General features: G+C 40.1%; 2 protein-coding genes across 2 annotated transcripts in view; one reads left to right on the top strand and one right to left on the bottom strand.

Annotated features, from left to right (window-relative positions):
- The first annotated feature begins 24,735 nt into the window (after nucleotides 1–24,735).
- mxd4 (MAX dimerization protein 4) lies at nucleotides 24,736–52,469 on the top strand. Its single transcript, XM_042484243.1, has 6 exons — nucleotides 24,736–24,955; nucleotides 25,538–25,637; nucleotides 30,389–30,418; nucleotides 46,510–46,624; nucleotides 49,429–49,591; nucleotides 51,551–52,469. Exons 1-6 carry the CDS (start codon nucleotides 24,892–24,894, stop codon nucleotides 51,703–51,705), a joined length of 627 nt encoding a protein of 208 aa, XP_042340177.1. The 5' UTR covers nucleotides 24,736–24,891; the 3' UTR covers nucleotides 51,706–52,469.
- Nucleotides 52,470–57,166: 4,697 nt separating this feature from the next.
- LOC121941704 (PRELI domain-containing protein 1, mitochondrial-like) overlaps nucleotides 57,167–72,089 on the bottom strand; it is a 16,471-nt gene continuing 1,548 nt past the window's right edge. The window contains exons 2-6 of the mRNA XM_042484549.1: nucleotides 71,162–71,368; nucleotides 68,760–68,985; nucleotides 66,850–66,963; nucleotides 65,509–65,587; nucleotides 57,167–58,294 (exon numbers count right to left, since the gene is read on the bottom strand). Of these exons, the coding sequence (XP_042340483.1) occupies nucleotides 58,173–58,294; nucleotides 65,509–65,587; nucleotides 66,850–66,963; nucleotides 68,760–68,985; nucleotides 71,162–71,253 (633 nt within the window). The 5' untranslated portion in view covers nucleotides 71,254–71,368 and the 3' untranslated portion in view covers nucleotides 57,167–58,172. The remainder of the gene's footprint in view (nucleotides 58,295–65,508; nucleotides 65,588–66,849; nucleotides 66,964–68,759; nucleotides 68,986–71,161; nucleotides 71,369–72,089) is intronic.

Here is a 72,089-nt window from a genome sequence, read left to right as displayed (position 1 = left end):
CAACATACAGTTTGTCTCCAAAGCGCGCACTGTGCAGGACATTTGTGTGAAGCCCCTCGGAGGCTGTCCTGGTCAAACCTCATCAGACAGCTGGCTGAGTGTTGTTAGCTTGATTGAGCTCAGCTGGGCCCCCCCTCTATAAAAACTGCCCCAACAAAATCAATGAATCTGTTAAATGCATTCAGAAATATAGCTGTAGTAACTTATGTTGTCATTTGGTGGCATGATGTGTAAATGATTTGAGGAAAGGATCAGCTGTTCTATTGTAATACATAGTGGTGGAATGTAACTAAGTACATTTACTCAAGTACTGTACTTCCATTTGAATTTGAGGTATTTGTACTTTACTTGAGTACTTCTTACTTCTACTCCAATACATTTAAGACAGAAATAGTTAACTTTTTACTTAACTACTATTATTTGAAAACTTTAGTTTTAGTATTCAACTAATTAGGATTTTTGCATAAATAAAAAAATGTTTGTAAAATATGTTTTGCTATGAATTAAACTACCCAACAATTTATACAAGTGCGACTGCAACGATAAATAAATTAATCAATTAGCAAATGGACAGATTAATTGGCAACTATTTTTTGATAAACATTTAAATCATTTCTAATTTATTTTGAATAATTTTGAGCTTTGAGGTGTTTTTTTGTTGCTGTTATTGACTGGGGGAGGCAGATTTTTAATTTACTTTTAATACTTAAAGTAAATGTTCCTGATTATACTTACATAATGTTTTAAATGCAGGACTTTTACTTGTAACATAATATTATCACAATGTGATATTAGTACTTTTACTTGAGTAAAGGATCCAAATACTTCCTCCACCTCTGGCCATTATGTGTCTTGATCCACATCACAGCAAAACCTATCAAAGTAAAGACAATAAATGTACTTCCTTGACACTTTTTGTCTGTTGTCACAAGAGGGCAGCAGACTATTGGCTGTTGGCAATGAGTCTTTTTTCTGCACTCAGGCTCCCAGGTCAGATGAATGACCTGTAGGAGAAAAATAAGACTGCAGCTCAGTAACAGTTACAGTTGTTACAGTAAAGAAATGGCCATAAAACTGCATTTCACTTTAGTATTATTTTTTAGTATTATTTATCTTTACTCATTTATCCATCACTGTTTGTCCTCATCTTTCCTCCTCTCTTGACTCAAAAGGGAAATAAGAAAACTCTAGTATTTCCCCTGCCCAACCTTTTGTTTTCACCATATTTCAGACCTGTGGTTGCAAACCCTCTCAATGAAGTTTGAGCTCTTGCTCACCAGTATCGGTTGGGCGTTTGAGTATGAAACTATTGTAACATTTGGATTAAAGAGAACACTAATGAACAGGGTGTGTTAGCTTCTTGGAGGTATTTTGTTAAACCAGAAACATGTTTCATACCATGTCAATGAGCCACACGCAGACAGGGATTTATAAAGAATCAGTATTCACACAGTATTCTGTTAGTAACTTTACACTTAAAACTTTCAGTAAAAAAAATTAAGTGAGAGCAAGACAGCAAAAAGAGGTGAGATAGACAGTGGAACCAGCTAAGAAAGTAGATCAAATGATGCAACCTCTCATACTTAGAAGACTACTAAGATTTAGATTTGTTAACATAGATCAGCATACTAAACTTCAAAACGTCTACTAATTTGCATTCTTATGCATATTGAATATTATGTGTATTTCTTACCATTTGGCATTTTAGTATTTTATCTTTTGTATATTTAACAATTTTTTATAGTATGTTCTTTATTTTTCTGTTTACAAGGGATAAATGCTGAAAATGTTGAATCCCTAAACTTTGAAAAAACAGTTCTCCCACAATGTGGCAACACACACTTCCTCTGACCTATCTTAGGGCATACACATGCATGTGCGCACCCACACGCAGATACACGCAAAAACAACAAACCCATTAATGGGCAAGGGAAGCTGTATTTTAATTTTTGAGAAATACTCTAACCATGCTGTGTTATGAAATGCAATATACAGTGGGGGAGGGGGTTTTGCATACAGTTTTATGAATTAATTTAAAAGAGCTTCAACCACGCTGAACAAAACCTTTTTGTTTTTGTTCATGTCACTGATTTTAATGAAAGATATTTTCATTACACAGAAGTATCATTCTTTCAAATTTTGTTCGCAAAATGTGAAAATATGTTATCAAGCACCTCTTCTTTCCACCATTAGGACATATCAGATACTTACTGATTCTTTTGGGTATCTGTGACCCAAAAAAATGTATTTCTGTAGCAATACTCATTTAAAATCCCACCAAATGTCTTTTTGTTCAAAATAAAACAGTAAATTTTAGAGTGGCCTTTTATTGTGACCATCCCAAGGCACACCTGTGTAGTAATGATGCAGCTTAGTAATCAGCATCTGAATATACCACACCTTCCAAGGGTATGGGTAATCTTGGAAAAGAAGTAGTGCTCACAAAGATGAATTTAAACAATTTGGGACCAGAATTTGAGAGAAATGAGTGCATAAAAATGTCTTAAACCTGTGAGAAATGGGAGCAAAAACAAGAGTTGCATTTAAATGTTTGTTTATTGTATACCCGACATTTTGTAACACAAGGCTTCACAATAGCTGAAGAGAAAGAAAAAGGAAAGTGACACTTGTTAGAAACAGGAACACTCAACACTTAACGAGAAGAGCACACTAATTCTCATGAATCCTGTAGAGGAAACTTTGAAATTAAACTCATTTTACGTTTTGTTTTCATTCCCACAGCGAGATAAGACATGTGATTTGTGCAGTAATTACCCCTTCTAATTACTTTATGCCTTTGGAATATGTACTGCAAGTTGCAAAAATTCCAAGCTGGCATTTAGTATGTGACCTTGCAGCACGTCTTCGTTGCTCTCTCTGCCTCACTCATCTCACATCAATCATCACCACTTACTATATCCACAGACGGGGGAGCAGCGACAAAGCAGCAGTGACACATCCACAAAAGCTTGAGAAAAAAAACGACATAAAAGTGTTTCTTTAAGCAAGTTTGTTGCCGTCACAAGCAACAGAAGCTACTTGGAGAGCAGTTTAAAGTGACAGTTTAGAGGAGACTTATTTGGCATTGAATCTTGCCGAGCCAGCAGGCGCACGTGTAGCTCACTAAATCGTTTCTTCGTACAGGGAGATTTATTTTCTGCTTTCCAGAAAACAGACTGGTAGAAGTTGAAATTCAGAGACCTTTTTAACTTGTGACAAACATTTCAAATGATATTAAATCCTGTAAACTGCTAATGAAGTTTCAAATTTCAGTATTACTATAATATCATATAATATTATTCTTTAGTACTTTGTAGATGTAAAATGTATTTCGTGTTTGCAGCATTAGTTTGTAGTGGTAGCAGTGGTAGTGTGTTTTTATTTAGTCAAGACACATAATACAATAAATGTACACAATACAAACAGTATAAAAAAACAGTCTGTGTGTTAAATAGTCACTGAAAAGGCTCAGGTAGAAGCAAAAGCTTATATATGCATATGATTTGAGCTATCTTCCAAAATTTAAAAAAAAAATTCCATGACTTGGTATTTAAAAAACAGTATGTGAGTGTGATCATAGTAACCAGCATTATTAATAATACGACTTGTTGTTGTAGTAAGACTATTAGATTTGTATAAGATACAACATAATACATAATAAGATGAATAAGGAGGTATAAGTGAGCAAAACATTATATAAAATGCCTTATAGTTTAATATATCCCTAGATTATTATTAGATTTGAGGATGACATGCAGCAAAGGGCCGCAAGCTGGAATCGAACCTGGGCCAAGCAGAGGTTTCCCTAGATTTATACAGGATTGATAATGATTTTGAAAATTTTCCTTTAATATCAATATTGTCTCATAAATTCTTTCAGTTTCAACCTCACAGATTTTTAATTCAATGTCCCCATCAATTTGTTTGCAAATTCCAAAAGCTATGAATATCTGTTTATTTTTTTATACTGGGGGACAGTTTGTCGACATCTAACCAAATTTTGAGAATATCTTACTCTCTTTCAATAACATGCAAAAGTGATATAGTGTGTTCCTTCTTTATTGCACCTTCTGATAAAATCTCCTTGCACAATCAACATGCTGTAAGTGCTTGTACAGAAATTTCCACTGTGCAGTCATATGTGCAGCTGACAGTCACGTCCTGAGCAGCACACAATGGATGCTGTATGACAGCATGGGGGAGTGACACAGTACAGGTTGTTTTGTGAGACGTTGTAGCTCGGGCCTGAAACTCATACTGAGCTCATACTCTGGACTTTGACACAGTTGTCAAAAATAAAGCCTTATTAAGACAGTAAGGAATGTTTCCTGTGGCTATATGGCTGCTGTGTTATTTTAAAACCTGCCCATCATGTAGTAGTCTTGATAATGATGTCATTCTCGAATGCTGAAAAGCACAACTTCAAACTTCCTTTTTTTTTCATTAAATGCCCAACAGAATGTCCACAAATCAACCAGCAAAGCTTAATAATTTGCTAATGCTGGGAAATGCAAAGTGGTGTAGTGCTGCGAAAACAACATGCATCTGCCTGCACTTACCACATTGTCAAGTCACATCCTGTGCCTTGTGGACATGTGACATTTAAAAATGCCACTGTAAATGACAGCACAGTGCACGACGGGTCCCTGAAGGGGAGAGAAAAATTCCATATACTTTGCATTATTACCAGGCATTTTCCAAAGCACTGAGGAGCACCGAGCTTTTTGCTCACCTGCATGCGAAATTACAGCCACTTACTGTTTGCTCATCTTTTTCTGTGTGTGTCTTTAACAACATGTTTGTATCAAAAACTTTAATAAATTAATTCTCTGCAAGCAAGTTACCTCCTATTCTCTTTATGCTGCTCCTCCCTGCAGGCCCTTTTGAATGCCCTAATTTGCACTATATTTGACTCGGTACTTGAAAACAAAAAAAGTTCTTTATTTACTGAGATCCCTAAACAGAGATCTTCAGATAAAACTCAATCAGTGCTAAAGCTCAACACTCAAAGACTATTTTGACTGTAAACAAAATCTTATTCTACAACTCCTGGTTTTGTTGTTCCATAATGTACACAACATTATTTGTTTATCAGTTTCTTGTAAAAAATACGATCCTACACATAGACTGTATAAAATAATGGACAAAGCCACCTATTGGTTTGTGGATTCTTGTTTTGGCTTGTTGGCATTTTGCCACCTTGGAATTTGAGCACAAGTAGTGACCATATTGAGATGAAAGGGTGGAGAAAATCCAAATACTATTTTTTAGCCTAGTTAACACAGTCTGTTTGCAGCTATGGTTAACTGTGATAATGCTAATTTCTGATCTGATTAATCTGACCATCCAACTCCTAAGGGGATCTTTCAGTAAGCTACAACCAAACACTGAACATGGATTTTTAGGCGACCAAACAGTTAGCCTACAATTAACTTCCATGAACTGAAAACACACTGAAAGAGTGATAGCTAAAGCCACACCTTTACTTTATGAATCTAGGGCTTTGCCATGCTTACCTAACCAATGTTATTGCCTTGGTACTTCTCAAAAGACATCTTAACTCTCATATATGTATAACTTTATATTGATCAGCATTTAAAACCAAGTTTCAGGCACTTAAAACTTGTCCACTGTCCACTGGAGCAGCACTTAGATATGCCGTCATCACTTGTCTCATCAATCAAATACCTGCCAATGATACCTGACATCCAGCACAAGACCTTTACATGCCCTCTAATAGATCCTCCACCAGCTGTCACTGGTTAAGTCAGACCAAGTCACCGGATCAGTGTCTTTGGCCTCTTTGTTTGATGTATGACTGCAGTTTGTTATCACCAGCATTGTAAATCAGCTGTCCCCATTCTAATATATTACAGCTGTCAAACACAACTACAAGGAGGCAGATACACAAAACTATTTCCAATGTTTGTTGAAGGATCACATGGCTAATTCGGCTGCAAACATTTGTCATTATGTGCCATGGTACAGCCCTGCACCTACCATAAACCAAACACAGAGAATGCATAATATATCTGTCAATACACACACATTGCAGACCTTACCCCCTCACACACTATCCTGTTTTATCACTTTATAATGCACCCTCGTCTCATGCGAGTAGACATCATGCGATTTTCAGTGGGAAACATGTTTTTGCTGATGCATGCCCAATCAATGTGCAGTATTTGGTTCCACAGAAACAAGACGGTTTTATTAATGTGAGTCACAAACTCTTGGAAAGAGCGCACATCCTGACTCTGCTAACAAACGAGCCGGCAGTAAAGATCAGCTGTTTGGGCACAATCTTCACCAACACAAACAGCTTTCTGTTCTAACATTTTTTTTTTCACCCCTGTGTTTTAAAAGTATGAAAGTATTGTTTTCTAGTGAAGAAGTTGTTTCAAACAAAATGTAGGACAAACACTGGTTTCCACTTAAAGAGAAAACACACATGACTGACAGGCTGTTTTGCACCCTAACTCTCTTGTTCCTCTCTCTGACAGCAGATTAAACTAACAGACCCCACCCCTCTCTGCACACACACACACACACACACACTGTCTGAAACCACAGGCCAAACAGAAGTTCATGACAAGTCCTGGCAAGTCATCTGTAGTTAACTTAATGAGGGTAGTGGAGACCTTGACACACACACACACACACATACACACACTTGCTATCAAACATGATTATCATGCTGTTGAGTGAAACGACCAAAACATCATATGAGAAGACTTGCATCAGGTTACCTCGCGCTGCTGCTGCCTGAAATCCAAAGCTTCACTTCAGAGCGTGTGGCTAAAGAACACAAACAAAATGTTGTATGTTATAATCCAAAGGCTTAAGTTTTGATATTTTTGTTTGCTTTCAGGTAAAAAAGGATTTACTACTGAGCCGAGAGCATCCTTAAGTAAGCCCATGTCATTTTTCTTATGCACCACACATATGTGCATTAAAGATGCATTAAAGGTCCAGTGTGTCGCATTTATTCGGCACCTATTGGCAGAAATGCAATACAATATTCATAATTATGTTTTTATGAGTGTGTGATCACTTGAAACTAAGAATTGTTGTGTTTTTGTTACTTTTGAATGAGCTGTTTACATATGGAGCAGGTCCTCTTCTACTGAGTCTGCGGTGTCGTTCTACAGCAGCCCAGAAAGGACAAAACAATCAGTAGCCCTTTTACACAGAGACTGCACTTTAAGGCTGCTACAAAGTCCTTTCTTTATGTCTCTTTTGCATTTTTACAAAGAACCAAACAACAGCGGCACCAGTCTGATTGCATTTCTAGACAGCATGCGGCACTGTGGAATCAAAAGAAGTTTGACTTGTGCAACATGTAACACAACAACTGCTACTGTACGTTATATACAGAACAGAGAAGAGGAATAACAGCGCAATATTCCTGCTCTCAACAGGCAGTGTAAAAGGGGCTACTGCTTGGCACACAGAAGGCATTTCAGTTGGTTGCAATCTTCAACCTCACCATTAGATGCCACTAAATTCTACACACTACACCTTTAAAAAACATTCAAACATATTTAAAAGCGAGTTAGGAGAAAGAAATAGCAAAGCATTGTTTGGAGGCAATGCATATGCAAAAATAGAGAGCATGATGTTTGTGACTCCCTAATGTGATGAATGGGAGTTAAAACTGGTGCATAGGATATGTGCTGCTTTTGGAAGCCTCCCCTTCAGTCTATTTCTGATGCACTTGCTTAAATATGCACACAGCAGTGACACAAACAACAGCGGTTTACAATGCTGCTGAGTGCTAAAAACACAGAATATATCAAAGAGAAAGGAGATGAAACCCACAATTGGGATCCTATTCAAAGCTTCTACGCCTTCCAAATGAATTATCCATAGCTAACTGAGACAAATCCCTGGCTAGAATAACTTAAGTATTGGACAACATGCATCCTGCATTCTTTCAAATGAGTAACAAATGGGGGAAGGGAACTGAAAGAAGGAGTAATCATGAATACGTTTTTTAAGGCCTCCATATCAGTACAGATCCTTCTTTTACTCCATTGTTGATTCCACTCCCTCCACAGGACCTTGATGTCTCTCTTCAGTGTTCGGTGCTGCCGCTGCTGCTGACATAAGGCTTTTGTTTCAGCCCCACACAAAAACAAAAGGGAACCCAAAGGACCATCAGAGCCCAGAGAGGAACAGAGAAGCAAGAGCAGGAGCAAGTGCACCAAGCTGAGTTGCACCACTGACTGCCGCAAGTCAGTCAGCAGAGGAAACTTCGGCACAAGCAGAAAAACTGGTTCCAAGTGCATGTCTGCAGTGTGTTTGTTTCCCTTTCTGCATGTCTTATTTAAATTTATTGAAAGGATAATCCCTTGAAATGTATCATCTCATTTTCGAGGGGGGCCTCATCACAAACAAACAGAAAGTACAAATACAAAAAGAAATACAATACGATACACAGAGAGCCATTACACTACAAGACACTCACAAAGACATACACAAAAAGCTCTCCCAGGTCTAGCTAATCCCCCAGCAACCAAATCTGAATTTGAGTTCAGTGACACTGTTTTGAAATACTGATTCCAGTCTTACTGCTGTTGCCAAATTTTGATGGGCAACATGCAGGACATAAACATGTGCAAAGAGAAAAACATGCATATTTTTGGTTGTATTACCATAGTAGTAAGAAAAAAACAAATGTTCAGAAACTGTGAATATGGCATCTATAAAAAGGGGCAGACTGGTATCAAAATATGCTCTCTTTGTGCTAAATTGCAAACAGCTTTTGAGGCTTGCACGTTTCTGTGTCACACCTGCTTTTGGGGACATAAGATGAAAGCGTGCCTGTGACTGCAAACACAACTAATTTGTTATTTTCTGTCATTCTGACTCACAGTAAAAAATTTCTCAAGTAATCTGGTGTCTAAAGTTTGCCCTCCCTCTTCTTTTTCTCCCTTCCTTGCAGATTTGTTGCTGCACATTTCAATCCAGTGAATTCCTCGCTGGCCTGAGTCCGCTGACTCTCCCTCTCTCAGTTTTCCCTTCTCCCCCGCTCTGGTGTTGCTCTCTTTTTTCCTTTCTGTTTTTTTCTGGAGTCCTGAGACACAGTGACCCACTTCCAGTTCCTTCCTCTCTCCGAAGCAGAGTGTGCGTAAATGTTAAAGCTAACGTTTTTTGTTTTTGCAGCATTTTTGCTCCAAGACCCCACCGTCACCACCTCTTTTGCTCTTTCTCCCATACAACACACCCACCCCCACTGCCTCGCTCGCTCTGCATGACCCAGGGAAGCATCCTCTTTGAAAGTGGGAGTGGATAGGGATCTTTGCCATGAGTCATTACCAGGGGACCCCTGGCACTCGGCTGTACCCCTCCTCTGCATGCAAGGAATGCTAGCTAGATGCACTCCAGCCTTAATGAAAAGGGGCACTCATTCAGATGCAGACAGCAGAACTTTATGAAAGTTTGATAGACAGCAGGGTGTTGACAAAGAAAAGCAATTTTGAAAAATGAAGATTTTCCAAGCGTAACAGGGCCATCCAGAGAACCAGAAAATTGACGGTCAGGAGGTTTTATGAGTTCTTTTTTCCCCCTTTTTTTCTTTTTTAGGTGTGCACAGCTGCACTTTGGGGCTGTGGAAACATTTGCAGGCACGCACAGGGCTCTGGCTCTCTGACACACTCTGTCATTAAACATGTATGCACGCCATGCAACCTGGGTTAAACGTATACCTGCACAATCCATTATAACACAGAAACAAAGTGAGAAAAAATACTTTTCTTTCTCAAATTTTTTTTTCCACTTGTTGTTTCTTCTACCCCTCTTGACTCCAGCCTCTCCTGCCTCTTGTTTTTCTCCCTTGTTCCCTCTACCTTCCCCCATGGCTGAGTCTGGCAGGGCCACGGGTTCAAAGACGTGCAAGCACCAGAATGTAGGTCAGCCATCGGTGCTGAGTTACCGATTAGAAACAGCTGTGCATTTGTGGGCCATTCGCTCTGTCTGCTGAGACCAGCAGCCATCGCAGAGCCATACTGAGTTATAACTTCACTGCTCAAATGCCCCCTGCTCTGAAAATTCTGCGCCTCATTCAACTTTACTCCTCTAAAATTGATGAATAAGGGGATTGCATGAGGACTTTGGTTTTGGTCTTATGATTTAACCCCTGAAACTTGGAGCGACATCACTCTTCTTGTGATGCTTCCAGATGTTTTTCACAAGTATGTCATCCTGTGAATCCTGAACAAATTGGTGCAATTTCTTCAAAAGCATGGAAAAAATTAGCACTATGATAAGAAATGTTCAACAAATTGCAATAAATTAGCAGACTTTCTATAAATTATTATTAGTAGACTATCTATAAATTATTATTTATTATTATTTTATTATTTATAAAAAAGGGAAAAAAAGAAAAAAGGGGAAAACTCTATTTATAAATATCATAATAACATATTTAAATTATTTTACAAAATTCTAATAATTTTTAAGCACCTTTGTTTTGCTTAACTTGTTTGTTTTTCTTTCTGTCTTTCTTTCTTTTCTTTTTTTTTTTACAAATTGTCAGGTAATTTTCTTGTACTTTTTACTAATCTCTTGCTAATTTTTTGGGACATTTCTTCTTTTGTTGCTCATTGCCTTCTTCCCATGTTTTTGAAAGAAATCAAGCCAATTTGTTCAGGTTTAAAAGAGTTAAATGCAAACAAATGTTAAGAATGCTGCTGTCGTTCTACTGTGCAAAAATAAAAAATGTGTTAGCATGTTTCTGGGTTTCCCAACATACATGTTTCCTCTCTTGTTGTTCTTTCGCCTCCCTCATAAAAACACCCCTGGAGGTTCGTTGCCCTCCTTTTCTCCAAGCCGGGCATATCTGTGGTTGTGTCTATTGTTTTCTGATGAAAACATTGCTCAACTGCAGAATGTGTTTCCCTCCTGCTGCTCTGGACAATAGCTGATGTGTAACATGAATTACCCAGCAAGCGTGTGAGCCGAGTCAAAGCTGTGGTGGTCCTGAAGGTGACACTAAAACTAGCATGTCTGGATTAGCCCTCTGTGCCCTTGCCCTCATTGCCAGTGCTGCTTTTTACGGACATATATACACACACAACACCTGGGGGTAATTACCTGTCATGGACCGTGGGGATGCCACCTGTCAGGGGCTTCAGTGTGTGTACAGAGACAAGAAAGATGGCTTATTTTTGTAGAGAGGAGTGCGTGGTATATAAATCTCTATAGTCAGTGTTTCACAAGTCCTCTCAGAGACCCCTCCCCAAAGCTGGAGAGCAAACCACACAAGCAAGAAAACACACCACTGAAGTTGTGTGAAGCAGTGGAAGAGTACAGCAGGAAGAGAGCTGTGATGACTCCTCACTGTCCAGACCCTTTAACACCCCTCCCCTCATCTGCCAGCTCAGCAGCGGATAGGAGCCAAACCCTGTACCTTGCAGCTGTGGGCCCAAAACACCAGATGGGCAAAATAATGCACACACATCCACCCAAACACACACAGCCACATATAGCTTGCTCACAATGCCAGGGTGCGTGTGAGCGTACAGGCAGCATAAACAAAAGTTCACATGCAATCAGGCACAAAACAAATGGCGTGCTGTATGTATGACCCTGTGAAGATGGTAGTAATTACGGCGGCGTGCTGTCTCTGACATTTGTCCCCGCCACGCCCTTTGACCACTCGTGAGTTAGCTGATGAAAAGCTTAAGCTAGTTATTTCAGCGACGTAGGTATTCCCTCACATGTGCAACTAATTATCAGCGGGCCCGTGTGCATATGTTTTTCTAAGCTTATTGACAGTTGCTAGCTTAGAAACTGATACGCCAACCAAAGGTTCTTCAAAATATGGGCCACATATTTTGGGAATGATTTAAGCAATGTTTTTGTATGTTTGATGACTGCTTGTGTGCCTTGTCATGATGCTTTGTATCTATAATTTGTTCTCAAGTGTCTTTTGCAGCATATTTAGCCATGTGTTGGCAAGAACAGAAGTGCACAGATTGATAGTTTAAAAGGGAATAGTGCTGCAGATGACTCTCGGTTTAATAGTTTTATATTTTTGATTTCTTGCTGAGAACTATATGAGCAGATTGACAGACACCACACTAGTTTTGTGCATTAAAGAGGAAATAGAGAAGTTCTTACTTTAACTTACCATCATGAAGTAAATGCTGATTGCACACCAGAATGGTTATATGATAAGGCAGGCTATTCTCACACATTGTCCGCACATATCTCCAAAAAGTAATGCACCACAATTCGTATATTACCCACATAATCATGAGCAAGTCATTTTTGTGTAACCCACATAATCAGGAAGGCTGCCATCATGTGACTAATGCACCAATGCACTAACAGGAGTAAAAAAAGAAGTAGTGTCAGTCTCTGAAAGGAAGCTGGCTTGGGTGCTGATAAAAAAAACAGCAGGACTTTTCCGCAGAAGACCACTTTCGTGGGTATGTCATCACTGTGTTTCTTTTCCTAAACCCAACCAAAACACATTTTCTTTCAGAAAGGCTACTGTCATTTATTGGGTGCTAAAACATTAGATATCATATGAACCATTATATGAGAACATGTTGAATACATACACCATATGTATCTCGACTGGTACCTTGCTTTCACTATGCAATTGACCTATCGCTAAGCGACGCCCCCTTAGCTCACACACATAAACAGTCAAGGCGCTGCCTAAACTAACAATGATGTCTCTCAGTATCAAAGACGTATCCAAAGATGCCATACAAAGCTTTTGGGGACAGGTGCCCCTTATTTTACACAAAAGCCATCAAAATGCTCTTCACTATGCCGTGGTGTTACCACGAGCCAGCTTTTGCTTTCTTTGTGATGTTACAGGTAAGTTAATGTTAACGGTTTTCAGTTGGGTTGACTTTAACTACAACATTTTGCTACATTAAACACCAGTTGTAAAAGAACAAAAATACTCAGATTAAGTGTTACATTTACCCTATACACATAGTTTGACCATTTTTTAAAGTAATAACTGCGTAAATTTAAATTAAACCACAGGAGAATCTAAATTTCTGCTGCTTTTCTATGGAGGTCTAAGAGCAGGATATCCAATTGCAATGCGTAGCTGCACGAAACATGATTGTCTCGTGGTATTCAAGGGTGGGACTTAGTGATAGGTCAATTCTTGTTGCCACTGAGTATGATCTCAGGGGAAAATGGCACAATGGAAATGTGATTTACATTGTGTAACCAAAACTGGAAGAGGATAATCCTTTTGTTTTCCCTGATAGCTATCGGTAGCTATCCCGAAGTACCATAGAGAATCAGAGTAAAGCCACTCATGCTTCCCTACTGTCCTGCTAAGAGTCTTCATGCTATGCTAGGCTAGTCTAGTTCCAGCTCTGTGCTTAACCCAGCAACCTCTCAGTAAGAAGATGAATTAGCTAATTTCACCAAAATAGCAGCCCAGTAGCTCACGTGGTAGAGTGGGCGCCCCATGAACTGAGGCTGTGTCCTTGCTGCAGTGGCCATGGGTTCAGTTTCAACCTGCGGCCCTTTGCTGCACGTCACCCCCCCTTTCTCCCCCTTTTACGCTTGAGCTGTCTTGTCCAATAAAAGCAAATAATCTTTAAAAAAGGATTTAATTATGTTATATCTATGGGGTTTTTTTGTGCTGTACAATCTGGCAAGCAAAGGAATCATCAGCATACAGCTGATCAGTGCCATCAGAAGAACTGCAAACCTTTGAGGCTACCTTTCAAGCCATCAGGGGGTGATTATTCAAAAGACAGATTTTGGGTGGAGTATCACTTCAAGTGAATGCACGGAAATGCACAGTAAACAAGTCACAAAGGTTTTAGGCAATGGCACACCAGGGATTTGTAAATCTAGACATCCTGACAGGGATTCTCAGTGGGATATCAGACTCAAGTCTAAAATCAGCACAGGCTCTGCTTCGTGTTTCATCCAGAGACAGCTTTCATTTTGTAATATTCATCCACCATAAGAAGAGAATCACATCCATTGGTGGGTGGTCTGTCACCACCCTTCTACACTGCCCACCCACCAGAGAAGATAGGCCTGGTTTGCATATTTATAGGGAGGATGTTTGTTGAGACCCGCTGTTTGAGTGTATGAATTAGCTTAAGTTCACCAGTTGCCATGGTCACGGATATGGTTGTTTCATTAGAGCCCATTCAGCCTCACATACATGCATCCCTGCCCCCCCTTCTTGAGCTTCAGTGGCTGTATAGCTTTTTTGCGTGGTGGTGGTGTTGGTGGTGTCTGTGTGTCAGACTGATGGGACTAACCAGTAGGAGCATTCAAATATAAAACTAAGCAAAGTAAAAAATGCAAATGACAGCATGTTTTTATTCGTGTCACTGATATTCTTTGACATATTTACCATAATTCTCAACTATATATGTGAAGACAGCAACACTGTGCACTCATGCTTTAACATCACATTAGTTCCTGGTCCCATGGAGGACATATGCCACAACAACATGGTGCTGTCATGTGCCATCGACCACAAGAGGTGGACGACCAAGGGACAGTTGTTCCACTGCAGCATCCATGCCAGCAAGGCAGAGGAACTGAGGAACCCAGGAACCTGGAGGGAGTCCAGGAGACCAGTGCCAGACGCAGAGACCAGTGCAGGTGCTACCACTAGATCCACAAAGAAAAAGGTTGGACTGCAAGACTGAAATGGCATAGGAGAGACGAATAGTTTGCCACCTTTCAGCTTCTCGCTGTGCGAACAGATGTCAGCTCTGTAGGCAGAACGACACTGATGGAGAAGGCAGGACACGGGAGAGGACGCAGATGGGAGAATACATGGGTAGAAGGGGAGGAAAGAGTCTTTTAGACACTTGTACAGACCCAGAACACACTGCTGCCAGGGTGACAAGTAAATTACTAACAGAGAGCTCCTGAGATGTATGCATATATGCCAATTGCGAGAGCCAAAAAATGGATTTTAAAAAAGCAAGAAAAATGTCAAGTGATAGTCTTCAAAATCATGATTTCAAAGAGGAGGAGTGTGTGATAGTCAATTATATACTGGACATCTACAAATACTGCTGATAGTCATGAAACATTGGTGATTCAGCTACCTCAGATTTACTCAAAATATTAAAGAGATTTAGCAATTTCCAGAGGTGTAGACCTTAGTCGTGAATTGGACTCTGACTCAAGTCACAAATTTGATTACTTCAGACCGGACTTGAGGAAATAAGAAAAACCTGCACCTTGACTTGGACTTTACAGTGACATCAATGACTTGTGACTTCACTTGGGCTTGAGTCTTGTGACTTGAAAATATCTTCCCTGAAACCCAAGGATTAAAGAGATAGTTACTAAAAGAGTTCATCACAAATCAGTTCATTTCCTGTTCATCAACTAATGTTAACGATATACATTTGCAAAAAGTCGTCTCTCTCTATAGATCCATTTTGTTTGAACCAATCTGACAGCATTCAGTCAAGTTGCAGGACAGCTGTGGAAAGGTTCTCCCAATAAATACCCTTTCACACACTCATATCCCCAACAGCAGCCACTCTCAGCAGGCTGGATTAGGCCACCTGTGCCTCGTTAGTCAGAGTGAAGCTATCAATTAGGTATCTAATCTCCATTTTTACCTGGGAAATGTCTTACAAAATAGACTTTTCAAACCAGTTTTGTGTGTTTGTTTTTTCGCTTTTTGTTTGAACCTGGGTTATCGATGAGAGTAACGATTTTGCCCATTGTTCACCAGAGTCATGCGAATCCTGGCAGCGTGTGCTGAGGAGAGAGGGGGAGGGCTCAGCAATCTGAGACCTCTGGCTGTGTGATCAGATCAGACAGTTTTCCATTAACCCTCAAATTGCGCAAATTGAAACTGTGAATATTTAATACGTTTAATGGAAGCGCGTCTATTTCGAAAAAAAAAGCACCAAAAAGTTTTTAAGCTTGCATGAGGTGGTATTTCAGGTGATTGGAAAAAGCCATATTTTGCAAAACTGCAATGGAAACACTTTTTCGGCTCTTATAAGTCACATGATGCTTTGGCTATGCACTTTTCAGTAGGAACTGGCTCCCTCGGGCATAATGCAGTAGGCCCTACAATATTTGTTATTTCATTACATAATTCTTCAAAAGTTGAGCAGATCATCCAGAAGTTTGAATCCACAATTTTTCTCTGAAATTGTGGACTCCCAGTAATCCCTTATACTGCTCCCACATATAAGGGACTTGCCTCTCCATTATCATACACATAACACTTTGTTTTCATTATCATCTCATAGCATTGTTTTGTGTATCCTTGAATGCCTTTGAAAACAACCAAACTGTGAGCTAAGAATATCCACATCATATGGTCAGCACACATGCTGACATAAGCACATATGACTCAAACTAACGTGACAGCCGGCACATTGAAGCTGGACTGTAAAAGCTGACAGTGTCAATAAGAGAAAAAAGGCCATCTGTGAAACCACCAGACAAGTCCTCCCTAAACATTTCTAAATGTTGCTGCAAAACATAAACATAAGATCGAGCGTGATGATTGTGGAAGGAAAACGTCTAGACTGGATACACGTGTTGTGTATGTGTGTTGTAAATGTGTGTGTGTGTGGGAGGGCTGCCCTATACATCTGAGATATTCTGGCTGAAAGAAAGACATATCAGCCCACGGACTGAGGTTTGAAGTCAAGCGACATCAAAGGTTTCAACCCAGAGTTGAATTGCCACCAGCTATACCATGAGAACGCCCTGCCCTGAAATCATAGCATGATGCAACAGAGTTCTGCAAATCTTTGTGCTTCAGAAACATTTGATCTCTGTTACAGAAATATCAACATGAATAATTTTGTATAATACATTTTTTACTGTTTTTTTTATTAGACTACTTTAAGGCAGGTAAGCGACAAACACTGTATCATGCCATTTGGGTTGTGTTTGTACACACTCAACTCCTGTTGTGTGCACGCCCCGCCTCACCCTTTAGAAAGATTTCCAGACAGTTAACTCGTTGGTATTTCTGTGGTAGTAGCGTCACCATGTATGACACACAGAATGCTCCTGAAAACTGTGGGAGGGATGGATGATAGCACCAGTAATTTCTCTTTGTTTCATCGTGTACTACGCAAACCATGAGGTATATTGCATCAAGCTAAAGCTGAATGGAAAATTGTGAAGCCCAACAAGCAGGAGCACCTTTTTTTCTTTTACATGGCATGTAATTAATCCAGCGAACATGAGATGTTGTTTGAGGCCAATCAGAGCATGCTCACGCTAAATACAACATGACCTTTGTTCAGTACGGGCATGAACATTTCTGATCTTAGCCCTGTAATAGGCTTTAACTCTATCAGCTCAGGGTGTTAGCATCTCTTTCAACGCCTTCAATACCTGCATGGCTTGATTTGTATTTAAAGAAGCTTTTAACCCTTCAACATTAATCTGATTCTGGGCCCATTGACAGAAAATGCCAAATATGCCCTTGGCTTTTTGTCCTTTCTGTAGTGACACTAAAGCTAGTTGCATTAACAAGCCTAATCCTGATTACATGTGGCACCATAATGGTGAAAAGCAGACTACTGTAACTGACCTTTGGTCTAATGGATGGAGTGAACGGTGGTCAGTAAACAATTAGTGTCAACAAGATAAACAAAGCCCCAGCTCTGCAGTCTCTCTTCCCTTGTCCCTCATTAGCTTTCTTGAGATGGCGGTAATTAGATTATGACCTTAAAAGACTGTCCTGGTAAGTCAAAAACTGTCAAAAACAAATAAATGACACAAACTGGCTCATCTTGTCCGCCGTGGCTTCGGGGCTCCAGACTATTTATTGTTGTCTTTTAAGATTAAACGACTACAGAGTCTCCAGATTATTTATTGTCGAAGGTTTCATGGGCCTTAAGCATGACTGTAAATGCACTGAGACTGACAGAGGAGTCTTGTGTAAAAAAAGGAACCTCCCTCTAGTCACATATTGAAAGCATTTGGGTTATTTCCTGAGAACATCACTTTGATTGGGGGATTATCACTTTGCGACTGCCCGCTGTGGCTCAGGAAGCAAAAACACATGTTGCTGATATTTTGTTCCTCAGTCATGCCTAAAAATGGAAATTGACTGAAAGCAGAGAAAAAGAAACCCTACATTTTCATTTCATGAGATTGATTGTTTTTATGATAGATAACTGCTGCATGTTGCTGAACTGCACACCGGATAATACTTGTCGTGACCGTTAATCTTAAAAACAAAGACCATTTATTAATAGTCACAGTTCTCAGCGGTTATGTGTGGAAGCTCTGCAGAGTTGCAGCACAGGCCTAAAGTGTGATGTGTATTAAAGCAGTATTTTACCTACAAAATGATCATTTGCGTATCAGTTACTCAACCTGTGTTACGTTGAATTTGTAAAGAAAACTTTTCTAGCATGCCTCCATGCGGTGAATAAAGAATCCAAACAAAAGAAGAAAATTCTTAACAAATGGGGGTAAAAGGGGAATGCGTTTAACAGCAAAAAATAAAAAATAAAAAATCGCAATATATGTTTGTAAAAACTCTCAGACAAATCATACAGTATAATCCTAGTTTCATTTATTCAGTCATATGCTCGGTACTTACCAAATACATACATTTGGCCAATTAAAACACCTCTGCATATAGGAGTAGCATGCTTGGGCATGTGCTCTGCTAGCAAAGTTTAAACACACGTTACTTGCTTAGCAGTGTTTCTCACTAAATTAAGCAACTTTTCAGACCCTCTTAGTGACTTTATTTCTAAAATGCAACTTGCAACAAATTAAGCGACTTATTAAGACTATGAAGGAAAAAGAGAGAAATATGTTAATATGAATCTTATGAATGCATGCATGCTGCTCACATTTATCTCAGAACACGACTCTTCCACGATCGGTGCAGGGTCTCTCCCCCTCTCTCTTCTCTTCTCTTGCACCAGGCAGTAGGAGTGGGATCGGCAGGAGGAGAAAGAAAGAAAATCTTCAGGGTTAAGGTTAAAACTTCCTAAACGTTTTAATGCTTCTGTTAATGTGTGATAATGTCACCAATATCCAGATGAGCATGTTACATCATCTTGCAGCATTTAACTACTTTTGGAGCTTGTGCTAGCTATTTTCAGTGGAAAAGACCCAGCAACATTGTTGCTCAGGTGTGTTAGTCATATGCACGTGTTTTAAATATTAAGGTTTTTACAGAAATGCATCTGTTTTGGGGAAGTTCTGAGCATAATACTGGATAAATCAGACCTGCATGAGTTGTGTGGGAGTTCTTGTGTTTTGGTATAGTTTTGCTTTTGTTAAACGCATCTATTTTACTCATCAAGAAAGTTGTTTTTTGGATTCTTCGCTCACCGTGCAGGCATGCAAAAAAAAAAAAACTACAAAGTTTTTAACAATTTCAGGGTTACAAGGAGTGAGAAACTGATGTACAAATACTGATCCCAAACATTTTGCCCAGTAATATATAAGTAAAAAAGGGAAAAGGGAAACGAGAGCGACTAAAAAAGACCACAATGAAGAAGCCTGCAGTTTCAGTTGACTCTGAAATAATTTTATTTATAGTTATATAGTGAAGCTGACAGTTTTTCTAACATTAACAAATGTTTCATGGTCACAAGGTAACAAATATTAATAGTGGAATGGGGTGTAGGGTAGTGTGCTACAAAACTTAAAATTCACAGCCTCAATATTAAAATCATTATCAAAAGCTATATTCAACTGACATGATGACCTCTTTTTTTTTTTTTAAAAAAGAGTCATAATGCTTTTGTTTATTATGCAGATTTTTACCCTTTGAGCACAAACCTTACTGTGAAGGCCAGCTGGTTAAACTGGGACAGGCAGGATCGAAATGTTTGGCTAAGATGGAGGAAAACAAAGAAAGAGTGGAGAGAGTAGTCATTTGGTTGACAGGCCTGAGGCAATGAGCAATGCAAGGCCTGAGCCACTATGATCAGAGAGCATGCAGATGATAAGTCTATAAATAGAAACATGCAGCAGGAGGGACAAAGGCTATTTCCTTTCATATGATGCAAAAGGGTGGCAGAATTTTTGTGCTGTAAAGAGCACTTTAGTACATGACTTGGTATCAGTGTAATTTTTCTGCAATTAGGCACAATGACATAAAACACATGAGCATAATGACTATTTTATATTAAGATTAAATATCACAAGGTTAAATTTCTAATCACTTAGCACGAGGCAGGTTTATCATCACACAGCCATTTTAAAAAAAACCCCACAATAATTAATGCACGCTGCAAACACTACATGGATAGCACAACCATGAAAATAGACAATGAGCAACAGATGTTTAGTTAATAACTGTGCTTCTTACTGTGAATTGGTTCAGTTGATCAAGTGTTTTTTTGGGATTACAGACAAAAACTTACACATGCCTTAATGACAGTGGGTTAGTTTCCATTTTGAAATATATTGTAAATGTCATACAGGCTGAAATCCAAAACGTTCAAGTAGATTAACATGCATTTTACAAAACCAGATGTTATTTTGCAAGTCTTTTACATTTTGAATGAACAGAAGGTCTGAGTTTTCCCTTTGTGTCTGCTGAAACAGCATTCATTAACCACACTAACCCCTTTTTTATATACCCCTGGCTAAAGTTATAACTGAGATGACTGTCAAACCATGTCACTGAATAATTACAGCAAACGCAGCAGCAGCCAAGAGCCACATCTTTCTAACGAAGTCCTCTTCAGGAAGAGAGGAAACAGGACTTACTTAGAAACTATGTACACTGAATAAATGCCAGCAAGCCTCAGAAATGAATAACATGCGCAAGATGATGAATGCTTGCTTACATAAAAAGGGTCAAGGTCAAGTTTCTCATGGGCATTTGCTCGATTGTACTGACCTCGAGCGAGGTCAGACAAATGCTCGCACAACAAATCCTGAAGAGACAAACACCCCATAAACCTGTGGCCTCCTGCAATCTGAAATAAGCTACAAAGTTCAGTGGCAGAGGGAATAAACGTCACTGCATATGTAGGCAAATGATAAGAAGTGTGCAAGTTGCATAACGTTTCTTTAATTACCACAGAAATAGTCATGAGGTGTAGTCCGTATGCTGCATCAGGTCTGACCAGAGAAAAAGCAGCAGCTTAGCTTCACTGTTTGTAGGACTGGATATTCTCACTATGACTGTGCAACGGCTGCACTGTTTCAGAAAAAGATGTGAGACTAACATGGTCTCTTGTTTACTGCGTCTTCATCTCACCATGACGAACATACATGCAGCAAATTCTCCTGTGAAAAGCTATCAAAACTCCTCATAAATAAATCATCATAGTCAATGAAGCTTAAGGAGTGACACACAAAAAAAGCAAAAAGTATCTCCCCTATTATGATCCGTATACAGTGAATTAAAAATTGCACAGGAGGAGAGACCGATAATCATCTCACTGGCAAGCAGCCTCTCCTCATAAGTGGGTATTAAATGGACAAACAAAAGATAGCCAGCACAACACAAAAAACATTCACTTGATCCTGATCTGCATCATGGCAACAATGGATCTGTGAATTGCAAAAATAATATTAACACTAAACAGGTGCTACCAATGCATTCAGATGACACTGAAATTAAGTCATGCAAAACGAAGGCAGGCCAAACACAGGAAATAAAAGCTCTTGGTATACATTTATATACAGTTTCATTTGCAGCTGAGTGTGGTTTCTGCATGGCTTCAGCTGGGTGGACCAAACATGATCACAGTTTCTGTAAATGTGAAATCATCCACAATCAACTGCATCTTGAGTCTTTTTTGTTTCTTTGTTTGTTTTTAACAATTATTTCACATTTTAACTGTCACAGTTTGTAGTTCTCAAACAAATGCCGTCTAATACAACAGCCATGCAATAAATCCTACCTTTGTGACGTATAAAATGATCTGTTTTAGAGAGGTGATTTGATTCAGCTTGTGGTACTGATGAATTGTGGTGTGTTGAGAGTAAGAGATATTCTATCCAACCATATTATATCAATAAAAATAGACAAAATATTAGAAACCACTCTGAATATAACACATTAATTTTATCTTGATGTAAATGAACTAGCAACTGAGTGTACAACATTCACACTTTTCACAAAATGTTGTGTTTGTTGTATTTGTATAGTTGTATTTCCATTTCTTTGTGTGGCTGCCAGTGCAATCATACTGTACACAGCTTTACACGTTTTAGGATTGCTTTTAAATTGCAGATAGGTTTGCATGCAAAAAGCTGACAGCAGCAGACTTAACCAGTAATTTGTGTCATCTGAAATCTTGCAATCTAAGATGAACTGTCTGCAGTGTGGGCCCTATGAGGATCCTGCGTGACACTTGTTCCCAAGAAACAACAACAAAACAACAGCATTTGTGGCTCTGGTCCTCATGGGCCTTTTCCTCATCATTCACACTAAAAAAGTCACTTCCCTCACCATGACGCCTTTGTGATTTCTTCAGAATGTTTTCCAATGATCTGCAGCACAAACATCTGGCTGCAAGCAAAATACAAACTGTCTGCCATACAGAGCAACCCACTTCTATACCCTGCAGGAACTCCTGTTGAGATATTCATAACTCTGCCACTGCTCTTGCAAAGTGACATTTTGCTCATGCCCACAAATCAGCTGCAAGACTATTACACAGTGTGAAAACAGCAAAATTAGGCCTTATTTTGGGATCTACTCTCTGAAATGAAGCACTGGAATTGGACCTGGGGGCAGAAGTAGTCAGTCGTGAACATGACATCAGACTTGATTCAATCAAATCAAAGTTTGGACTTTACTTGGAGTGTCTCCCCAAGCCCAAAAACTTGAAATATCATATTTTGATGAATGCTTTGTCTTCTGTCATTCTCCTAATATTGAATGAAGCAGCGTAAACAAGCAGACAGACAACAGACAATCACATCCGGATGTTAAGACTCTTCTGTGGTCAACAAAAACAGAATGGTTGGCAGAATGCAAAACATTCTGCTAAAAAATTGGAACTGGATCACAATTGTATCTACCGCACAGATACTTACCTTTCTTTGCACGGGAGCCAGTTTTGCAAAATAACAGGAGGTCAGGGGCTAGCTGCAGTAGCCCCTTACAGGTACGATGTATGCAGGGGTGTCTCTAGGATTTGTGGACATTTGGGGCTCAGCTTAGACTTCTGTTGGAGGGTCTGGGGGATCCTCCCCTAGCACATAAAGCTCTATTTTTTTTTTATGCAACCTAGCTCCTTATTTACATTTCAATGAAATATGTGAGAGGCGAAATGTGTATTTATTTTCTTTGGGTAAGAAAATGGTTGGTGGACCACCCTGCACCCCATTGCTGGCCAGGTTTGGCCTGTTGGTCGTAAGTTGAGTATCGCTGGTCTAGAGCAACAACTTAGACCTAAGGCAACTATAATTTTCATTAATTAATTCCACAATATTTCCTTGAATAATCGTTTGGTTTATAGAACGTCAGAAAAAAAGTGAAAAAGGCCATCATAATTTTCCACAGCCAAATTTGACTTATTTAAATTGTTTTGTTGCATCAACATTATATATTTTTAAGCTGGAATGACTCAAATGCTTGATCGATAACTTAAATTGTTGATGACTAACTCTGTCAAATGAACAAAAAGCCAACCAGGAGGAAGACAGAGACTCAAAATGACCACAAAAAGATTAAATGAACTGCAAAGAAACAGAAAAGAGCTACAGAAAGGAGCAAAACAACCACAAAAAGACCCAAAGTGAATACAGAGGCACAAAATAACCAAAAAAAACCCCATAAAATTAGGTCATAGAGACAAAAATGGCCCCTAACAGTCACAAAGTGACTAAAAAGTCTGCATGTCTAACTACTCTTTAGGAGAGGTGGTGGTGGTGGGGCCTTTTCCACATCTGTGCCCAGGGGCCTATTGTCTCATAATCCAGCCATGGTCACAGGAATAACCACTAAACCCTGAACTTTTGCTTGTAAATGTTTTAAGCTTGTTTTGAGTAGTACATTTTCTCAAGCACTATTTTCTTGCAAACTGCAAATTTAGTGCAAATATTATATGCTGTTACTGTCCTTAAAGTCAGAACCTTGCATTTAGTGAATGGTGCTGATTGTGGTTGTATTTGAAATGAGAGTTTGGCTACCTCTATTTAAACTGCTTTTTCAAATGATGTGGACAATATTCAGACTTTATAAGGAAAATGCATGTTTAACTTTTTGGTGTATTTTCCTTAAAATCATGCAAAAAACACTGCAGCTCCCTTTGTGTCTGGAGGAAAACAATTCAGTTTCTGCAACCTCATACAGGACTTTCATAATGACTAAGTTGGACAGGAAATGAGCACAACACACAAACCCTGTGGGTAATTCTGCTATGTCACACACTCTTGTGGGAAAAAGCTGATATGTATAAAAGAGCCTTGTCAACTGAACGGCCGCTGAATGTACTTTACTTCACGGTCTAAATCCAAAAGCATACTTTTGAGAAGTTATCAAATTTGGCAACCAAAACAACAACCCAAGTTCAAGAATGACCCACGCCCAGAATTCATCCAAGCCAATCAGAGACCGCGCCTCTGTGTGTCGAACCAATCAGCTGCGGCGAGGGCGGGCAGCTCAGGCTGTTGCTAGGGTATGCCCCTGATGACTTTTGCGCTTAAAAGCCAATCAAATCGCACGTAGACATTCTCAGCCTGCTTATAGGCCAATACACACCGGTAGAGCCCGCCCACAGGCTGTTCTAATGGGATAGACTTCACATCACTCACTTCCCTGAGTTTTAGTTAGGTGCTGTTGATACTGTAGTTTGGAGTCGCCAAGACTCAGAACTGAGTGTAGCAGCGCAAGTACATCGCTCTAAAAACAGTTTTTAAAATTTCCATTCCATTATTTCATGACTTGTACATTTGTGTAAATAGATAACTTCTATTTTTTTATAACGAGACAACAGCAAGATGGAACTTAATTCTCTTTTAATTCTGCTGGAGGCTGCAGAGTACTTGGAGAGAAGAGACAGAGGTATTTCAAGCTAAACTGACAAGTTGACAGGATTTCCAGGCTGGTTATTATTTTGTGAATGGAGCATTAGCACGGAAGCTAGCTTTATTTTCTGTGAAGTTTTAACGTGCCCTGCCATAGTGCAGGTATGATGTCACTTTACAGACAATGGGACGATGGGTGCAAACTGGACCTAGTAGCCTTTATGCTAGAAAAATAATAGCTGCATTTCTTTATTTTTAAATGTAAAGTATGTCGTGTAGCCCATTTATAACCTATATACAGCTCATGTGATGTAAATACTGAGAATGCAGGTCGTATTATGTCTTCGGAAATGAGTAAACAAGAGTGACATTGAGAATATGAGCCAGTATCATTATGACAATCATTAATGGTCGTGTAGCATTGCCTGTTTACAATATAGAGGCTATACAGTTGAAATATGTTTAGTAAGCACTGGTGATCGATCACGTCTTGTTCCTCCTGAAATGCTTCTATAGCTGTTTCATATTTCACTGTTTCCCTGAATGACTAATTGGCAGCTTTATTTTGTTCATGCAGACATCACAATAAATTAATATTTTGTTTTGTTTTTCTCTACAGAGGCAGAACACGGTTATGCGTCTGTTTTACCGTACAGTAGCGACTTTTCCAGAAAGAAAACGAAAGCCTCGCCAATTTCCAGAAAAACTCAGAACAATAGGTAAATATCAGTCTTGCTTTTTTATTCGTTTGTGCAAATGCCAGTTTATAGACACACACACACATAGACTTGTTTTCATGCACACTGGCATGTCTCTGCTGTCTGGGCTGGGCTCTCTGTTTTGGTCTCTCCAATAAACACTGCCACGCGTACACTGTCAACTCTGCTGCTCCCTCTCTCTCTTTCTGTCTCACACAGTCTCACACACACACACACACCTAAAACCCTCCCCATGCTGACAGAAAACACACCCGACATGCACACAACCTTTTTTGCACTCTGTCTTGCACGACTACCTTGCTTTCGCGTGAGCCCTTTTTTCGTGTGGTTAGTGTGTTTTGAGGGTCTGATGTCAAATGAAAGTCCGTCAGGGGGTCCCATCGTGCCACTTTCTCCCCCTGCACTCACACAGAGTTCATGGAGGTTTTAGTGTTGCTGAGACACCATAGATGAAGCTTCTGATCATAATATATCGATTGCCTTTCACTGTAATTAACATTCATCCCTAGTTTGACCCCGTTTATATGTTGTGACAATCTGCAGCTGATAAAGTCCCTGCTGCAATTAAGGGCATAAAATTACACAGAATAAGTAAATAGCCTACATTTAAGTTTCAGTTTCGGTTCTCTATTTAGACCGGTTGGACAGCTGGTTAAAGGTCATTTAAACCTCAGCAGGTTAATATTTAATTCTCATCACTAAAATTAAACAGCCTTGCTGTCAGTATATATCATTGATATTACTGGCAGTGGTTCACCTAGAAATTTTTCATGTAGCCCGATGGGACACACTCAAAATCTTGGGGTGGCTCACCAAAAGCAAAAGCCATTACTGAATTTTAGGATTTCTATTATGCTGTTAAATTATATAGTCTAGTTGCTATGACAATATGGAGAGTTAAAGTATCACACACTTATATACTTTGGTTTCTTATTTTACAGTTAATATAAGTAATTTATCTGACGTGCATAGACTAACATTTTGAGTTCCACAACAATCCTGTTTTAATGTGTTACGTATCGCATGTTAGGCAATTAATTTGTGATTCAAATAAACTAGTTGTTTTTTTTCTTAAAAAAAAAAACCCAACTTTAATTTGGAGGATTAAAATGGCCAGTTGTTCCCTCTGCAAAATCAAGCATAATTTTGTAACGTTATTTGCCACACTTCCTGACAAACTATGCTGATGTGGCGTTGATAACAATGGATGCCCTAGGTTGTCTACATTCACAAGATATTAACTTTCTGCTAACTTAAAAATGTGTAGGACAGTAATATCGACGTTCAGATATTTTTGCCTCGGGATCCAGCAATTGTGTATGTATATAATATATAATGTAATATCTTACTATTAATTTAAGGCCCAAATATATTCAGCTTAGTAAAATTTATGAGTTACTTGATCATGAAAGTAGCTGACATTTCATTTTCTCATGATCCTTTTTAGCTCTAGTTGCTTACAGCATGGTTGACACACACAAGGGTTTAAACAGATCAGATCAATGTGGGACACACCCTCATTGCAACGTCCTCTTCTCTTGATTTATGACCCAAATTTGGGGACTTTAACATCCAAGGCTACATGCAAATTTTGAAGGGTTATTTGGCCAGGTGTGCAACAGTGGACTCTTTCATCTGTTAACTACCTGCGATTAGTGGTATATATGTTTTTGGTGAAACGCTCCAGGAACATTTGAATGATTTGTGCGTTTATTCCCAAGATCACATGCACATTAAGATCTGATTAAAAAAAAAACTTTCCTGTTGGCTAATATTAGTTTAGGGAAGCACAGTTAGCCTGATTTCCTCAGTGGTGAGTCTGAGAGTTACGTCACTGCACGTACAACATGTTAACGTATCACTATCGTCATTATACTTCCTTAGAAAGCAGATGGTTTTGTAAATTTGAAAGTGATATTTGTAAAGATTTGACACAAATGAGAATGCAGTTTCTTCCTCATTCCTTTGACACAGCCTCTGACAGAGTAACATAATCATGCATCTGTGTGTGTGTGTGTGTGTGTGTGTGTGTGTGTGTGTGTGTGTGTGTGAGAGAGAGTGTGGATAAGGGTGTGTATGAGGTGGGTGTGGTGGTTTACACAGACACCTACACACTGTGGCAAACCCCAGCCCACCAGGCTTCATGCACCAGACCTGCTTTTCCCTCTTTTTACTTGTGACTGCACTGTGCACAAATTCCCCAATTCCCTTTATACACTCCTGCAGGATTTTTTAAACATCAACAGAATGCAGGGGGCAGTGAAGTAAAGACGTGTTTGAACTTAATCTGTCTTGTTTTTTTTTATAGTAAAACAGAAGCTGGCTGTTGGTGAAAAAAGCACAATGCTTTGCTTTGTAGCATCAAAAATTGGCGTTATAGTGTTTGATGTTATGACAAAATCTGCAAATTAAAACAGATCACATGTTTTGCAATGGTGCAATATTCAGAGCTTGTAAAAAAAAAAGATAAAGTTAGGAGTCTATTTCTGCTCACAGGAAGAAGAAACCCTGGTGGAGTTTCCCTTTTTACTCGCAGACTTACAAAAAGGGAAGACCTGGAATTTTAGCTCTCTGTCACACCAGATATCAAATTAAACATAAAAATAGCACAGCTTACTTTGTTTGTATCCTTAAATTCCCTCCTGTCAATATGGGAAATCACACACAAGGTGCTGTGAGGATGAGTTGGCAGTTTAACAAACCACAATAGAGGTGATATAAGGCTAATAGGTAGGCCTTTGATCATCAGGGCCAAGTTTATGACATCAGATCACAGTCCTTTGCATGCCACGCCATTTTTTTTACATAACATGTAAAGGTGTGTGAGTGTTAACCTGCTGTTATTACAGGTCTGTGTGCATTCCCTTCCTCTACAAGCTGCCACATGATTTCCTGGTCATGCCCTGTGCTTTGACTGAGACATTTCCCCAATTTGTGCAGGTTTGAATAGCACAACTTCCTCCACGATGGAGTAATATCTTTGTCGGCCTTTTGGATCAGGTTATTAGCAGCAGTGCAGCATCCTGCGCTCCTTCTGGGATGACTTTGTGCAGACGCCTCATTATCGTAGTCGCGCGGTCAACTGTTACCCTTTTTGGTGCAGCGAGCGTTGCAGATGCCTCCTCGGCACAGCTGTGGGAACCACTGCTTCACAAGCACAAGGGCTCTCAAACAGTGGAAAATGTGAAAAGGCTTGTTGTCAGTCTGGCCCTTTGTTGTTGCTGTTTTTGTTTTTATTGCCGTGGTATCCATGACGGCCTCATGAACAGAGGGCCTGTTTCAGATGGACTGCAGTGCCCTCGCTGCTGCCCGGCCACACATTACGATAGGGGGCTCTCCTCAGAATAGCCCACACGCTGAGGAATTCTGCAGTGTCTCGGCCTGCAGACGTCTGAGTGTGTTTTTATCCCATGTCCACGCTGCTTTTCAGCCAGCGTGCAGCAACAACAACAGCAGTGTGTGCATGCTGTTGGTATGCATGTGACAGTGGGCAGGGAGGAGTCTCGCTCTCGCTCTCTCTCCCTCTCAGGGTCATTTCTGTCCTCTGCTGCACACTCTCTGACAGATGTCTCACAGATATGGAAAAAGATTTTTAAAAAACATTCTCCATCTTGTTTTGGATTTCTATTTCCAGAATGTGTGACTAAGTCTTTATATTGCTCGCTTAAAGGAATACGTTACCATAGAAACGATAATTTGTACAGCACTTGATCACCTCATATGATGTTGAATTTGAGAAGATAACTTTGTTTTTTTGGAGAATCCAAAAACTAAGAAAATTCTCAATGAATTGGTCGAGAAGTCAAAAGTCTGTAACAGAACATCCATTTACAGGCTCTCACACAACTCCTGAAGTATAATCCAAGTCTAATGTATCCAGTCGTATGCTCAATACTTCGCAAACACATGTATTTTTGCTAAAGCATTATTATTTAAAACACTTTAACCTGCAAGAAAAGGTCAATTATGACTCTTGCTGTTGTTATTGTGCTATTGCCATAGAGGTTTTATATTTGTCAAAGGTTTTGTCAAGAGTTTGGTATCTAGTTATTATTATACATCTGTGGTTTTAAATTGTGAGATTTTAGTGAAAATCCATGTTGTTTGGGAAGTACTGAGCATATGACTGGATAAATGATACTTTGATTATACAGCAGGAGTTGTGTGAGAGTTTGTAAACAGATGTTTGGATATAATTTTGCTTTTGTTAAACATGGCCCCTTTTTACTTACAGCAAACATTGTCTCTTTTTTTTTGGATTCTTCATTCACCATGGAGGCGGGCAAGAAAAAAAAAGTTTTTTTTCATGAATTCACTGTAACACTGGGTGAGCAAGTGATATACAAATGATTTGTGGGTTGAAGTATTCCTTTGAGGCCTGTTTTGGAGTATTACCATATTCTATGTCTTAGGTACAACTTTGTTGTAAGGCAACTCCAGCATTCAAAAGCCCAAAAGCCTCCTGGAGGCAGAAAAAAGGCAAAAGCAGCAGAGAATCAGCACTCTTCTTTGATGTCTTGACACATTTTTCCTCTGAATATTTCTCAGATCTGCTGTTACTCTGCATTTTCTTCTAAACTTTCTGGTTTTCATCTGTCTTACATTGAGATAAAAAAACATTTAATAAACAAGCTTCTCACCTTGAAATTATTCATAACACCCCATCCTAACTCATATCATGTGATTTGAAGTGTGGAGTATTTTGACAGTATTGTAAAACTGACACTCCTTCTTGTCTTTTGTCCTTTCAGATCATCGCACAATGAGCTGGAGAAACACAGGTAAGGTGTCATTTGAGGCTTTTTGGCATCTCTCATGTGTGTATGACTACTTATCTGTGCCACGCACCTTTACGTTCCTAACATGCTAAGTGAAGGGATGCTGGCTGCAGGTAAATGTTACCCTCTCTAGATTGGATCAGAGGTCATCTTCAAAGAGATTTAATCAGTTATTTCCTTGTGTCTGAAAATGGATAATAAGCTGATTTCAAAGAGTGGCTTCATGTTGATTAGATCTGTCTCCATTTCACGCATGAAACTCGTTACCTTGTATGGAAAGGGAATCCTGTCAGTAATGTGATAATCCTGCACAGGCTGACAGAGGCGGGGTGAATCTGGCCCTCGCCTGTCATTTTAACAAACTGAGAAACCTGCAAAAGCACACATACACACACAGTGATCCCACTCTCCTACCCCCAGCATGCATCTCACTCCACCTTTTTCTTTTCCTCCCTTCGGGGTACTCGGTTTGTTGTGATGTGATATCCTTGTTCATTAAAGGCACAGACGTCTGTTTTTGCTCTGTTTTGACTTCACCAAGAGGGGAAGTGACTTCACAGAGATCCAAAGGGGTTTCTTGTCAGGAAGCAAAAGTTGTCTTTGATATAACAAAGCCTGCTTTAGGGAAGACTGGTTGGTGGAAGAAGCAAAACTTTTTTGCGTGTGTATGTGTGTTGGAGGGGGGGGGGGTTGCATCAAGGTCATCCCAAGCTGATTCTTAGAAAAAAAAAACAGCCTGCCAGAGAGGATTTAGAAAAACAGCTGATGTGACTATCAGCATGTGAGCAGAGGCTGAGATGGGTGTGTTAGGCTGCATGTGCGTGACACACCATCACCCCTGTTGAGGGATTGGGGTTTGCCAGTCACATGTCCGGGAGTGAGTAATGGATGTGTGTAGCGCAGAGAGAAACAAGTGCAGGCATATTCCTCTCTGACCTGAGAGGCAGACAAGGCCCTGGCTGATCACATTGCAGGTGTTGTGACACAACAGTTACCTCATGCTCGACGACGGGTGTGGTTGGTTTTGTGACGTCCAGTCAAACTGACAAATGCAAGTTGCCAGTAAAGTGTTTACTCACTTCCCTTGCCGTCACTATGACCACAAGTTTCTAAAAAAAAAAAATCTTTTTTTTTTAAAAATTCAGTGCAGCATGACTGTAATAGTAAACATGAGTTCTCGTACTTATTTTCTAATGTTTTGGCCCTGATGCCAGCGCTTAAATAGATGAAATTATACTTAAATAATCTAAAAGTCACATTGCAATATCCTTGGTGACAATTGATGCATTAGCTCATATTTAATTACTTTATTTACTTTTCTTCTTTCTATCCATGACTGTCTGCACGGAAAAAAATCTACCTACTTATTTGTAATGACAGGCCCAGGAGTGACCAGGTATCATCATGATCCTCTGCTACATAATGCATCCTGATTCATTTCCTGTCTGGACCTGCGGGCTTAAATTACACGGTCATTACTCCAACATACAGGTGTTAAAGCCTGGAACTGTGACTTCAAGCCCGAAGCACAATCATCTGCAGTTCATGTTTCTGTGGTCCATTATAACTGTTGTAGTGCTGACATTATTAATTGGTCAATCAACAGAATCACAAGTGTGATGCTGGGCAAAATGTTAATATTTTATCCATATTAGAAACCATGCCAGATTTGGGATATCATAATACATTACAGTAAAGTGGTGTAATTTTCTGAACTTACCAGTCTGTTCTAGCTGTTCATATAATGTATTTGCCTTTACCAGTTAGTCATTATATACACATTACTGATGATTATTTATCAAAAATTTCAGCACACTAATAATCAACTCTACAATATTTTCCTGATATCGAAATATTTGGTCTAAAATATTGTGATACTTGATTTTCTCCATATCGCTCAGCCCTAACACTAAGGGCTTGTACACATGTTATGTGTTGTATTGTTTTCAGTGTAGAAGCACAGAAGGCTGCTCATAAGCAAAAGTGGCAGGCAAACATTCCTAAAGCACCAGTCTTTCAGGGTGCAGCTGCTGCACCCTGAGATGAACAATGGTGAATTTTTGGAATGTAGTAGTACGCACCACATGTCGTGTGATGAGGAACAACCAATCACAGCAAAAAGATAACTCCCTTTCTTCCCTAAACATGAGTATATGTTAAATATGAAGAAGTTGAACATTTTCTGTCCCACAGACAATATTGTAGGCCTAATAGACACTTTAACAACCACATGCTAGAAGAACATTAGCTCCAACCTCAGGATTCCTAGTAAGTAGGCTACGATGCGTTGCAGGTTATGGTTGCTTAGCAACTTCAGATGCAATCTGCCTCAGCACCCTTGAAAGCTGGCACAGAGTAGCACCCAGCGCCCGACCTTATGATTTCTAGGAAGTTAAGATGCGGCACGTGTCCTGACCAGAAGTAATTTTAAATAATAATAAATACATGTTAACTGGTTTCAGCTATTCACATGTGAGGATTACAGATTTTCTATCAGTAATATTGAATATCTTATGGATTTGGTTTATCTTGAAGACGTCACCTTATGCCCTCAGAATGCACAGCGGGCCATTTTTTTTTAACATTTTCTTACATTTTTAGAAGCAAAACAATAAATGAATATCTGAAAAAATAACCAAGAGAGTAATCAAAAGCCAAAATGTTATTAGTTTCAACCCTAGGGGTATGCTAATCAAAGGAATGAAGCCAACATTTTCAGTGTCCTCGGTTGATCTCTGTCTGTCTGTTTCTGATTCATAAAAGCCTGCGGCTGTCCAGTTCAACCTGTTTAATGAGTATTGCGACCAGTTTGGAGCTTTAGACCTGTTTAAACTTCAGCAGTCCCAGTATCGCATCTAAAAGCTCGACCTCCCTCACGCCCTCGAATGCTACTCCGGGGAGGTGCTGCTGTTTGAGCCCTGACTCACTGTCTTTGTTTGGTCATGTGTCGGTGTGTTTGGTTCATGCTGGTGCAGCACAGAGCCGTCCTTGTACTGTATGTTCACGTGGCAGACAAAGTGACCGATAAATGTCTGGTTTAGACACCAAAGACACTGAATATATTGTAAATAGCACCAATAATGTGCATGGGACCTCAAATGTTGAGGTTATTTGATGTTCGCCACCCAGCCCTGCTTTGAAGTCATATGCCCATTTTAGGCCAGTGTCTAATGCAACAATTTTTTTTGCCAGAATTTTTTCATTTCCTGCACACATCAGACTCTCTTACTGCTTCTCAGTGATCTTATGCATGCAAGGTGTCTCTCATCAAACTGACCGCTGCCTTGGCGGCCGCTCAGGAGGCACCGTGCATATCAGAGTGAGACGTCTGGTTGGGTTCCAGCAGCGTCCCACAGGGTCGCCCGTCCTGACACAACCTGCTTATCTGCTGCAGCCTGAGTGCAGCCGTGACAGCTCTGTATAGACCATCTTGAGGGTGACTGCTGCTTTTTTCTCTCGTCATTGCATTGGCACAGGCCAGAGCTGGAGAGCGTCACCTCGACATTTCTGTGAAATCAAATGCTACTGTGTGGTTGGTCTCTGCTGGCATTGCTTCCTTCCCATTTCTGACTTACGCGGTCCTTGATCACACCTATGACGGCTTGTCATTGCCACAAGTTTCCTTTTCTAGAAATGCCAATTTTGCAAGACTAGTTTTGTTTTCCCATGTAACACCTGTTTACAGGAAATCCAGTTGGGTAAGACCTGTGTGTCTAATGTGTTTGTGCTGCTTCAATTGAAAAAAGGATTTACAAATCTATTTTTATCTTTCCAGACACAGACTCCGCCCCGTGGCTGTCAGGTGCTCTCGGTTTCATTTCTGAGATTGTTCACAATGATACTCAAAAGTTTGAAGATTGATTTCAACTGACAGTGTTCTCTTACTATATATATCATACCGCGGATAATGTACAGCAACTGTGTGTGCCGCCTGTTGAACTTGAATTGACATGCACTTCATGGATACAGGAGCCGGCACTCAGTTTGTCACGGTCTAATCTTCTCTCTAATTAAATTTACTCTCCCAGTGTCTTCTACTCCCGGCTGTGATGAATGACTTATTTGGCTTTGAGGACCTCTTTCCCCACAAGTGAAGCTCCTCTCTCTCGCTGTGTGTGTGTGTGTGTGTGTGTGTGTGTGTGTGTGTGTGTGTGTGTGTGTGTGTGTGTGTGTGTGTGTATAGGCCGGACAGCACCTCACTGAGCTGTTTGAGTTATGGCAGTGTGTTGGTGGGAGGGAGAGCCCTGTTACTTCACCTCCTAGCTTTCTCCTCTCTGCTCTGTTTCCTCCTTTCTCCTGAGACCACATCTGTTTTTTTTTCATTTTTCTCTGTATTCCAGTGCTCCTTTTTCACCCACCCCTTAAAAGTGTCTGAGTCAGCAGAAACCTGAAGCAGCAAGCAGGAGAAGGGCTGAGCTCCCTTCTCACAGAGGGCCTTTATCACTCTTTACTGGTCCTGCTGCCAAAACTCATCTGTGCCCCTTTCTTCTCTTTTGAGGTATAAATCCTCTTTTGTGACAGTGAGTATATGTGGAAGACAGTTGGCTTTGATGGGCCTGTTAATCCTGTTAATCTGCATTTTAATGTGGACTGTAAACTGCACAACCATTGTGAATTCAGCTGGAGTTAAGGTTATATTATGTCCACATCCGGCCTTTAAAAACAAATATATTTTTGAAAGAGTTAAAAGGGCAGCTACAAAAACAAAGTTGAATGCTCCTCCATTCCTCACAGTTTGGGTTTTGGTGAGGCGGTCACACACTCACATGACTGCACGTGACTTTTGTACTTCCTCAAATGTCACACTGTCAGTTACATTCCTCATGTGTGTGTGGTGACCTGGAGTCATTAGATTTGCAATGGCAGCTAATAACCCAGAGTAATGAATGAAGTACTGAACATGGTTTAATCATTTAGGCACATGTAGACCAGGTCATAATTTCTACTGTCGGTGTGGTGTTGGTGGTGTTAGAGGCTACATCCACGCTAAAATGTTCGTTTTGGAACCCCTTGTTTGGGGATTACCAAACTTTTTTGAATGGGGCCATATTAGAAAATGTGAAAACTGGAGCGTCAGGTGGATCAGTGGATAAAGCAGGCGCCCCATGTATGAAGGCAGTGTCCTTGCAGCCCTTTGCTGCATGTCATCCCCTCTCTCTCCCCCTTTCATGCTAGCACTCTCCTGTCCTATCTAGTAAAGGCAAAAAAATCTTTAAAAAAAAGAAAATGTACCATTTTAGTATGAAAACATTACTTTCCCCGATGTAGTTCCTAAAGTGTAGGCATGTCTAGAAACTGTATGATTATCGTGCCATTGCAAGGTGATAAAAATGCAGTTATCTTGCTTAATATACCAGTATTGTATTATTCGTATATTGTATTTTGAAAGACTAGCCAAGGGCTGTTTAAAAGGGCTGAGGGCCACAATTGCCCCCCCCCCCCCCCCCCCCCACTGCCATTATTAATCATTCTGCCCAGTCTGTTTTCTTAATTAATTAATTTTTTTCTTTGTAAAGTGTCATTTTTAGTGATTTTAAAAAAAAAAACAGTTGATTATCAAAATAATTGTGGTTAATATTTTTATAATAATTGCTCAAGCTTTAAATATGCATAGTTTGTGATATACTTGGTAGATTAAATAGAAAGATGGGAATGTCTGACTAATCTGATGAATATAATAAAAAAAAGTATGTAAATGTAATCAAATGGATGTTACAGTCATGCAAATCCATATATTCACACAATAAAGCACAATTGCCATAAAATAGTCTTGCTATGGAGAAATACACCCAGATACATTGAAAAGGATGTCTTCATTGCTACAAACAGTGTAAAAAAAAAAAATCTCAAGACGATTGACACATCTCCATCCTCTCCTGATGTATTATGTCATATTGCCCAATGTTACGACAGACTGGGTTTGTCCAAGTCGTTATACATTTACTGCAGTCAGTGGAAATAGCCCCAGAACATTCTGTAACCACTGAGAGGCTGGATGTGGACACAGAATAAGAAACAGGCTACAGCTGGAGGTCAGCTACAGGGGTCACATGTGGAATTTCTCCACCCTGAGGTCAGTTGGTGCGGAGACGCTTTCTGGCTCTCTCAGGTCAAGCCCGGACACAATTGTGGCTGCACGTACACTGTCTGTGGACTTTTATGTGTGTTGGGCCTGTGGATGATCTCCACATGATTTTATATACACTGATACAGCGATATTTGAGTGTGTGAACGCTACTTCCATTTTTTTTTCTCATTTAGGTGAGGATGTCCCTGCTTCCTCTCAGGTGTCGCTGCTGCAGGGCGCACCACGTTTCTGTGTCAGTATACTTGGTTCACTGACGCAAAGCAGCTGATGCTCGTAAAAACAGCAGTACACTTTAACAAGGTGTGTGCATAGCTTCAAGGGTTTCAAGGGCACAAAATAACAATTAAAAAAAGAATTGAAAAGGAAGCCGGAAGAGAGAAAAGTGAGCCGACTGAACCATTCGTGGTTCGTTTTCAGGCCCTTCAGTCTGAGGAAGAGGCGAAAACATTCTTGAGCGTTGTGGAAGGGAGGAATGGGAGGCAGTGTAGGTCGAGCAGGCAGCCTGAAATTCAGGTCAACAGTGTGAGCACATACATATGCTGGAATGTAGAGTTAAGTAACAGAGGACGTTTGGGTGTGGGGGGTTGCGGGTGGATAGGGTTCATAAAAGTAGCAGGCCGAGTATTACTAGAATGCTCTGCAGCCGCATCCGCGTTGGGTGTTGTTTTTGGCAAGCAGGGAGTCACAAGCGAATATTTGTTTGATAATGCATTGATAGAGCGGATTAGAGCTGCAGGCGGTCTGTCATTCATCAATCTGTTTTTGTCTCTCCTTTTTTTCTCTCTAGTTTAGCTCTTTTATAAGCTGCAACAGCAGTTGGAGAACCCCTCAAATGCCCCTTGTCCCAGGATGCATAAGCTTATGGTTGTGACTCCCTTTTGGTTTATTTGGAAGTAACCCATATACTGCAATTTATAAGAAAAAAGGATTGTGTAGTAGAAATGTCACCTTTTCTTTTTATTACATCACAACTCATCCCCTTTGAAACCTGGAGAGCTGACACTTTTCTCGTGCTTCTTTCAGACTCCTTTCATAAGTATTGAAACCTTTGAACTGTGAGCAAATTGGTGCAATTTCATTCAAAACCATCAGAAAAAAGGCAATGATCAACTTAGTAAGAAAGGTGAAATTGTTTTTGAACAAGCTAAGGAAAAAAACGATATAATTACATATTAAATATGTTACAGAATTATTATGTTTTTTAAAGCACTTTCTAAGCACTTGTTTGCACGCTTAGTTTTTTTTTAACTTTCTGATTTTATTTTATTTTATTTTACGTTTATACATTTCATTTTTACACATTTTAAGGAAATTTTCAGCATTTTTTACTATTTTCTTGCTAGTTTTGGGGGGTCATTACTTCTTTTATTGCTCATTGCCTCCTTCCCATGTTTTTGAAAGAAATCAAACCAATTGTTCAGGTTTTAAAGAGTTAACGGGACCCCACCCCACTGCTCTAAAACCTCCTTTCACAAGTAAACAGCCAAACTTTTACAGTAAACATGGAAGCTGGAATTGTCTGTCATGCCATTAGACTCCTGTTTGTTGATCATTGACGAGGATCCATTATAAAACCAGAGCTCTCCCTGTGTCAGGGGAATGTGTTTATTGAGCTCACTGAACTTGTCTCTGCTAGTCCGTCCAATGTCTGTAGATGTACTTTTCAGTGCAGACAGCAGAAGGCAATTAATGTCCAGGTCTATCATTTGGCGTTGTGTTGAAATGATTCAAAGGTGCACAGGGAACTTGTTCTTTGGTCCGAAACCCTCTCTCTGTTTGCTCACACGCTCTGCTCTTTAAATTCTATTTGACATCTGTTTTTCTGTTAACACCAGTGTAAGCTGACTGTGCTGCTGTACTGGGATTTTGTAATGATCCATGCTCACATAGGGGATTGTTTCAGTACATGAAAAAAAAATCAAATGAATCTAATTACTAGGCATTCCCCAGCACGCCCAGTGGAAATACTACGACAACGAGTGAACAACAAACTGCCTAATTCTGCAGTTTCCTGTTGTTTAATCACCACCAAAGCATGCAGAGCTTTTTCTTTAGTGTAATTCCACAAGTTGTGGAGTAACCAGGGCCCTCCCTCTCCCTCTGTCTGCGCTGCTGCTGTGGTGTGTTGAAGTTTCTGTTTGCTGCTTGCGTGTGAGACCAGAGTCATGTGAGAGCGAGCTCCATGTTCGTGTGTTTATGGGGGACTTGTATCCGTCTGTCTCGCCTCGCAGTTGTCACTGCACACAGTGGGTGGGTGTGGCATCCTCGATGACAGAAAACAAATACAGCTCAACCCAGACGACTGACATTTCATATCAGGGTGATGAAAGCGTGTCGTGTCTCCATGTGTGTCTCACGTCTCGCTGACGTGGGCAGTGTGGCGTACCACTCTGCCCGTTTCACTTGAACTGCTTTGTTTTTCTACCGTCTTGTTTTGCAGGGACAGGACATCAGATGTCTGTTAAATGTAAACATGTTCGGGGCAGGGCTGGAGGGTGACAGGGAGACTGATTAGGGGCTGCTGAAAGGCCCAGTGTGTGTGTGTTGTGTTTGTCGGCTGCAACCCTGGGTAGGGTCCCCCTCTACCTCAAGAATCTCTCCATCTGGCTTCGTATTCTGCGGGAACCTGCCAGCCAGATGTGGAGCCACTCTGCTGGCAACCCCAAATTCTACCACCTCAACATGGTGATCCACACTCACGCAACGCAGCCCCCACTTTCACTTCACATAACAGAGCTGTGCTGTAAACAAGGAGCCTGAGGTTTTTTTTTTTGTATTCTTCTCAAAAGTTTCTTCTCAAAACACTGAAAAAACAAGGTGCTCTTTGCAATATTTGAAACATGAGTCATCAACAGTACTCAGCGTTGAGATGGCTGAGGTGGCAGCTAGCAGGTAACGGTGCGAACTCCACAAAAATGCAAACAGTGCTTAGAGCGGTAACGGTATTAGCGACACCCTCGCAATGTCAGCAATAAAGCATAGTGTAAAGTGGCGGTGATGAGCTAGCCAGTAGGATTTTCATGTGCACCAACATGCACGCCTGGCCAGTCCGGCTTATTACAACAAACCACAGAGAAGCTCGGATTACGACACACACAGAGGCAATGCAACTTTGTTTCTGCTCAGGATGCCATTACTCTACTATACCTTTACAAAGCAAATAACTTTTTGCTGTTTTATATATGTATATATATTATCATTCTAAATGTCGCATATAGAACCTTAAACACATGAAAGGGTAACACAATTGTTACTAATGTTACTAAATGGTTGTTTTTTTTAAAGTATTATCACACTTTATTACAACTTCAGTCTATTTTTTGTAATTGTTGCCATCATTTATAGTGTTTTTGATAAGATTGTCCAAAGGTAGTTAATTGCGTATAGTTAGAAACACTAAAATCTAACAGGGTCAAAAACAATAGCAGCTAAGCATTTATGAATGCTTGAAAGAAAACTAAAGGTTAGATAGAGAAGACAAGAAACTAGATTATTAGTACCCCAAATGACTTCCTGGTTGGATTAGACTGCTTTTATCTGACACTAAAATTTAAAATGAACACATCCAAAATGTTTGCGATAATCCCTTATTGCAGAGGAAAACAGCAATGTTTCCAGATCTCATCATTAGTGCAGTGTTATTATTACTGATAAGAAAGATGGACAAAACTATAAAATAAGTCATAATATGCTGGAATTATCCTTTAAGACTTTAAAAACACAGTTTAGATCCTCTTTGATTTGGAGACGTCGGATGACAAACCCTTTGTATTGATACACTGTGTTTTGAGACTAAATGATTACATTATTGTGCCTGCTGAAAGAGGAGCAGATGAGGCGGTGAATCCTTCATGCTGGTGTCTTGTGGCCTCAAGTCAAAACAAAACCAGAGGCCTGCTACCGCATTTTCTGCTCTTAAAGTCCAACGGAGAACAAACCGTGTCAGCTCCGGCAGTGAGAGGAAACATCGCAGTGGTGTTTCTGATGACCTTTGACCTTTAGTTTAGCAGGTTTGGCTCCTTGCCAGAAAAGCCACTCAGTCCTGAGCGCATGGGTAGAGGAATGCGCTGGGCTGCAGCAAGCTCATTAAACAGCGCAGTGAGTGAGGGGTGAAGTCCTGTTGTTTGCATTGGCGTGCCTTCTCAGGCCCTGCAGCTCTTTGTGTACCAATGGATCTCCATCCCCAGAGCCCTGGACAGTCCTGGGACACTGCTGTCACCAGGACTGGCCATGTCACCTCTTTGCTTTGGTGTAGCATACACACTGTAAATATCCTTCATAATGCATCCATCAAACATATAAACAGGCTGCTGCAGATTTGCCTTTGACTGAATGAGCAAAACAAAATACTTCACGGTTGTTCTTCCAAGACTCAAAGTGTGAGCAGATCTGTGAGAAAGGCCTGGCCTGTACTCACTAACCTTGGAGCGTAAGTCAGCAGTTTAAATAGCTTGTTCCAGTTTCAGCAGCGTGCAGCTTTCTGAGCAAAAGTTTCTTTTTTCCCCCCTCCTCTGCCTTTGCTTTGTTTTGGCACTGAGCCCCTCATGTAGAGGGAGGGAGGAGCAGGGGGAGGGAAGGCCAGAGATCAGACACAAATCATCCCGTGGTGCTCTGCACGTGAGAACGGTCAGGTGGTCATTTCCCTGCAGACGTGACTCCAGAGCAAATCAAATTGCAGATTTACTCTTAATTCCTCAGCTGCAGGGGAAATGCAGGCTGTTTTGTTTTTGGTTGTTTAAGCAATTTTTAGCAAAGTCATGAGAATATTTCAGAGCTTAAATGCTACTGTTACACCAGAGTAATGCACAGTATGATTTTTTAAAACTGTTTTTGAGGAGTTTGCTTTGAAAAAACACCTTGAAATGAAAGTGTTAGAATTTTAAAAACACGTCCCCCTGACTTTTGCAGTATGTTTCAGCTTGTAAGTACAAACCCTTACATGACACCACAGTAAAAGTTTTGCATTGTGGCAGTATCCATGACTGGAATATCAAAGACCATCCTATTTTCAACCCAGACAAATTGGAAAACTTGATGTGATTCAGAACCACGTGGAGCCTGGCGGAGCAAACTGTCTGCTCCCCTTCATGGACACAACACTCACGTTCATCTGGTGCCACACTTTGCATGGCTGTTAGAGGCAATCTGATAAACATAGCGTGACCAGGGCTTGGCTTAGGAATAACAAACGTGAGTGAGGCAGGGTCCTAACCTCGCTCCAAATGTGCGCTCTTGAAGAAAAGTAGAGAGTGTGTCTCGCGGCAGGGGAGAACGTGCTGCTGCGGGGAGCTGTCAGGGACACACTGCCAGGTTAAACCAGGTCTTATTGATATGCATCAGACACCTAATAAGCAGAGTAATATTAAAACAGATTGAAGGGAGGCGTGTTGCATTTGATGCAAGGGAGAGGCTTTGCCCCGACTTGTTAAAACAGAATTTTCAAGTAGATTGTTATCAGCAGTTAGTGCAAAAGCTTCGGTTTGAGTGTAAGGAGAGAAATTGTGTTTCTATTTAAAAACTTACATGTCGTGTTTTTTTTTCTGGTTTGAAACTGGTGTCATGTGACAACAGGAGAAATAGTCAAACATGCACATTATCATTTCTAGTTATTCCATCTTTTGAACAGGGTTCCAGCAGATCCCTAAAAAGTCTTGAAAGGCATTGAATTCATTAATCTATAGGTCAAAATGTCTCAAAGCAGTCTTTTAAAAGACATGGGAAGTAGGATATTATAAACCTTTTTTTCTGATGTTGCATAGCAAAATCTTGAAATAATAGGTACTATCTATTTTTTTTAATAATGTATCAAATTTACCATCAAGCACATAAAGATAGAAGAACCATCAACACTTATACACATTTACAACATCCAGTCAAACGAAAAACGACCAAGCATTTTACAAGGAATTCATACTTTTATGAGAACAAACTTTAATTGTTTTCCACGTGTTCCAACCTGGAAAGTTTTTTTAACTTAAACAAAAAAAACATGCTTTATATTGATTGAACATTTGGGCAAAATTATCCCTAACTGAAAATAATTGATGTCAGCTCACACTTAATTTTCTTCAGTCTTGGTTATTGAAAAATTGGTCTTAAATTTAATTCTAAGTGGAACTGAAAAAAAGCCTTAAAAAGCCTTAAAAAGCCTTAAAACTAACTTGACTTAAGCTGCTGGAACCCTGTTTAAATGAATAGTTTGACAGTTTAGATAAGAAAGACAAAATTTATTGCACTCTCTCGGGGCAGGGCTGGCGTGATAACTCAGCACAGACATCTAATGTCATCCCAGGTGAGTCTTCACACACTCAGGTGGTGAAAGTACATCCACGTACATTTTCTACCCTCTGCATGCCAGGCAAAATATGTGGTGAGCATATAGGTGGGGACTGTGATGAATAACTCCGTAAAAAGCAGCTTTTCTTGAGGTGAAAAGGTGGGTAGATGGGCAGAATATTCTGGGAACGCCTTGTTTTTGTTTTTCACTACAAGAGGGGGAGGGGGGGGGGTGCATGATGGTGGCCCATTGGCTCAAGTTACCCTTTGGATGATGTGTGTGGAGCGCTGCCTAGTGCAGCTGAGCACACTGCACTCAAAGAGCCCTTTTTTCAACCCAAGAGAAAGTCACCCACTAGCTCGGACCCCGCTCCCTTCCAAAAAAACACCCCCCGCCCCCTCTGCTGCAGACCCCCAGCTCCTTCCTGCCCGCTTCCCCTGGCCGCAATCCAAGTGCTTCATGTGGCTCGGCTGGGGCAGGTTGGAGGTGGGCCCCCGCCCCTGTCCTCACAAGACACTTGTTTTCCAGTGGGATAAGGGTGTGTTGGTGTTGGCAGGGTGGAGCAGAGGGGTGGAGGGGTTCAGCGGATGGGGGGGAGGCGGAATTGCCCCCTGGGAGAGGAGGAAATAAAAGAACGAGAGCACTTTCACACGCCCTTTTTTTTTTGGAAATGCCTGTATGCACCTGTAGAGAGGTAGAGATGGTTTAAAGGGCACTTTTGCCAATCGTCCTGTTTTGAATATATAAATATCCTGCGCCTTTTTACAGCCACAATAGAAATCCCTAGAAAATGTGGATCGAACATGTTATGTATTTCTAAAGCTAGAAAAAAACAAATACACAATCCTAAGGGTCCTCTCAACCCTCTGTTAAGTTATGGAGATCCTTTTTGGTTTTTTTTGGGATTTTCCACAATAATCCCTCGATAAAGAATAGGTTTGTACCTGTAAATGCTAAATTACAGCAGAGAGTTGTTTTGTCTCCTTTCGTTAAATTTTTTCTTGATTAAATTAATTTTATTTCATGTTTCTTTTTTATTTTCATTTCTTTCTTTTTTTCCTATTCCGTTCTAATTTTATTTGAGTAATTAATGCAAGTTATGCTGTTTTCCCCGCGTATTTTCTAACCTGTAATCAGTCCTATGGATGGGTTGGCTGGGTGATGGGGGGGATGTTGGGAGATGGTTGAAATGAAAACAAATATAATTTTGTACCCTTTTTGTGGGATAAAAACTCCGAAAATGAATATAAAATATTTAGAAAAAAAAAAATCCCAGGAAATTAAAGATGCAATTTTGGATTATTATGGTTAGTCCCTGAAACTCTCTTGTTGACCAAAGGCCGCCTCTGGCTGACCTCTAAATGAAACAGACGGGGCTAGTGAGAGGGTCTTACTTTATGTGCAAAACACAGGCAACGCCCTTCCTGAAAAAGAAACAGGGAAAAAAGACTGTTTGTGCGTGCATGTGTAAAGAGTGTGTTCCCCCGTGAGCCCAGCTCTGCAGCCAGCCCCAGAGAGCTTCATTTCTCTGATTAGGTTTATTGTGGTTGCAGTGATGGCCAGTGGAGACCTTGCATTGTTAGAGTTTGTTTACCGTTCAGACAGAGTTAGCCAAAGGAACGGGAGAGAAGGGGGATGGCTAGCTCAGAACAAAGAAACGGTTCATGGACTAGCTTGACTAATGGAGGATTGAAAGGCCTTTATGAACAAATTTGAATGAACCAAGGACAGACAGGGGAGGTAATCTGCTGATAAAAAATGTGGAAAAAAGCAGTCCTTTGCAATAATGTACACTATCCATGTTAAGTCAGTGAGTGTCCACGGGGAGATTAACTCTTCGGCTTTTTCATCACTGTCGCTGAATTTAACGTCCAAATGCTGCATCCAGTGAGCTGTTGGCTTGTGGATCCAGGGTCGTTGGCCTGTAGGGCTTTGGCAGGGATGCAGAGTTTTCCGGGGCCACAGTTTGTGTCTTGAGTTCAACCGACAAAGTGACCAGAATCTTCTCATGGCCATCATTTTCGTCAATAATGATTTTTTTATGCGGTGCCTTTGAGTTTAAGGTCTCTCTCACAGCTTTAGGCTCCAACAGGGAGCCATTTGGTGGATCAATCAAACACAAGAATAGAAAAAAAGCAAAATAGATAGGTGATTGAGAAGGGCAATGCACCACTAGACATTGCAAAGTTAGATTGACGTCAGTATGATGCACCAGAGCTCAAAATACCACATACCACACATAACACAATTTTGATCAATTATGCAATCTTTGTCTTTATCTTTTTTCTTTTTATTTCTTTTTATAGGGGAAGTATCTCCATAAGCCATTTTTGGCTTCTTACCTCCCCTGCACAGTTTTTAAACATTTTAATTTTCTTTCTCTGTCTTTTATATACATGTGTACGTGCAAACAAAACATGCTTATGCATGGTGGTGCATGTAAAAGTTGAACTGTGCTCATAATTCTCAGCGTTACATGCACTGGTGCATGTATAGGTACACGCTAGGGTACAGCACATATGTTGTGCAGGACTGCCAACTCTCATGCACTGACTTTGAAACTCACATATTTAACACTTATCACATGTTGTCATGCCACACGTCCATTTCCTCACACAATAAAAACAAATTTATATTTGATAACATCACAGTTCATTAAAAGGACACTGAAGTCTTGTTTTTACTCGCGCTGACAGCACACAGGCGGACAAGACGGAGCAGCACAGCACAACAGCAGCACCATGTAAAACCCAGTTTAGCCAGCTGCTGTTTGAATTTTGATGCGTGTCTATGCTGTTAAGATACCAGTACTTGGAAGGACAAAAAGGACAAAGATAGACTTGCATTACAGCAATAATTTATTACAAATCATATACAAAATAGGTTTTACTAAGTATGTGACTTCACCAGCGTTTTGAAGCAATACATTATAGTACAGGTTAAATCAGCTCAAATGATACACAGTGAAAATGTCTTCACATCAAATGGTGAGGCAAAAAAAGTGTTTTGCTGCAGGTTAAAAAAAGAAATGCATGGTGCATGAAACTTTCTAAATTACATGCACAGTGAAGGTAAACAGAAAAAGTATTCCGAGCCCTGTAGATTGAGGCATTGTGCATATAGATTAGTAATAGTAGGTTTTTGTGAATACACAATCGAACTAAAGCAACCAAATTTAGTCACACGGGCAGGCTGAGCCCTACAGGGTTGGATAAATATAGTTCACTTCTTCTAAAAACAGGAAAGTCTCCAAGCTGAGAACCCGTTTGGCTCTCTGAATGTGTGGGTGTACTATGTGCAAACAGCTCTTGTTGATGAGAAAAGACGTAAATGTTGAGGTACTTAGATAAACTCTGGCTGCATGAGGTGATATGAAAAAGTATTTCATATCAGTACGCAACATTTCCTTTCGAATGCTGGGATGTGGGATTTTAAAAGTGGTTTGGAGCCTCTGCAAGCTTTGAACACGTGTAACCAGCGACGCTGCACCCCCTCAGCGTCTCACGGTCAATCCCAAAGTCACAACTGAAACTGAAGCTCATGTAGTATCAGTCACTGCTTTAGCACATGTTTACATGATACTCACAGTATAGGAGGAACAGTATTCCTTTCTGCCCTTCAGGGACGTGTGGATAAGCTCATGTCAGTCTGTTTGTGTAGGTGCCGTCTCACTTTTCTGCTGCTGGTGGATGTCTGCTGACTCACCCTTGTGTGCTTGTGTGTTTGCAGACGTGCCAAACTACGGCTGTACTTGGAGCAGTTGAAGAAGCTGGTGCCTTTGGGTCCAGACAGCACGAGACACACCACACTGAGTTTGCTGAAAAGGGCCAAGATGCACATCAAGGTATTAAAATAAAACACAGCCAAACGAAAAAAGAAAAAAAAAGCTCAGGGCGGGGGGGATTTTTTTTTGGGGGGGGGGGGGGGTTGCATCTGTTTGATTCATTCGCCTTTCACAGCCATAATTTTTTTGTTTTGTGTTGTAAGGATTTGTTGCTTTTTTTGTTTGTTTTTTTATCATTGTAACGTAGGGTTGCAACTAATTATTATCACTGACGATTAATCTGACAATTATTTTAGTTGATTCATTGTTAGGTTGTTTGGTCTATAAATGTAAAAAAAAATGTGAAAAATGTTGATCAGTGTTTCCTAAAGCCCAAGGTAGCTTCCTGAAATGTCCTGTTTTATCCACAACCCCAAAATATTCAGTTTTACTGTCACATAAGAAGATGGAATCAAGTCATTTTGACTTTCTCTTAGATAGTTACGCAAACAGATAAATCGATTAGTTGGCAAAGCTAGACTTAAGTAAAACTAGATGAAATTTTCCTCAAAAAGTCCTGTTCGTCTTCTTCTTGTGCTCCATGAGCACCAAACTCGTGCTCTCATTCCTTTGAGCTGTTTGGTTTTTTCTTCCTTGACTTCCTTAAGTGGTATATTGTTTTCTAATCTTTTTAATCAGAGCAGTTCAGGTCCTGTCAGGAAAAAAAAAATGCTCCCAAGGCTGAAGGGAAAACAAATGAGTCAACAAAGTGGAATATACTGGACATTTGGTGGCTGATCTTTAGATATGTGAGAGGAGATAATTGGATGTTAGGTTTGTTTAAGGCCAACTCCTCCTCCATGGTTCATTAACTGCTGCAGCAGATTACTCACACGTGCACGCGCACAAACACACACACACACACACAGATACTTTTATAGATGTATGTAGCAGGAGAAGTGACTTGAAAACACTTTATTGCTTGCAGGATATTATTAGATTCTTAACATTGCTATGCAGATTCTGCACTGCAAATCTAGAGTTTAGGACACGCTGTACTGGTCTTGCTGTTTACAAGCAGCAACACTGTGGTTGGTGGAAAATCCAGATGTAGCTAGTTTTAACCCTTCATTTCCTGTTTACCATGCATGTCCTCTCTGCTCAGACGATCTGCGCTAATTCTCGTCAGTGCTGTGTCTTCTCATATCACCGGAGGCCACACATGTTCTTCCCTTTGATTCACCACCCAAAACTTTCAAAAGCAAATGAGTGCAAAATCTAACCCCACGTTGAGTCAGACTTTTACAAGACTTAAGGTTTATTTTGACTTTCTAACCTACAGACCTCACACAGCTACTTCCTTTCTATGTTTGAAAATTTGTTGTTGTAGTTTAAACTCTCTTGTGTTAGTTTGGCAGAGGTCTGACTGGCAGGAGATGAGAGAAAACACTAGTTTCACAAGCTTTAACATTTTTATGTGATAACATCAGAAGCAGCATCTGTAAGATATGACCTGAATCCAAATCTTGCAGAGATGCACAGTAGGCATCATCAATAATAAGTATAAAAGTATCATAGTGATCAGCAGTGGAATAAAAACTTCTATTTCATACTTTGGTTACTACTATTTGAACTATAAAAACATATAAAAATATACTTTTTTTTTTACACAAATATGCATGTATTTGGTGTGCAAGAATGACTTATTTTTCTTATATGAATATGAAATACAGGAAATATTACTTTAAATGTGGTATTATCGTGTGTTTTGTAACATAATACAAAACATATTTTGAGGGAAGAAACATAGAACAGATTTTTACAGGTTCCTGCACCTAATTTCAAACTGTTCAGAGCATTGTAACCTAAAATAAACTAATTTGAACCTGAAAGCTGAAGCTGGAACCAGAAAATAGCAGGTTTTCTTTGACCTAAAGTGCAAACCGTCAGTGGGCGTGTCATATTTTACAGGTTGGAAAGAGGAGATGGAGACCGCAACAAAAGAGAAGTCAAGTGAGAAATAATAATGTAAAAGAGCATTCAGTGGTCTCATCACTTGATGGTCCGTGCTTTTTTGGGGGGATAAAAACATACATCTGTAATAACACAACAAAAGTTCAAAGGCAATCAAAGCAATCTGCCATCTTGCTGCTACTGTTTACTTATGTTGTGCTTTGTGCAACGCCCTCCATTGATGAAGCGTCCTTGATTACAATGGTGGCAATAAAAATTGGTGGAAATGCGTGCTTGTTCGTGAGATAGCAGTGAAATTCCAAGAGTCCTGACAGACAGAACCAGTTCAAGAACCAGAGCTAATGTTGTGGAAAAGGGGTAACAATGACCTTTTGGGGGAACCTTTTTTTAATTTCTTTTTATTTTATTTTTTTTATTCATATTTGTTATTTGTTATTTTTATGGTACTTCTCTCACTGTGTATTTTTTATATTTATACTCTATTAGCTATTTGATATGTTTAACTGTTCACAGAGTTTCGCACTGGTCTGCAGTATGATTAGTTTCACCAGTTTTCTCCTTCTGCCTGAGCCTGCTCCTCCACCAGCTGGGGTTCATCTGTCTAATCACAACTTAGGGTAGATGGAGATGTTGCACTTATTTCTTGTTTATGCCGTGATGAAGGTCCCGCATTGGCTGAAACATGTCGGCTTTTTATACTGTTCCTTCATGAATTAGCCTTTACAATAAAGCTTTTTATGATAAGAAGGGTGCCTTGGTTTAGCCCCTCTTTTTTTTCTAACCAAAGAGCACCTTCTTTTTGCTTTGATGCTTCACCTGCCTGCTATGTATCTTTTGCCTTTGTAACAATGGAGATGTTTGGTTCCAGGGAACATTAAACATTGATTCTCTGTGTTTCTTTGTCTCTGCAGAAGCTGGAGGAGCAGGACAGGAAGGCTTTAAATACGAAGGAGCAGCTGCAGAGAGAGCACCGCTACCTCAAACGCCGCCTGGAGCAGCTCTCCGTGTCAGGATCCGTTGAGCGTATCCGTACTGACAGCATGGGCTCCACCATCTCCACCGATTCTGAGCAAGGTACGCAGGCTTTAAAAGAAGTCAACCAGCTGCACTACAGCAGAGTTCAACTCACTATAGAGCCTTGTTTATGCCAATTCTAGATCATAAAGATTGTTCTGCCCGCAGGATTTCCTCAGGTAGGCATTGTTGTGGCCACAGCTTTATGTTACTATGGCAGCAGTGTAAATCAAATGTAGATCACCTCCATGTTTGATGCAAATAAACAACGACCAAGTTACCGCTCAGACTGATGTTTAGGGCACACTGAAGCTATATTCTGTTCTCAACACAACACTATTGGTGTTCTCATCTACGTGTAAACCCAAACAGAGCTGTTTGCATTCCTCTTGCTGTCCACCAACAAACACAGCCACTCGATGATTAGCCGCAGCCTTGTTTGCTGGTGATGCCCCTGGGGTCAAAGGTTAACATGTAGGAGTGCAGATAAAGAAAGCTGACACATCTCTTCAGCTACTGATGCTGGCCATGTGGTCTTCTGAGTGCTTGTGCACTTTGTTGCTTTGTTTGTTTATCTGTCGAAATGGCAAATACAAACCGTAATCTGCCGTGCTTAAAGGTCAGGGGCATTACTTGTGTCCACTACTGCTGATACTAATTAACAACAACAGCCGATCTCATGAGATTTATGATGCCAGTGTGATTCCCACACAGCTCTCTAATGTCAGAATTAGGACAATTTCTGTTTCTTTCTGAAACCACTATTACGCCCACCTCTGCAGAAACTGGCCACGTGTGCAGAGGTCAGAAAGTTGGCAGGGTTTGAGCTTCTCTCTTTTGAACCATTGCACAACTGTTTTAATAATGTTTACTAGTGAGCAACACTATGAAAAGCTTCCAAGAAAGGCTGTGAAAATGTGCACTGTTTTCCCCATATTTAAATGATTCATCATGTACTCTGTGCTCTATACTTCTAATAATTTTTAAGGTATTAACCAAATTTACCTAGTGCCAAGTAGATTGGGAACATCTACAGTCAAATGATACCTGCATTTTATCCTTTTTGCATTGAGAGTCTAATACTGCACCTTAGTGACTGCCTTCCAGGTCAGTAAGCTTTCTGTTCCTGTCATCTTTGCAGCCGCTCTCATCCAAGCAAATGGTTATTTCGAACAGGTTAGCACGAGTTAACACAGCAACAGCAGCAAACATCCAACACTGAGTTGTCAAATGGTCCCATCAAACTCCACGTTGGCTCTCTTGTTAAGTCTGTCAGTAATAGTTAGGTAAGGTTAGTCCTGTCACTGTGCAAATGGGTGGACTCCCACAACTTCTGGGCTTGAACTGTACCCAGCGTGGAGCTCACACTCCTGCAGCAGCAGCCACAACCCGTACAGCCTGGGATGTGATGAAGTTGAGTGTGGTGCATTAATGGAGTTTGCAGTTCAGCGTGCCGAGATGCCACTGAAACTCTCGAAATTATGGCTATACTACACGCAAAGCCATTCACATTATGGGTTTAAGATGGAGTACTCTAGTCTACTCTATCAGCATCACTTTAAGGATACTTAAATTATAATTTTGAAAATAATACCCAGACCAAGTCACCCCTCTCTGTGATGGCCGTTGAGAAGAGCCATAAACACTTTTTTCTCTCAGTATATTTATGATCTTTTCAAACATAACCAGAGTTTAAAGGTGAAATCTGCTGCTCATCGATGTCACAGGCTCCCCTGAAATGCTCAGTATGGACTGTTACGGTATGTTTACTAATCCCGGATGAGGTAAACACACATGCAGTTGTTTATCAATGGATGAGGATTAGCTGTGGGAGCACAAAGATCTGCCTGTTTGCCGAGAGGTAATGGTTGCCTAAATCCGGGTTTAATCCACAGGCGCTGCAGGCCCCCTAATAAATATGCCCACAGTTTGGAGGAAATAAACAGTTTCCCTTTGCTTCCTCTGTTTTTCAACAGTGCTGAGAATAACCTTGTGTATTTTTTCTTTTTCTGCGTGCAGAGGTGGACATCGAGGGCATGGAGTTCACTCCTGGTGAGGCAGACAGCGTGGACAGCATCAGCGATGGCGAGGAGGAGGACCACTACAGCCTCCAGAGTAGCTCCAGTGACACCAGCTACACACATTCCCACAGACTGCAGCCGCACCACTGTTAAGACACCGCGCGGCCATCCATCTCCCAACCAGCTTCCTCGCCCATGCTTCCCTCCCATCACCGATACCCTCCCCGACCAATCGCAAGCGCCGCCCACTACCTACATCAGACCGGTCCACAGTGGCGGTGACCCTGTTTCTCCTCTCCTGGCCCCAGCTCTCCAGGAAGCACATGGGGCTGCAATGCCACTCAAGCCTTCCTGACCCCTCCCCCCGATCACTGACCCTACCTCACCCTACTGTATCCTGCCTGAACCTGCCCCTCCTCACATGCCCTGCCCTCCCACTGCCCTCACTACCCCCGTACCTAGTGTTACCGCAGGCTCATAGAGAGCAGAGCAGAGTTTGTGGTTGTAATGGGGACTTCTGTGGTGTGGTGGACAGCTTTGACTTGTTAATCAGGATTTTAAAAGTGCGCGTGTTTGTAAGAGAGAAAGAACAGTTGAAGAGAAGTCAAAAACAAAATAAGCTTCATGCCAACTTTTGAAGGCAATAAGACACAGGCGAAGAAGTGTGTGATGTAAAAGGTAAAGCACGTCTGTTTGTTCTGCAATATTTGCAACATTGAGAGTTTTTACATCATACAGACTGTAAATCTTGAATGCAAAGGGAAGACATTCGTTTCCTTTGCACAATGAGATTTACAGGAGAAGCTATTGCAGATGTCCTGCACGTTCCTCGAAGTTTGCTTAAACCCTTTGAAACCAGGAGCAACTTCACTTTTTTGTGCTGCTTGTGGATGTCTTTCACAAGTATTTAAACCTTTCAACGCTGAGCAAATTGGTGCAATTTCTTTCAAAAACATGGGGGGGAAAAGCAATGACCAACTTGGTGAGAAATGTTCAACAAATTGCAAGAAATTAGTAGATTTAGACATTTTTTTTAAACAGTGGGAAAATGTCTAGGGATAAAAGAAAAAAAGCTAGCATATCTAGATTTCTGAATATCATAATTACATATTTGATATTATGATACAAGATTATTAGAGTTTTTAAGCTATTTTTCCAAGTCATTTCCTTGTCTTTATTTTAATTTCTTTTTTGTTTTATTTTACAAATTTTAGGCAATTTTCTTGTACTTTTTACTAATTTCTTGCTAATTTTTGAATAATTTTATCTTTCTCAAATTGGACAGGTTTTAAAGGATTTAAAGTAATAGTTTGATATTTTGGGGAATATATTTATTTGCTTTTTATGCAGAGCCGTTTGCTAAGCTAGGCTAAATAACACCCAGCTGTAGCTTCATATTAAGCAATCAGGCATGAGAGTGGTATCAATCTTCCCATCTAACTCTTGGCAAAAAAGCTAGCGTGCTCTTTCTGTGCGCAGCAACGCTTCTGCAACTGTGTCACTGAAAAGTCGACATTTTTTTCAGTAGCTATGTCTGAACACAAAGTTGCATCTTCACTCCCAAACGTGGCCGATTTTTGGCCAAAGACAAACTGAAAAAGTGACAGAGCTGTAGCAGAAAAGAATGTATATAGATGTACAGTTACTGTTCAAACCCTGATGTCTCCCTCTGGTTGGGTTGCCTAACCACTACTCCACACTACTGACCACTACACTATACCACCCTATGGTGTGGATGGACTACTATGTCAATAAAAGAAAAAAGGAGTTGCCTCATAACTAAAAACTCTATTCCTTAAAAGATTCAAATCTTGTGATTCCTGCTCAGTAGCGAATTGATGTAGCAATAAATACAAGAGGCGGGTGCTTCCTCTTGAGTGTTTAAATGATTCGGGTGGACCATGAGGTGTCACGGGAGACTTTTTCCTTTATTCTTCTCACCCTGTAGACGGCTGGTGCGTGCTTACAGAGATTGGACCTGCAGAAAAAGGGGCAGCTCTCCTTTCTTTTTGTTTTCACTAATGGACCCTTCTCTTTGCTCACATGGCCGTTCACCCAGAATTCGCATTTCTCTACAGCTCTGTTACTTTTTTCGAGCAGCTTTAACGCAGATTTTCTGATTAACAAGTCAAACCTGTAAATGTGGAGTAAAAATACAAAAAAAAAAATTTAAAAAAAGGGCCAGCTCTAATGATTTGTTCTCCGTAGAGGTGTTCATTTTAACTTTAGCAAACTAATTCAGCTGAACTTTTTCATTTCTATAACAACAATCATTATTTCCTCTCTGCTATCTGTTACTTATTTCCGGAGCTTCTGGGCACTGCTGAAGATCAACATAGATGAAATCTCTAACTTCTCTCTAACTTTTGCACAATAGTTGCTATTGACGGAGGAGACGCTTCTGTCGCTCTCTGACCATTTAATAATCCATAGGCCTCTGGTGGTCTTTAGAGCTTGGCATCCCAACACTTTAAAAAACAAAAATGGCAGGTCCACCATGACAGGTCTGTTCAAAAAAAAAAAAAAAAAAAAAAAGACTCAAAACAAAACTAAAAAAAAATTGCATTAAAAAAAAGCTACTTGTCACTAAGAGTGATATTAGCCAGTGTAGTCTATATTTCTTGTATTAAATTTTGTATTATATTTTCCTAAATGTTCTCTTTTAATGAAAAGACAAAAAAGATTGAGTATATCTATCTATATATAAATATATATATAAATCTATGAGAGACAGACAGACATGAGGTCAGGCTTGTTGAAGGGAGAGTGGGGGCAGGGGAGCTGATACACTGGCCCCTCTCCCTTGGGTGACTCTCCTGCTGTCATTCTGTGCCTTGGTGAGCCTTCGACCTCCCTCCTCTTCCTCCCACCTCCTCACCCTCGGTCCCTACTCAGGTCACCCCCCCCCCCCCCCCCCTCTTTCGTACTCTCATCCTCCCTCTGGCGGGGCTTTGATTTCAACCCTTACCATGCCAAAACACTTCCATGAGCAAGGGGCACTTGAAGAGAAGACCTCATAATGAAAAAAAAAGCCCCTTTAGTCTCTACTGAGCAGCCGCCGTTGTCGTGCACCCTGTCCAGGCACTCCCCACCCTCTTTGATGCCCGCTTGTCTGCCAGTGCCGCCTCTGTCACGGAAAAATTTAAAAAACCACACACTGGTAAACTCCCATGGCAGCTTCCAGTCGCCCCGAATGGTCACCAACGGGGTTCAAAACTTCTGGGCTTGAAGCGTGTTTATCTTTTTTTTGTCATACTATTATTGTTTGTTGACTATGTGTTTGTTCAGTGGGAGTCACTGGGAGCGGAGCGATAAAAGAATAATCCAATCGATGGCAGCTTAAAAAGGTGTAATCCTCCGCGCTCCCAGTGGTCCGTCCCAAAAAATAATAAATAGTGTTACCCATTGATCAGGGGACCTCTTGAGACACAGCAATATTACCATCTTGTGCTTTCTGAGGGAGGGTGGGCGGGCAGGGTTTTTAAGACAAACAGGTGGTTTTGCTTTTGACTCTGTGGTGCATTTTTTATTTTATTTTATTTTTTTTTTTGGTGACCAACTCTATTTTGTTTTTATGAATTTTACCTCCTATCTGCACTCTCTCCATACACTGCAGGAGGGCAAAAAAAAATCTTTTTGTTTTGGAAAGCTGTTTTTTTTTTTCTATTTGTCATCGAGAGTTTACATTAATGTCAAAGGATTTGTACATGACTGTATCAGAAATGTCCTTTTTCAGTTTGTTGGTCAAACGAACAACTTAGCGAAACCATATTAATGGCATAAAGTTCTTCTCTTGCACAGAACCTCCCGGCAGAAAAGCGACAGAGTGAATGGGATGAGGGCCAGATATGAGATTATAATCATTCAGTGCCATCATTGAAAAATGAACATAGCACAAACTCGGAGTGGCTTTGAGCAGCTGACTGGACGCGGTAACATTTAGTTTGAATGCTGGATGGATTAGTGTTTATGGAAATTCTTTTAATGATGTGCCTTGGAAAACATAGAGATTGTACTCATTAATACTGTAAAATCAGTCATAGTTGCTCTTATTTTTTAAACCGCAACAGAGGCAGCTTCTCCTCTTCATTTGTAAAAACATTAATGTCAAGAAGCTGAAGGGGCTCTTCATTGAACTCCTATTAAGATCAAAGCCCTAATTTAAGAGTAATCAGAGCAAGCACAGACAAGGTTTGATAGTTGCTTTCATGTTGCTGTTGCACAGAGATTTACTTCAGCGTGTCGGGTTTTCTAAGAGCACAAAAGCACCGCCGTGTGATGTTGGGGGAAGTCAGCAGGCGGAGAAAAAGAGAGGTGGGATGAAATCAGGGTGAAGTGCAGAGCAAGGACAGTCTGCTCAGAGGGCAGAGTCAAGTCTGCGCACACAGAAAAGATCAGAAACAGAAGACACCATCCTGAGCCTGCTGACGAACTGTGCTTATATAAACCCACACAATGACTTCCACGAAATATTATTCCTGCCAAATAAGTAGTCACTTTTTAAACCTTCCATGAATGATTAGCTCCTTTATGTAATTCCAGACAAATAGCTTTAACTACTTGTAGGCTTTAGGTCAGCATCCTGCTTTCCGGACCCCCCTCCCCCCTGCCTTTTTGTCTTTTTTCTTTATTTTGCATCTTTATGTACTGTGTGATGCTCTGGGTGTCACACCAGCATCGTCTTTAAATCCACAAGAAGCTAGAGGCTGTAGAGATCGAGCAGGCTGGGATTTATAGTCTGAGAGGAGGATGGTGGGGAGTTTGTTTGGGCTGACATACTGAGTAGGGAGAGTTCTGTGCCAGAGACCTGTGAATATGTTCCTTTTTAGTGGATGTGTAATATGCATTCAGAAGATGTTATATAAGTTCCTTTTTTTTTTTTTTGTGTATGTGTGTGTGAGCGTGTGTGTGCGTGCGTGAGCGTGTGTACACGACTACCTGGTGCTGGCTACATTTTAGCAAACACTTGAAGGTATTGTGTATTCTCTCATTGTAATATAATTAAAATGTTTTATACAAAAAAAAAATGCTGCAGCCTTGTTATTGCCTGTTTAATGATTTGTGATACACTGTGTGGAACTACGAGCTGCTTATTGTCGCGGGAAATGCAGCAACTGTGACAACCTTTAACCGAACGCAGCAGCAGGAATATGCAGATAAAGATGCTCAGATGGTAAAGGGCTTCCTGTTTGGTTTGTGCAGCTGTGAAACGAATCTGTAGTCTGGAATATTAACTAGTTTTTAAAGGTCAGAGTTCATGTTTTGTCACTGCAGCAGCAGAAAAAAAGTTAACTGGTGAAATCAACACAGAGGCAAAATAAAACCAGAACTTATCACATTTTTATTAAAGCTAAATGAGAAAACAAGAGACTTTAGTTTCTGGACTTTAACTTGCAGGTTTGGTTGAAAGTGTTTTCAAAAATGTTGACAAAAAATATTACCTTCTTCAATCAAAAGTCCAATGGATTTTGTTTTTACAAACCTTATTACCTGGTTAAAATAAATCTACAAATATGCTTAATGCTAAATGATTCTTCAAAATACATCACAAGAATATATATAATAAATATTATTTTTTAACTATTATTCAAGTGTCAGAGCAGAAAAAAAACAAAAAAAAAATCCACCTAAAAAGGAATGCAATCAATGAAATCTTTACAATAATATATCATCTTAATCACAGCTTAAGCTTCATATCAACAGGCAGACTGAAATCTAAAATATTTTCACTATCGCACCTCAGGCATACAGTTAAAGGCTAATCACATTACAGAGTAAATCAGCGCAGAGCTGTGAGAACTTTGCTCAGTCTGATTTTTTTTCCACAGAAGTCACTTTGGTATCTTGTGATTATCAAAGCTTCAGCACAGGCCGTTCTGGCAGTGACTCACCAGTAGCATTTACACCATTTCTTTTAATTAATGTACGCACTATCACAGAATACGCTGTGTGCTTAGACCTGTAACGCACTGTGTGCTGATGTGTTTGAGTTCAGTCTAAAATCTAGAAAATGTCAAATAAGGAAGAAATCATGAGGAAATTGTCATTATAGATTGACTGAAAAATATATGCTGCGTGCAACCATCAAATCAGGATCCCCGTCCTTCCTTGTGTATGTTAATTTGAAAATACACAGCAACAGCATTGTGATGTAGTCTAATGTGAACTTACGGCCGGACCAGTGCCAAAAGCACAATAATATCTCAGTGTTACAACAGCTGATGCATGTCTTAAAGTGGTGAAATTATTTATCATTTTGCATGAAAATATAATAAATATTCAAAATACCAAAATAGATACTCTGATGATTACATATATGGCAAAAGATGGACATGTGCATTCATACCTGACGTAGTTACAGCATTAAAGGGTGCTGCTGGTCACAATCTGAATGTTTCCACAAAGGCAAAATGTTTCAGACAAAAGGCTCAGGACCTGAGATTTAACAAAGACAGAGAGCTGAGGACAGAGACAGAAAAAGATAGAAGTCAAACCGTAGAGGAGACAGGCTGCTTCATTTGAAAGAAGAAAGAGATCAGCAAGATCTCAGAAAACTTCAGTCCAGTTGAGACGATCGAGACGATCAAAAGGCATCGCGTTGAGGTCATGTCACTGTCCTGTCAGACGTACTGCTGGGGTTTCTGTGGGACAGCAGCAGCAGAAGCCAGGCTCTTGGCTGCCTCTTTGGCCTTTTCTGATGCGTCCTTCACTGTGTCCCTGAGCAGCCGCTGGGGCGTCTCTCCTGTGAGAGTCCACAGAGCGTCCAGAGAGAGAGAGAGAGAGAGAGAGAGGACAGGACAAAATGTTTTCTTCAGCCTTTTTCAGACATGGAATATACATCATGTTCTAAAAGTAACGCCTTTTTGTTCAGACTTATACGGCTTTGTGAAGACAGGACAGAAAATTCACAGAAAAAAGCCCAGCGGGAGCAAAAGGTTTGGCACCTGCTCTTGGCCCTGATCTTAATTAACCAGTTTAAAAATATGTACTAAAACATGATTTTCATGAGGTACAGGGATGAAGGTGTCACCAGGTGTCTATAAGGGTTACTGTTTATTTTCCTAGTTTATCTTTTTTTCCCCCTTTCTTTCTGTAAATAATAACTTTTTTGGGTATGTGGGTGTATGAATATTGTTTAGTTAATTAGAGTATATGTTTAAATAAATCAGGAAGTGATTAATTAAAATTCAATGTCTTATGCAGAAGGGGTGGGATTAAATAAATTTTTACGTCTCACTCCTTTTCAAATGTAAACTAAGTCATTGTGTCTTTGATTTCTTTTGCTTTATGTTTTCATTGTCTGTCAATACTTTTTTTTTGTCTATCTGCTTGTTTGTATAATCATTTATATATTTTCTTTAACAGGTTCTAAAAAAATAAATAAATGAAATGTAATGTGAAAAAAGTGATGACATATGATTCAGACTTGTGCTGTGTTGAAAGTTTTACCGAAATGTTACCAGGTCCGACCGAGTAAGATTGCTTTTTAAGACTTTTACATGCTTATTCATGCATTAGGCCAACATGTTGAGTCGTTATCATCACATTTATGTAAGCAGTTAAATTCCTGAAAGAGGCTTTTCCTGATGACATGCATGATGGAAAGGTGATAAATCAAAATTATCACAGACTTCCTCTTAAATGAGAAAATGCTTCTTAAAAAAGCCTTTGAGCACACCAGCATTTGTACTGCTGCTATGAACTGCCTCACACTGGCTGCACGGTCCGTTTGTGCCTGACCTGACTCTGAACCCTCAGACTTTAAGTATCTCACATGAGAAGGACAACAACCACAATCACAACACAGCGGAGCAGCTTCCCTTAAGAGAGACGGAAAGAGAGCAGAGACGAGCTGCTTCCTTCAGACAAAGCAGCAGATATGCGTTTTTCCTGGGAGGATGGCTGCACGCTGACAGAGGCAGAAAGCTCTTCATGTTTGGACAATAATTGGAGGGAGGGTATCTTTGCAATTTATAGTTGCCAAAAAGCAAACAAAAGTGTTAGCTATGAAACAATAAAAACATACCAAATGGTGAAAATTGGCTTTTACTGTATTGACAACAACGACAAAAATCATGTCATGCGTGTTTTAGTGGAGCCGATGTCAACCCCTTTTAAAATTAGAATGGCTGAGAGGTGACGGACAGGCTGCAGATTTTTACATATTTCCTTTTGCTCAGTAAAGTTTAGCTGATTTATCTGTATGGTTGATTTGCTGTTTGTGTCACGCAGGGGCCCCAATAACTCTGCTGAAAGTGAAAGGTGACTAAATTCACTGCTTGTATGAAAGCACCAAAGTTCAGATTCACTTTGAGGTATTTTTACAATTGCAGAAAAATCTCAGCATTCTCATGGTCTGCTTGCCAGTTTTTTGACAGTTTTAAGTGTGTTTTAGGTTTTTATTTTCCTCAAATTACTAAGCTTGGTTGGTACCACAGTATACCAGGGTATTTAGAAATTCTCACAGTATTAAAAATAAACTCCTTCTTGTATTCATCTATTTGTATGTGGTGCACAGCACGCATCACCAGAGGTCACCTGAGCTTAAAGACATGGCGATTAGAAACGTAGCTGTAAACTGCGCTGTAAAAGCCATTTTTTTGCGAGCCCTTATAATTTCCCATTTTTTGAAGGGTAACTTGAATGCGTCACCTGAACTCTCGGGGTGCCCTCATTAAAGGCAGGTGTGTGAAATTAGCTGAAGAAGACGCAGTCTTCAACCGCCGTGTTATTTTGGTTAAATCTCAGTTTTACTGTTTGATAAATTCAATTTTTAACAAAATGATTTGAACTTAGTTTCACCAAGGCCTGTTTTATGGGAAATGTTTATTTTTTGTTATCTTTTCTCCTTTGAACGCCACAATCTGACAAATCAGTTGAGCATCACACAGAAACTCTCCAAACATCCTGTAATCAGAAGAACCCGAAGAACCCGGATTCATCAGAAACCGTGAGTAAAATACAGCCATTTGATCATATCTCATGGTGTCTGTTTGCGCCCATGCAAAAACGGCATATTTCACCACGAACTAGGTCGATTAAAAGTCGACCAAACCAGAGTTGATGATTGCTGACACTCTGAACTACACGACCACGTACGACTCGTAAGTTGGACGAAGACTCAGACGACCTATAATGTGTAATAGGTCTTAAAAAATGGCATAATACATGGATTCATATTAAGTCTGTAGCAGTAAGTTTCCTGCAGTGGCGGGATATGTGTGTACTCCTCCACCTGCATGCGAGTTCATGTCGCGCGCGCCCCGGCTATAAATGTCCACATTTGTGAGATGCGCCTCGGATCCTGAAATGTCCCTTCACGGACACAGCACAACTATATGTTTTATTTGCAAATGCACACTTGACTTGAACAGACACCTGTCACCGCCGCACCCAGAAAAATAAACGAAATGCTTTCGTTAGCTCGCGAGCCAAAAGAGCCTCGACCATAAAAGCTTTAACCCAGAGAGCAAGAAAGCACGTGGCTACTCGATATGCAGAATAGCGTGCATATTAAGTAGCCACGTGCTTTCTTGCTATCGGACTTTCTGCAGTGGACAGACAGAGGAAGCTGGCAGTCAGACCTCGCGGGAGGACATTTTTATTATATTGCTTTGGTGTTAACAATTCATAAGTTGTGTGGACTCATCATTATGATTTTTTATTTCTATAATGTCACATGTTGTTAACAGCGTTATTTAAAACATTGTCTCTCAGCCCTGGAACTCAAATCATTGTCATATGGTAGAAAAAAGTATTTTAAAAATGTAATTTCATAAAGGTGCCATGGTTTGAACTATGGACAACTAATAAGTGCAGTTCAAGTTAAATCCATGAGTAAGATTGCTTTAAACAAAACACTTGAACAAAAAATACACATCTTAAACACAATCGGTTAACCAAAAGTAGACTCTGGAAGGTCCCTAGGGGCATTAGGGTTTTAATTATGTTACTGTCATGGTGTTTATATAATAGACGGTAATATAAAGAATAAAAGTGTAATTTTAATCAGTCTCCATGTGGAATGGTGACAGCTGTGTCATTTTTGTTTTGTTTGTACATCAGCTCTTTCAAGGGGCATCATGATGACTCGGGACTTGGACTCCTCTTTGGTGACCCACCCTCGAAACACTGGTGCCTCGACTCGGACTAGAGAGTTGGTGAGTCAACTGCAACATTGGGACTACCTAACTAGACGATTAACAACTTAGATGGGGGCGAGGGGTATAACCATCATATACTGTATACCCCAATGAAATTTAAAAGCCCAGAAGTGGCTTTTGATTTTTAATGAATTATACAAAAAACATATCATGACACCTTTTGCCATTTTTACTTGCTCCTGCAATGTCATTGCAAAGAAAAAAAGTCTAAAACACTGCAACATGCACTGCAATCTTTTAGGGAAGCTGTCGTGAAATCAAGCATTTTAGACCACAGATATCGCCCAAAAAATGTCGTAATCCTGGAGGGACTGCTAGTTGATTCATTGTATGATGGTTGTAACTAGATTAAGATAGAAGTGTATATAAACTGTGATACTTTTCCAATCATTTGGTCGAATTATCACTGAGTTATTGACTTTAGCAGTGAATACTAGCACTACAGACTGAAGTGCATTCAGCTCTATGTGGTAAATGTTAATACACGACTGTTACAAGAAGAGATGTTCCTTTAAAAATCACCTGTACTGTAATTCAGAAAGTTTAAATACAGGACAGGGTAATTATGAGCACCAGTTTCTCCGAAAACTTCAGTGAACTCATTTCATAGTTTTGCATCAGCTTTTACTCAGGGCCTTTCCAGCTGTTATCACAAGCAGCAATGCTAATTAACTGAATGAACTAAATGTATTCATTGCAAGAGATCAGAAATCTGCTGAGCGAATTGTTAAAAATACTGGATGTGGACTTGTGAGGTAAGAATTGTGTACAGTCAAGTTAATCTAATCTAGTTCACCATCCAGATCAGCTACAGGTAGAGTCACACAGACCCAGGAGCACTGCATGCAGTCTGCATTACATTAAAGCTTTCCCTCACACTCTCTACTCTGTCCAATCAATCAGGAGTTTTTTCCCCAAACTGGACAGTTAAGAACTGCATAAAAACATCAGAACAACCAGAAATTATGATTTTACAGTGGTTACAGCAGCAACACTGAGTACCTCCCTGATCTCTATCACTTATCAGTGACTATACTGCCATGCAATGGCAAACTGCAGTAATTGACACTATTTTGAAAGTCACAAATATTTGCATCTACTGTGCAACATACATGTGATTTTTTTTATTCTCCAAATCCCCAAATCTTAAAATCTGCATTAAATGTAAAACACAAGAACAAATACACAGGATGTGCCTTCTGAGTTTGCATTCTGACATTATATAATAAAGAATAAAGTAAACACTTTTGCAGTGTTTATTTTATTCTACATGTATGTGGCATACTGATAAATATATTAAAATCTAAATATTGATATGTGCAGAGGGAGCATATTCTTATTATAAAGTTTTTGGATGGACTGCAGCGAGTGAGGCCAGCCCTATAAATGTGACTGTGTTAGTGACGATGTAAGTGTTTGAGTTTCCCCACTGACCGTTGCTCCTCCAAAATGAACAAGTGCTGACAGTCCTCTATTATTCCTCGTTTGCCATAACCAGCGAAGCATATTAGGATGGTGGAATTATCAAACTAGCTAGCTAGCTGTTACATGAGTGAAATGCTACAACTAATTACTTCATCAACACACTTGTCACAGCCTAGGAAAGCACATTGCTATCATCAGTCGAATGGCAACTTTGTTTGGCTCATTTTCTATAGCCACTGAAACGTTTGCATAAAACCAGGGTGGAATTAGCAAATTATCTTACTGGCAGTTACAGTTCAGGAAAAAGACCCTCATCAATTTGTTTTAAAACAGCCTTTATGACACACAAGCCCTAAAATTAATGGGTAACATTATTGAATATTACACACTGAAATGTCGGAATGGGTGCATAGACCTTAGTAACAACCCGTAACTACAGGACGACCATTTATCAATTTGACCGATTAATCGGTGCCCATAGCTCATTTAACAAACTATTTTTACTGGCAGGACTTCGCTCCGATGATCACACAGGGATGTACATCCCCGACCAGAGAAAGCAGGTACGTTCTGCTGCGTAACTGTGAGTACTATTCTTCATTTTAACATGTATTTACAGTGATTTTTGGCCTGGACAGCAACAGCAGGGCAAAGTACTTTCTGTTACTGAGTAAATACTGCCACTTCCTGTTTTCAAAGCCCTCGGTCATCTCATACGCTGTGCAGCTGTACTAGGTTTAGACTTTTTGTCTTATTCAAATAGAATTTAGACTGTAACTAAAAAGTTAAAGATGATTTTTAAATAACAAAAACAAAAAGACACCACAATGTCAATCACAAGCACAATTCTTACTGCAGTGGGTAGAATTAATACTTGATGACCTGTTTGTTTGCTGGAAGAAATATTCATTGTCGAATCTGGGGAAAAAAGAAACACTGGCACTATTTTTTGTCAAATAAAAAGGTCACGACTAGGGTTCACTTTTTATCTGGGGGTCAACTAAACTAAACACAGTCTACATCTACACCAACGCTAAATCAACTTCTCGGTCACTTTTACTCCAACTTTTCCAGACACATTCGGTGTGTATCTGCACACAGAACACACAAAGGGAGACTGTCACTACCTCCGCTACACAGCCTACAGTGTGACGCTGTTATGTGGCATCATGTGACAACCCTGGGCAAGGCCTGGGCTGGCAGATGGATGCCCCACCGCTAACATACTTACCACAACGCTCAGCCTGATCCCAATCCCTGCAGTGCCATCAACAAAGGGGCAGTGGGACAGAATCATAACAATGTCCTTTCAGACAACAGTACGCTGCATCAGCACAACACACACTTTGTAGCACAACACTCACTCGTCAGGCTCCGCTGCCAAACAAGGCGCTGCATTTCTCCACTAACAGCGCCCTGTGATTTAAATTCACCTCTCCGATCATTTAAATGTAATCGAACTTGGAATATTGGCATTTCTATCAATTTTGTGTTACTACTTAGTCTTGAAACTTTGATCAATTATGCAATCTATGGTTTTATCTTTTTTTCTTGTTTTTAATATGATTGCTATTTAGAAGTGGAGGGATCTTCATGAGCAATTTTCGGTTTTAATTTCTCCTGCAAATCTAGTACTCATACACACACACACACACACACACACACATTCCTCCCTTGTTGTGACGGAGAACACACATTTGCAAATGGTGCAGTTTTCTACAGGTGCCACTAGTTACTGAAGTCCTGTATTTTACAGACAGCACCTTTAATAATGTAATGTCAGGTTATTGATGCATTTCCCCCATTCGTCTCTCAGGCTTTTTATGTGCCTGTCACACTGCCTGCTCTACAGTTTTTTGTTTATGCAACACTGACTGCCTAAATTGTTTTGGTCTAAACCTAAATTCAGGCTGTTTGTCACTGTAGTTGCCATGGTTTCATATCCCTCTGTAGTCACATGGTATTTCTGAGCAACAATAACTGCTGAAATTAACCTGTTTCTGAGACAAACATATGGTGTAGGGGTAGGCAATGCTTACAACTTTCCTATTTGAGAATTTTTGCAAAACATTTGGGTAAACATCTGAATGTCTGGGGCGAGTTATTTCAGCTTTTATTTTTACCGCATTCATGAAAACACACGATGAGGATGTTGAGCCATACATGCAATGTACAGATAATGTATAAATAAATGGGTAATATAAATAGTGCACAATGTGTCGCAGCCTGTTTTGAAAAAAATGAAGCCCTACTTCTCGTCTGAGTCTCTCCTCTCCACAAATAGCGACAGTTAAAAATAAACTGTTTTGTTTCCATCTTCTCCTTCCCTTGCACTTTTCTCCCGTTTCTGCTGGTGAAGTGTACGTACCCTGTAAGTTGGTCAAAGCGTATTCCAGCCCTTTCATGGCCTTCACCTGGTTGCTCTTGAATCGGGCCAATCCAAACTCCTGGGAAAAGTCAGAACAGGAAATGGCTTTACAAGGGGGTGACGTTTAAAAAAACAACACTGAGCTTTACAGTCCTCTCTCCTTTTCTCTGGGGATATCAAAGCAAGCCTGGCATCTTCCACATCTAAAAACAACACATTTCATATGTTTTTGGCATCGTTTCCACTTCTCCCCTCAAATCTTCCATTTCTTTATTCTGGCGTTTGCACACAGGCCTCCACGCCTCTACTGCCCATACTATGACCTACCAATCAAACTACGGCGCCAAGTTTCATGTCTGCAGAACGTTCCGGCTCACAGCAAATTAAACAAAGGCATAACAGCTTAAATGCTTAATAGGCCAGAGCATGTGCACCAAATTTAGTGAAATTCTATCCTCTACTTACTGAGGTACACATTTTTGTTGTTTGGGGAGCCCACTTTGGGTCAGGATCAAAATGCTTTGGTAGGTCAAATTGTTAATGAGTTATGGCCAATTTATTGCTAAGCTCCACCCATTGTAAAGACTTTGATGGATAGCAGCCACAATTTTTGACTGATCTTGTTCATTTATAATAGAAATGTGTATCTATGTCCAGCAATGCTATATACCAACATTGGTGTTTATAGACAAAAAATGCAAAAATCTGATGTCATATTATTTTTTGTAGAGCACATTCAGCTGGATTTTTTTGCCAAATTTCAAGTCAGTTAGACGTATGGTGTGAGGGGTGTGACCTGGGGTCGTAATTACAGCACCACCATGTGACCAATTAGTCAAAGGGGCACAAATTCGATAGGTTTCTGACCCTGCATGGCTTGAACTCAATTAAAAAACAATATAAGGCTTCTAAATTAGGAATATATTTCAGTGTGTCTGCAGCTCTGCTTGTAGTTCCTGCTGATGTCTGCTAGAGGGCGCCATAACACCAGGAACCAGTAAATTTAATACTTTGTCAACAAAATGTAATGCTGTTGATGATTTTAAGAATCCTAAATTCAGTGTTTTTAAAGGACCTCCTGGGAACCCCATTGAGCTGGATATCTGCTGAATTTCAAGTCAATCGCAGTTATAATATCAGGGTCGTTGCATTTTCAAAATCACGTTTCTTTGGGCATTAATTACATCACCACCAACTGGCAGACTGGGGTCACATAATAATTATAATAGTAATAAAAAAAAGACAGAATAAAAGAGATAATTTTGAAGATATCAGATACAATCAGAATAGTTTAACATGTTGATTTAAGAATTGGTAATTGAACAAAAAGGGTAAAAGTACCTGAATAGGTCTGGAGAAGCCGTAAACATTTGAAGATATCCATGCCTCCCGTTTCAGCTGGGTGGTGGCTGGCTGCTCCGCCGAGTCTCGGAAAATACAACGCTCCTCAACCGACTAACATGAAGGAAGAGAAAAGTGACAGCAAATAAGATAAAGGGCCAGGCTGTCGAACAGTTGATCAGGCAGAGCAGGAACAGCAGCAAACGAGACAAATGAATGTATTTTATGAACAGCTTTGACAAACAGGCACTTGAGAGCTGAACTATAATGAAAACACATGCTTAAAACAAATTAATATACTTTTCCTTCATGATCACGCTTCATGACATTTGTGGACATTACAAACCGAATTGACTTGTAAGTGTCTTTGTTAGGTTTAGTTTTAATATGAGAGTTCATTTTAATATAACAAACCACTGAGTACAGCATATTACATGTTTTTCCAGTGTAATTTGGATGCTTTATTCAGACAGTTAATTTAATGCGACCAGTTAGTTGAACTTCCAATTTTGTTTCATACTGCTGCAGATTAAAACACCAGTAGCGTGATCCATCCTGCATGAGCAGATAGTGTGCAGCAGGGAGAGTGTGAACATGGCACACCTCAAAGCCACATGACGTCCGGGTCATGTCAAGGTTCTTCTTTCCTGGGAGATTATTGCATCTGAACTGTTCAAACACTTGCCTCCTTTGAAGATCAGTCTGCTTAAATTAATATTTCTTTTACACTCCTGCAGTTACCAGCTACACCTGTCTGCACAGAGTTCAGTATTTTCTACTCTGCAAACATCAAACGAGAAAACTGCAACACTGATGATGAACAAGAGGTTTGTTTTTTTAATTTATGAATTTATTTTGGAAATGCGGATGAATAATCTTGATTCTTGTATGAATCAGTTTTCATAAGAATTCAGTACACTGTACAGCTGTTGTTTGTGGTAAGATGTCGCCAACTTTTAAGTAGAAATAATGAACTTCTTAGTGTGCAGTTGCATATACAGTTGCAACACCGGAATTGATGCCCTCTAGTCTCTACTTAATTTGTGCAATAATTCAATTGGTCCATACACTGCAATAAATTTGTCTGTTCAAAACTCTTATTTAATTTTACTCATTACGCTCTGAGTTTATATTCAGCACACCTGTAGCAAGGCGTATTTTTCTGCTTTTAAATGTATATATTCTGTTATATACTGCAGCATAATGCACTTTTTTCTTGCATACTTATTTTTATTATATTTCTCTATGCCTGTATACAGTATAAGATCTACTGTAAGGTATTCGAATTATCATTCACTTGGAGTCATTTTTCAGACAAATATTAACTCTCTATTAGATTAGTCCTAACCAACTCGTGAGATAAATATCATGTAATAGACTTTTTGCTGCTGTGCTTCTTTTTTCCCCAGCTCATCGCTAACTGTGTCTGTCCGCCTTTTGGTGCGAAGTGATGTACATGTTCAGTGAAAACGATGCTATGAGAACAGTGAGTAAACAAGGACAGTAAAGCTGCGGCTCAGACAGCTGAACAATGAACTGAAACTCAATATAAAGCTCCGCATAGCCAAAGGAAGCTGCAGCTTCAGGTGATGATTCTCTGTAGATCACTTTGAGAAACGCCTTTCATATTGACTCATTGTATTCACGTTATCATGTGATACATTACTATAAAAATAATGATTATAGCCAAAAAAATGCTCCAATCAAGCGAATGTCACAGATTTAGCTTAGTAGTGCGAGCTGTGTGCATAAGGCCAATGAGACCCACTGGTGGATGACAACTTGACAAATTTATTGATTTTCACTTTTTTCAAAGACTTATGGGAAATTTCCAGCAAAAAAAGGTTCAATACTAAGAAAAGGAAACGTGAACCTAAAGGCAACAAGCCACAGAGAGTCAGACGCCTCACCATGAGAGTCGTGTGGTTCAGGTTCCAGGTGTAGGTGGTCAGGCTCCTGTTGACGGGGTCCACGATGGAGTCCTCGATGATGTACACAGAGCGAGCCATGCCAGAGGGGAAGATGTGCTCTGCCCAGCGAGGCAGCCGATTGGTCTTCATCAGGAGGCGTCTGGAGAGGAGCCGGTTATCCGCAGTCACCTCCCGGTACACAACGTCCTCTGTGAGAACATGAGTGCTGATGGGTACAAAAACACAGCCATGTCAGCGAGATGGTCACTGGTAAAGGACAGGATAACAATTCACTTTAAGTCTGTATTTGTAAGCGGTCCACAATGAAACCGTTATTGCTTCCTGTAAGAGATCCATTCCCCCAATGTGTGTGATTAGGGACAAAGTCTGTAGTTGTTGTTTTGTTTTGTGTTGTTTTCTGCCTGTGTGTTTTAGACAGACTTGGTAAAAATGTGAACTTCTTTAACTTTCAGGTTAAAAATCAGTTTATGATTAATTTCAGTTCTGTTTAAAACTATGCTCCACTTTTAAAGAGAAAACATGTTTTTTGGGGTCCTGGTGCATTGTTTTCTGCACAAAATGCCTGTGTGATGTTTGTGAGATTTTATAGAACAAGATTCTGATGTTTTTAGGTCGAGTCAGAGTGATCTGACAGTTATGAAAATGCCAAACTTAGTTTTACTTCTCCGTTGTGATTCTCAGTTCTCTGTCTTAATCGTGGCTGAGGGCTCTTTTCAGTTGTGTGCACACGGTTCACCTAAACTGTTTCCAAGGTTTCTGCAATGCACTTGTCACAGGGTGATGTGGTATGAGTGAGCTAGTGTTCGATTAGATCGGTCACTTTGAGGGTCTTGGTCTCGTTTTGGAATTGAATGAACATTGACTTGGTCTTGTCTCGGTCTCGGACGTAGCGGATTCCAGATTTTTAATCTAGACCAGTTGAAACCACAAAGGATTTATTTGTTACTCCCTTCTTTAAATCCAGCCAAGTCACTTGTAGCTTGCTTTTTTTGTCACCAATAACGGCTGCCACCCATCATAGAACTCAGAGGAGAATTGTTCTCACACACACACACACACACACACACACACACACACACAGTCTTAGTCTTCAGTCTCAGCACACTCAGGTCTCAGCCAAGTCTTGGTCTTGACTACAACACTAGTGTGTGCATGAGGGAATGTCTGTGCGGTCTGGTCTTGGTGGCGGCGCTGTGTGGTTGTGGGAACTTCCTGTGTTTGCGAAGTGTTCGCTGGGTGCAGCCGGTGCTGATGGGTGCGCTGTGCTTCTACCTCCCTCCCCACAGCTAATGAGGCACAAGTGTGTGGGGTCTGCGCGTGCTGAGAGGAGTACCGACGACACATGGAGGAGAAAGGGAAGACGCCAACCTGTGACGGGTCCAGAGTCCTGCAGAGCCCGGGAGGACGGAGGACAGCTCGCAAGAGAGAGGGACGCAGGCTCGACGCAGACGCACGCCGCTGCAAAGACACGAACACGCTTCGTGGGAAAGCGGAGGGGTGAATGCACGCCTCACTCCTGCTCCAGTTAGGTCCCTCTTTTATATTTGATGGTCATAAATGTTTAAACGTGAAGAGACGATAATACTGACTGGATCAGAGACTGACAAAAACTTTTGCTTGCCCAGTTTGCTTATTTTAATGAATTATTTCCCTTCATTATATTTGCTTTATTAGTGTTAATATTTGATTTGTTTTTGAATTCAAATTATTTTGGCTCACCCTTTTCAGTTAAAGTTGATGTCATGCTATGTTAACGCCTGATATAAAGAGGAGGCAGAGACAGATGAAGACGCCACGTGCCTGAGAGACCTTTAATACCGAGACATTTTGCATGGTCTGAGTACCTGGACTCATTTTAAGTTATTTTAACTAGGTTTAACTTTGCTTTTAACCTAACCATTTATCAATTTGTTCAAAAGCATAACTACTGTCTGCATGCTGTTTTGGGTCCGCACAACTCCTCAGTAGATTTTATCAGATTTTATCAAATTTGTAAGTCACGCTGAACCCGTGACACACTCCACCCACGCTAACTAAATGCAATAACAAGATTCCTGCAGGTCTACAAACACTCAGTAACTTTGCTTCATCCCAGCAGCCCTCTAGAGAGTTGAGAATTTGGAAATGCAAAATGGTTTTCAATAATATTTGAATCATAACGATGTCCTTTATCATCCGAATATCAAGTTAAATTTTTATTTTGTTACTAATCCATCATAACTGATTTAAAATTTTTACTAAAAACAACAAACTCACTCACTCATGTCACTCAAAACTTGACTAAGTTCAGCAAGTATAATTGTTGGTTCTTGTTTTCATTTCAGGCTCTGAACCACGGACATCGAGATTGGGTTGTGTTGACTTTACAAAATACTGAGTACCTGAATGGGTTTGGGTACCTCTGCCAAAAAGCAGAGACAACGTGGTCCCACGTACTCCTGATGTCTGCGCTGTTACAGAAATACTTGACCATTCTTCTCTTGCTGTTGAACAGGGTGGCCTGAATCCCGAACCCTGCGGTTCCTGGCTGCGACTACACAAGACAATGAAAACTTGGGTGCTGACTCCATCCAAAGTCTAGCACAGTCCTGCACAGGAGAAGAGACAAAAAAACATTCACTTACAGTCTTACACAGAATAGCAACAGTATGTAACTTAAGTCTAATTTAAACCAAAGACAAACATCCATATGTAGAAATTTCTGCTCAGAAACATTACCATTAGCCTTACAGACCGGTAATAGGCCACATTTTGTTTTGTAACTCTGAAGAAAGTGAGAATGAGTTTTTTTTTTATTATTTAATTGTCCTGTTGGTGAAGACTTAACAGTTGAACCTTTCAGAAAAATGACCATTTATGTTTTTGGTTTTATTTTGTGTGGATGAACATGAAAAAATCTGAGTTTTGTTTAAGTCAGAGTATTTTGTTTGGGAACTGAGCTGTACGATAATGTGCATTCTGGATTGATCACTGCAACAATATTATTATGGTGTCTTGTAAATCCATGAGGGTTGGGATGTGTGCATGACACACACATAAGAATCAAATCAAAATCAAATCAATCAACCATTAGTAAGCCATAGGTACAACAGACTGTAGACATTATTAACATGATTTGATTTTCACATATTGCATTGACATGTACAAAGATATTTTATAAAGAGAAAATTATTTGACATTATTATTATTATTGGAGTTCATAATGTTTAATAATTAACCATATAAATGTTGACATCCTGTTTTACTGTGGTAGCTATCTGTATCTCTCAGTACATCAATGAGCAGGACTGCTTAATAGCAGTATTAGAT

This window comes from Plectropomus leopardus, chromosome 4 (assembly GCF_008729295.1).
Source record: "Plectropomus leopardus isolate mb chromosome 4, YSFRI_Pleo_2.0, whole genome shotgun sequence".
In the NCBI taxonomy this organism is placed as follows: domain Eukaryota; kingdom Metazoa; phylum Chordata; class Actinopteri; order Perciformes; family Serranidae; genus Plectropomus; species Plectropomus leopardus.
This window is presented reverse-complemented; position numbering and strand designations above follow the sequence as displayed.

What these genes read in the sequence shown, in the direction of transcription:
- mxd4 (XM_042484243.1), top strand. Translation starts at nt 24,892, where the DNA reads ATGGAACTTAATTCTCTTTTAATTCTGCTGGAGGCTGCAGAGTACTTG. An exon ending in AGAAAAACTCAGAACAATAG is followed by an intron (nt 25,638 to 30,388) that starts GTAAATATCAGT and finishes TTGTCCTTTCAG; the next exon opens with ATCATCGCACAATGAGCTGG. An exon ending in AATGAGCTGGAGAAACACAG is followed by an intron (nt 30,419 to 46,509) that starts GTAAGGTGTCAT and finishes GTGTGTTTGCAG; the next exon opens with ACGTGCCAAACTACGGCTGT.